Source organism: Eutrigla gurnardus (assembly GCF_963514095.1).
Source record: "Eutrigla gurnardus genome assembly, chromosome: 9".
In the NCBI taxonomy this organism is placed as follows: Eukaryota; Metazoa; Chordata; class Actinopteri; order Perciformes; family Triglidae; genus Eutrigla; species Eutrigla gurnardus.
The window spans coordinates 17,845,236-17,917,324 of record NC_139923.1 but is presented as its reverse complement, the minus strand read 5'-3'; the positions used below and the strand labels follow the sequence as shown (position 1 = coordinate 17,917,324).

Sequence of the window (72,089 nt, the reverse complement as noted above, 5' to 3'; positions counted from 1 at the left end):
GCCACACCTGAGGGATGACTGCGACCATATTCATTTGAGAATATCAATATCAAGGAACACATGTCATTTTACCTGAATTACATAGAAACAGCCTGCCACTATAATGAGACACATCTGGAACCATCTGGAAATGTCACTTAAATTTGATTTTATAATTATATTTTGCACATATGGCATCATTACAGCTCCAACTTTGGTCCTGCTTATGCTTCACAAGGGTTTAAATTACAGCAGATTGTTGTCAATAAAGGCATTCCCATCGACTGCAGTGTATAAATAAGTATCTGCCTCCACCTAGTGGCAAAGATTAGTCAGTGAGGGTAAATCCAAGACCGTGAAGTGTAACTGTTTCAAAATCAACCTATTGGAGGAAATGGTATAATAAAACACCCACAATTTGTATTACATGTAATGAAACAATTTAAAATCTTAATATGTTCTTTAATTTTATGTTAGTTAATGGTTATACTAACATGTATGCATGCTAGTATATTGTTATAATTATATAGCCCACCAAATCAATTCCAATTTTATTACACGATTATCATTGCATACAGTATTTATGTTACATATGATAATCACTTTGTTGGGGAGCCAAACCTGATGTGGTTTACTAAAATAGAAAATTAGGAATAGTCAGTAAAGAACACATATTAGAGACTAGAGTGCACAGAGGTTTATGTGATTTTAATTTAGCAGGGACGCTGCGCTGCTGTTGAATGCACATAGGATAAACTATGTTGATAAAATCATACAACACTCTATACAACTGATCCCAAATCAGCAGACAGGAACAACTTGATCAGATCACAATAGAAGAGCCCGAGACCAAGACAATTCCAAGTCCAACAAGGCACGAGACACCATCTAATGGTGAGTCCAGCACCTTAGAATGAACTTTTATAGGGCGGCTGAGCAGTGTGACACCCCGATAATTGGAGCACTCTCACTGGATACTCTGATCTGCCATTCCACAGGCAATGTCCCCGATCTACTCCAAGACAGTCCAAAAATGTCTTGAGCTCTCAGCATCTCAGGGCAAATCTCATGCACCCCTATGCCACCAAGTTTTAGGACTACCTCAGGCATATGGACGGGCCTTTCCTTGAGCCTTCAAACTCTGTCTCCTCCATGGATGATGTGTTCATAAGTTGTGTACCAACTTATTCAATTAAATCAATTATTTAGCTAGTGGGCTCCCCTCCCAGGCGAGGCTCCAGAAGGGGGACCTGCTTCTCTTTTCTAAGGGAGGTGCTGCAACTATTTAGCAGTGATCCTTAACTACAAGCACATTGCAGATGACTTTGGAGTCAGGCTCAATCATCGGAAAATCCATTACAGACAAGAGATGCCATCACTGTTTTCTCTCTTAGGCAATAGTCTTAATACATATCTTTTTACAGTCCATATACAATCTGTTCTTTCATGCAAGGCTGAAATCACAGTGGCCTGGCTCATATTTCAAGATATACTGTATATTTGTATACACAAATAAATATTAAAGATACAATATGTAATAGCATGGTACTCCATATTGTTATATTGTTGTTATCGGTGCATCTGTAACATCTGATAAACTCACTGAGTGCACAAAAGCTGGAATAATGTATAGAAAAACACAATATGAAAATATTCATGTAAAATACATAAAAAAGATCTATATGTAAAGTACGTCACTTAAATACTTAACGTAGTTAGACTTCCACTGTAACAGACGTAAGACTACAATTTAACTGTTACAATAAGTAGCCTACTAAAAGGTTGTTTTATTTACAGAATGAAAATGGAAATTAGACTTGTTGGAAAACACTGCTTTCATAGATACGGCTGCCATAAAAGCCCAGTAGGAAAAAAGCAATATTTCAATACAAATATCAACAGAGTCTGCAGTGACACTTCGGCATTTCACGGGGCAGGGGTGCCAGGTTTGATAATATCCCACAGAGCAGTGGTCAGAAACAAGACTCATATATTATCTAAATGTACTTATCCCTGACTCTAATTATATGACGTATATTTAACTACAGTTGGAGAGAAATGCGGTCTCATCAACGTTGTTTCGATCGTTTCAACGTGTGAGACGCCGAAAATAAGTTTTTTTTTTTTATAAGGTAGAATCCGATTTACGATATGCGATAATGAACACCGTCTTTATTCATATGGTTAAAACAATGCAACTAGATACAAAATATATTGTCATTTAGTGAGATTCCTTTCTGTGCTTTGTGTTTGAGATATGAAGGTACAAAGTTTAACCTGCGGGGAACACAACTGGCAACTTCATAGCACACACACACACACACACACACACACACTACCGCCGTCTGCGGTAACAACAGAGTGCTCCAGTTACTTAGCTAACGTTAGCGTTGTTAGAGAGCACAGTGGAGATACTTATCGGTGGACCCGCTTAGTCAAATCAGAGGACATTGACTTTATACGTTACATGGATCCGTTGTCTAACGCGGTGTCGTAGTTGACAACTGGCTTGGTTTTCTGGATTAATGCCGGCGTTTAGTGGACAACATTAGCTTGTCTTTCGCTGCGACTTAGTTAGCCAACTGTAGCACATAGGCTAGCGTGACTAACGTTCACAGGAGAACATTCTGACTTGGAGGAAGGAAGGAAGGAAATTGATAAGTAGGATCACTGCGCGACGCTGCTGCTTACACGAAGCTAGCATACTTGTTGGTGTCCATAGTTCACACACTGTGGCGCATTTAGAAAAGGTGACGCGCTCGGTGTGATATTTAACACTATTTGGTTAACACGATTGCTGGAAGTTGGCACCGCTAGCTGTCAACGACAACAGTCCTCTCGGCTAGCTTGCAAAGCGGACGAGAGCTAGCACGCTAGCCACGGACTTTTAAAGTTTTGACTCGGGACTGATTTAGGTGAACTAGTGGTGGGTTAACTTTTCATCGTCGGACTCTGGTGGTTCCGATCCGCTCTAACTAGCGCTAAGGGCGGCAGGCAGCGCTCATGGCATCGGATGTGATTGAGAGTGAAGCGGCGCTGAAGGGTCTAAGTGATCTAAATGCGAACAATAGCCCAGATATTGTCACACCCAGGAGGACTCATGCGGAGCAGGGAGACGCTCAGACGCCCAGTCCCTCGTCTTCTGGGGTGTCGGGGGAAGGCGACGAGGAGGAGGAATTTGACGAATTAGAGAATAGCACCGCGTCTACAGTTGAAAATGGAGAAGAGGCACTCCAAGAGAGTCCGTCCAAAACAAGAGGCACGCCACGGGACAGGTCAACTCCAGACAATGAGCAGGAAAAGCCGGGAGCAAGGAGCTCTACCCCACAGAGCTTCCCCCATCCACGCTCACCACCTGGACCCATAGGAAGGTCGGTAAAGTTATGTCTACGTGTTTGTGTTACATGTTGGCAACATAAAAACAATATTAGCTAGTTTCTGGTTTAATCTCTAGAATGTTGTTCTCTCCACCCCCCCCCCCCCCCCCACTTGAGCCAGATGACTGCCAATGTACTGGATTTGAAAGGCCAGAGATTAACCAGTGTAATTGCCACTATGCGTGCTAATTGCTACACCTCGCTGTTTTCTGATCCTCAAATTTGGACCTTTCCTTACAGAAAGCAAAAAGGAACAATACTGTTAAAGTGAATTCTTAGCATACGAACAGAGCAGGTCATATGATTCACATACCATATGCAGTTCCTGTATGTGTAGCTTAGCTGGGAAAGCAGGAAAAGTAGAAGCTGATTTTCCATTTATTTCCTGAACGCTGTACTTGTGGTTGAGACAATAACAGGAATACCTGTTTATGCTCATCTCTTGTCCAGACTGGGGTGGCAAAAATGACCACTGAGTTAAATAGGCAAGGCAACTTTATTTGTATAGCACCTTTCATACACAAGGCAGACTCAAAGTGCTAAATCAACAATTCTCTGCTCTCTTTTATTGAATTTTAAACAGCATGCTATTGTACAGGTGAAACTGTACAAAAAAAAATGTGGTCAAACCTTCCAGTTTAATTCAACTAAATGAGTGCTCTATTGTAACTATAGTTTTGAAACTGTCATTCATCTTTCCCACTCTTGAATGGATGCCACTTACACAAGGCTTGGTCTCCAGTACACTTTGATTGTAAGGTTGTTTTTTTTTTAAACACATTCCTGTGGCACTACTACTCTACCTCTCAGTTGGGTTTCAGACATAACGTTGGGATTAGCACTATGAATGAGCAAACTAAGCTTAACTTTTTGAAATGTTGAGGACCAAATGCCCAGAATGTTTTGTGTCTGGGAGCACAAATACACTTGTGTATGTGATTAATGCATCAAAGAGAGCTCTGTACAGCAAAGATACAGATACCATGATCAGCATTAGCGAGTAGCCTTATGGTTTATAAAGTAAGCCTCTAACATAAGCTTGTAAGCTTTTCAAGAAGCCAGTGATCTGATTATGTGGCCATTGGCAAGTTGCAAGCTGAAACTTGCAAAAAAGGCATAAATCACCTCACTTTTAAGGACTGTTGTGGTGGTATTTAAGAAGCACATAGAGCTTGGCATGTAAAGCGATTTTCACTGACTTGATATAATGCTGATCGGGTGAGTAACACCAGGGTTAACCACACCACATGGAAAGCTGTTATTACCCTTTATCATATAGTGAAGCCAAAGTGACCCTTTCCCCCCCAAAAACAAAGTTGCACGTCATACACAGTATGTCCAGCTGTGAAGCTAAAAATTGCCTTTTCAAACTAAAATCAGTGTTAAATAATGGGTGTTAGTGGAAAAAGTTGTCTGTGAACTGATTGGTCGATACATATGAACAATTTGACAATACATGACACACAATCTCTCACTAACAACTGAACTTGTTAGACTAATCCCTCTGTAGACAAATTAATATATAAATTGGGATTAGTAAGTATCGAGTTTACATTAATTAGCTCTAGAGGCTGCTGTTGGCCACCAGAGGGAAAGTATTATGGGCATTACACATCAGTAGGGCTTATGTGAATAATATACTAAGACAGTTTTAAGAATGAGATTTTATCCTTTGTCCAGTGAATCCATAAAATCCAATCAACTTTTTCCATTTCCTCACATTGTCTATTCCATTCAGAACACCAACTTCTCCACCCATGTTTGCTGATTGTATAAGTTGTTTTTTTGTCGCAAGTGTATCCATTAAGTTGTGGCGTTCCATCACTGTCACTATCCATATCCACTTACTTTGTTTTTAATGCCGACTTATTAACTCAAGAACAAAAATTACCTTTCACTCCTGTTCTACGTTTCCCCCCATAATCCTTTGAGGATCGTACAAGTCACAAGCAGCTGCTATCAGACAACGTTTTATGTGTTTGGGTTGTGTTTCTAATCTGCGCTGACCCTGCTCTTGATCGGAATCATTTTGTACAATAGGACCTTTTAGCAGCTAGAGATTGTTAACCATAACAGATGTCATAACCATTTTGTGTTTACTTTCCAAGCCTGGAGCGCCAAGAGTCAGTCGCCACAACAGAAGCTCGCCTACGGATGGAAGGAGTTGAACTGAAGGAAGAGTGGCAGGATGAGGACTTTCCACGGTAGTGTGAATACCTATAATGTCGTCCTACTTTATCCATCTATGGATGATGGATCACAGCTTTTTATCACATGTTTGTGTTTTCAAAACCACATGAAACATAACCCTACTGAAGGCATGATCCCCTGCTTGCATTATTAGGCCCCTACCAGAGGAGGAGGAGGAGCTTGAAGATGAACTTTTTGGAGGAACATCTGAAGAGATAGATCCTGGTAATAAAATTTAAAAAAATCAAACATTTCTTTACAATATTAAAGGACATGTTCACATTTTTTTCAAGTCTTTCTTAAAACTTGTTTGCCCTCATGCATGTCGAGAGAGTTGTTAGTCAATTAAGTCATTTTAAAGTTGAGCTGAAACGAATGCTGTGGCCTCAGCAGTCTGAGTTAACCATCAGCATAGCTGGAAGTCAAAACTCTTCTCAGAAAGTATTTTCTTTCTTCTTGCTGTGGAGGCCACTTGGTTTTTGTAACTCTGACTAAAAAGAAGTGTCATCTTAGCTTTGGCTGAACTTGAAAGTTGTTTTCTCATCTAATCAGAACCTACTCTTGTAAAAAAAGAAAAAAAAGTTTTACCAACTGTATAACCACCGAGGATTTGGCATCTCCCCCAGGCTATGCAAAGGACCGTGGCAAGAAAGCAAAGAAGAAGCTTGCAGCTCCAGACATCAGTCTTACACTCGACCACAGTGAAAGTTCTCTTCTCTCTGATGAGCTGGATGAAAGTACAGAGCTGGACCTCGACGAAATAGACACACCTTCAGACAATAGCAATGAGTTTGAATGGGAAGGTAAGACCTTTACATAATGCAGTGACAATGATGACAGTTTCAGTACAGGTGCAAAGATGCTTCCAAAGTGAACCCAGATGAAGTCTACAGTTATGGAATACATTTATGAAGGGATTTACCCTTATTGCGTTGATGTGTTGGTTTGAAACACAGAAGCATACCAGTTTTTGGTTTCCAGGTTCCTGGATCCATTGGTATTTTCCTCTCTTGATTGTACAGGTTTGGGGAGGCAGCAGACCGCCTTAAGTGTAGTTAATGTGCTTTGTTGTTTTTGTGTTTCCACACCGCTGCCTTCCTCTTTTTCACTCGGAAGAATTGTTTCCATTCTCAGCCTGGAAATTGGCTACAAGCCAGCAACAGGTTTCTCTCTTCCTTATGGTAAGGTCTCTTGGACAGCCCCCATTTTGTTCTGCCAACCATCAGTCAATCAACTCCTATTGTCCAGATCATGTTCTGACCTCAGTTGTTTTAACAAATCATAGGGAAGTTTCGTGCTTTGTACACATTTTCAGTTGATGTTTTTGTGCATGTCATCATTCCCTTTTCTTGAAATTCTTCTACGTTTGAGGAAACAATCAGTCGCCAAACTTAAAGGCAAAGACGAAGTGGTTCAAGCTACACAGTTCTGCTGCAGTTGTCTTATATCAACCATTTAAAAATTTCACAATATCACAGGAAATGACACAATAAATGAAGAAATTAAAATGTCTGCCTGCTGAATTTAGCCTTTACTTGGAGACACATTCCATTTGGTATCATAGTAATTCAATCTTATGATTTCATAAAGGTCTTCCCAGTCATTTCCATTTGAAATCTGTATGTGGATCAGTGTTCTAAGGAAGAAACAGCTCAACGTGTTTGATTTGGTATATTCTGGAAATGGGCCGCTCACACGGATCTTCATGATCATCGATGTTCCGCTATTCACTTAAATTTGATTCTGCTTGTTGCATGACATACGATCATTGTTTGATGTCTACATGATGCATGTAATTAGACATTGATATGCACAATTAGACGATTCGAGCAGCTTTCTAAACATCCTACAAACGAGGCACACAAGTGCTCTGGAATTTCAGCAGTGTTTGTTCAACACATTGATTTCTCATGCAGGGAACAATAGTAGGGTTTTTCAACCAGGAAATGGAGTTTAGTTACATGGAGACAGCGAAGTTGAGATGTGATTGTTGGTGTTGATTCAAGAGAAAGCATGCTGTCCAGAAATAAAAATATATATATTTTGATCAAAATAGATCTGATTTGATGACATTAGAGATCCCTCACACACATGGGATGTAGCTTCCAAGCTTTGGGTTAACATGCCTCCCCTCTTTTTAGATGATCTCCCCAAGCCGAAGACCACTGAGCTCCTACAGAAGGGTGTGGAGTCGGTCCAGGAGTACTCCGCCTCGGAGGAGAGGGAGGAGGGTCGGCGCTGGCGGGTGTTTCGCATCGGAGACCAGGAACACAGAGTGGACATGAAGGCCATCGAACCTTACAAGAGGGTTATCAGCCATGGAGGTCAGGCATTACATTCTGAACGTTGGCATAAATACAGTCATATGTTTCTTGATGAACAAGCTATATTACATTGTGGTGTTTGACATGAGTTTACCAGTCAGTGTCAAAAATATGAAATATATTTTGCAATGCATATAGTGATGTGATGAGGAAACCTCAATTCGTCACGTTTGATCCTTCACTGCAGGTTACTATGGAGACGGTCTGAATGCCATAATTGTGTTCGCTGTGTGCTTCATGCCTGAAAGCAGTCAACCAAATTACAGATACATCATGGACAATTTATTCAAGTGAGTGTGTATTGGATTTCCCGTGGCCTTGTGAGCGAACGTTTTCGATCCCGCTCTAATGGAAGTCCCCCGTTTCCTGTAGGTATGTCATCGGCACGCTGGAGCTTTTGGTTGCCGAGAACTATATGATTGTGTATTTGAATGGGGCAACCTCTCGGAAAAAGATGCCAACCGTGGGCTGGCTCAGAAAGTGTTATCAGCAGATTGATAGGAGGTGAGTCTGAGTGGCCACTGCACTCAAAGTCATTTTAAAAGCTTGAGGTGAATCCCAAGAACACCATTATTTGTGAAACCTGGTAACGTCGTTGACGGCTTCTCTCACTTTTTTGTACAGGTTACGGAAGAACTTGAAGTCTTTGATAATTGTCCATCCCTCTTGGTTTATTCGCACCCTGCTCGCACTCACAAAACCTTTCATAAGGTAACTCTAATGTTAAAGGTCGCTAGAATAATGATATTAAGCTCTTCCCTGCTAACCTTTTAGATTCTGACATCTGCTGTTTCTTTCCACAGCTCCAAATTTAGTCAGAAAATCAAGTATGTGTTCAGCTTGACAGACCTTGCAGAACTGGTCCCAATGGAGTACGTGTCCATACCAGAATGTATCAAACAGTAAGTATGCTCCACCCAAACACAACTGTCCTGTTAAAAGTCAAAATGTAGGCGTGTGCAAGCTAATAAATATATATCCTCGGCCATATCACAAAATGTTCATTTGACCCTGGTTTTACACATGAGTGATGAAAAGGTGTTCACGGTCAATTCCAACAATTGTGAATGCATTCACATAATATTATGTTCAATATCAGGACGGTTTTTGGATCAGCAAATAAATGAACTACATCAGTAGAGTTCACCTTCCATTTCCTCCTTTCGTGAGATTTCCTCCAATCCCCACCAAATGTGGTACAAATTATAATTCAACAGAAAATGCTCTTCCGGTTTTTCCTCTAATTTGTTCCCAAATTCTAGCAGGTATTCTATGAAAGTTTGTGCATAGACATAACCTGCAAACATGAGGGTACATTTCATCTGTAGGTGGTGCTACAGCAACATTATGCCTTTCCTGTGTGGCTGGCCACTGTGTCGGTGTTTATGAGTCTGACTCACTTGTAATTTTGCACAATTCAGCTTCATCCAGAGCCCTAATATTACCAGGCAAAAGTTAGGAATGTTCCAAAATGAGAGCGGCTATTTAAGAGAACATTTGTCATGTCCTTGTGTTAACCTTTGCCAAACTCTTGAGCTCGTGCTGGCAAATTGCTCATGCTGTATTCCTCCTTTTATGTGGCTTAAACTGAGGTGAGGTCTTGTATCCACGTGGCTTTTGACAAGACTTAAAATACACCTCATCTTATCGAATGTTTTTGCTCTTTTGGATGTCTAGTTGCTGTTGGCTGTGTAATTCTCCTTTCTTTAACCCCGTTTCCCTGCCCCCTCTTAAGGTTTGACGACGAAAAAAATAGGAAAAGCCATAAAAGGTATATGCACTTTCACCCAGGGTCAGTCTCAGCATTTTTTTTTCTTTTTTTTGCATTTTACAAAACTAACAACGAAATGATCCAACACACGTCATTCTGCGTGTTTTGTAGTTGGATGATTTTCTATCACCTTCTCGCCAAAACCAACAACTTTCCTCCCCAAATGTCCCACATTTTCCTCACAGGAGATGAAGGACATTCTGTTAAAAGCAGATAGAGGAGGCTGTTTGATTGGTTTCCAAAAGCAGGTGGCTTGGTGATTGTTTAACTAATGATCCCATTTCTGAGCCAATTCTGTGAAGTTAATTTCAAATTTTTTCTCTATTTATTGCCTCAAAATAATATCAGCTATGTATCTGGTCTGGAATATCGGTATGTGGTTAAAACACACCATGTACCTTTTTTGTAGCCCATTTTAAACCCACAGTCTCCAACGAACTGCTGAATTATTGATCAATGTCAGGAACAAGTTGAAATAGTTTTGAGGTAAATGAATTCCTGCTTTCTGATATTAAAGTCGGGACACTTATTTGCATGTGTCTTTTTATTTTTCAAAAACCAGGTTTAGAATTTGATGTGCTTAATGTTGGGTAAGTCTGTTCGTGTTTGTACATCTTGACTGGTGTTGAACTACAAGGAAGTAGCTTGTCTTAGTCACTGTGGTTTTCTGGTTGCACTGTAACCGTGTCCTCACATGGTTCCCCCCAATAACTCCGAACACTCGGCTTATTCACTCTCACAGCTCTCTTTGCATGACTCACTGCATACCCACTCCCTCCTGATGTTTAGTAACTGCTGCACACGTTTGTCAGCCTTCCTCAGTCACACAGAAATATGCTGTGCAATACTGACGGGTAGTGAGTGTGAGGCTATTTATCTGCAGATAAACATCGTGGCATGTTAGAGAACTGGAATAACTATGGGATTGCAGAGAGGATGTATTTTGTATGAAACTCTGCCACGATTGGCTGCACTTTGGTGTTTCTAAGTGGATTGACAAACTTGCAAGATGAACGCACTAAAACCCTCACATTGCCATGGAGTTCTAGCTTACAGCCTCAACTAAATGGCATATTTCAAGCACAAAGGTTGCACTCATTATGTGGGTTGATAATAATAATAATACAACTATTTGCAGTGTGTTCTGGGGATGATGAAAGTGATCTGTGCCCTAACATGGATTTTGATCTTCTGCAGTACAGACTACAAGTGTACATAAGTGCATTTGTCTTGCAAGGTTTCAAGGGAAGTAACAAAATTACACAACTTATATTGGTGGTGTGTATTTCCTGGATATTTAAAGTGCTTCCAGTAGAAATATCTATTGATAATAGGCATTTGTTTGTATGCTGAACATGAGTCGGGTAAGTCCATAAAGGTGCAAACGCAACACTCACATTCCAGGATGTGATTGTGTGAAAATTGTCGATGGGCGGTGTAATAGTGTGTTGTAACTTTGATTATCAGTCATCTTCCCGCTGTTAAATGACAAGCCATCACTGACAACTGTTGAATTTGTCTGCAGAATCGACCAGGACGCGCACGGCAAAGTGGAGGTCGCAGCTGCTGCTGTTCCAGAGTGACCCTGCTGGCGCTGCAGATGTGGAGGAGAGGAGGACGTTTGTTTCCAGCAGCCGCTCTTATATTTATGTTCTGGGCAACGTGACTGAAGATTTAGCTCTTTGCATAAAGAAAGTGCCTTTTTGAAACTATGCTGCCTGTTACACTGTGGAACTTTTCACAGCTGCGTCTTCAACGTTTTTTCACATGCTGACTGAAATGTTTTTAATGTCTTTTTTTTATTATTATTATTATTTACTGCCGATATATCATGTCAAACTTAGCTTATTGGTGTTCTCTAATTACTGGTGTATCTACACGTTATTTAAGGCACTCTGTTACAAATAGTTGATGCATGTTCTGCTTTATTACATCTAAATATATATTTATATTCAAAAGGTGACAAAGGAGATAAATTAATATATTTTTATGGTTGCTCTGATTTTAAACTGCATTTTAGGTCTCTGACCCATGGACTGGCATTTCACAGAACAAGTTTTGACAGCACCTTTTTCACTGTTCACTGTTGATGTTCTCTATCAAAATCCTGCCTGGGGAAAATAAAGTTGTATCTTTTGCCCCTCACTTGAATGTGCTCTCTGACTTGTGGAGGGAGAACATTTGTGAGAGCAAATATCTGAAGCAAAGATGTAGGTCTTAATGTAACATTTCCTCCAAGTAAAGTCATGGATCCACATGATTGTTTTGTTTGGTTGTTTTTATTCCATTTAGTGCCAATTTTGTCACCAAATTGCTTGTACATGTCTTACACTTAAAATCCACTAGATGGCATCACAAATACAAATTTCACAGAAATCAAAGGAAGCAAGATCCGTAACAAAATCTTGACAATAATATAAATATGGACAATTACAAATTATGGATCATGAAGAATTACTGACACTAAAAGCCACATAATATAAAACATCCCATGAAAAGAATATCTAATGACAAACGGACAATTAGAAATTATAGATCATAGCAATTTACTGACATTTAAAGCCACATAATATAAAACATCCCATTAAAAGTTAGTAATATTAAATATTTTGAAAATAAAATATATATTTCAGTATAAAATCGTTTTTTATACACATGTTATTGTTATAGTTTCAATAATATTTACCTGTCCTAATTATGAACTTGATGTAAAATACGTTAGATTTCAAATGATTCCACACTTTACAAAATGGTGGAGTATTGATCTGTTAACAGTGAGTCATGTCTTAAAGCTTTGATGCGTAGAACTGACTCCATGCATCTAATGGAAACATCATCAACCTCAGGATCAAACTTATTTGCAAAGAGATGATGTTGTCTCAGGAGCCACGGGAGTTCACCTGCTCCGTACACACAGACTGATCTTCTGTAAGCACCGGTGCACGGATTGTACGGGGCTCCGGCTTCGATATCTCCTGCTAAGTAGCTCCACTTCACCACACGAGCGAGGGATTGCATGTCCGACGCGTCATACTTGCCGTTGGAAGGCACTGATCCAGGAACAGAGGGCATTCTCTGCAGAGTGGCCCACAAGTGCTCGTCGGGGCTGTACGTGTCCCTCTCCCACTCCAGAAGCTGCTGAACCTCTCTGTCCTGCATCACGTGTTCCACAAAGGCTCTCGTGACCACAAAATAAGCATTTCCTGTGAACATAGGGCTGCTAATGGGTGGGGGGGTTTTCCTCACATCTGTCTTGGTGATAGTGTTCGTTACGTTGTAATGATACAGCCAACGGCCTTTCTTGTAGTCATTTGTGGCCTCGGACTCCATGCTGTTTCTCCCATTGAGGGCCTTCAGTGCCTGAACCATCTCTCCATTGGTTTTGATGGGGAAGTCTGTCCCGCAGGTGTTAAGCAGGTACCTCCACCGGACGTGCGAGTTCAACAGATCTTTCATGCAGTTCAAATCTGCCTGCACACGGGACCACGAGGCATAGACCACTCGTTCTAATTTACCGGCTACAAAGACATTAGGAATGCAGGAAACAATTGCCTCAACAGCCTTCTGAAATTCTGTAGAGGATTTCTGGTCCACGTGTACACAGTATATGTTCTGAGGAGTATAAACAGCTCGTAGAAGTCGCTCAAACATCTCAATCTTGTCATGGATCACCATGGAGTAGGCGATGGGAAAATCCTTTTCCTCCTCACTGAAAGGCTCTGTTATGAAACCTCTCTTTTCAATGTAAGATGTGCAGTCCTTTGTCAAATTAAGGTAGAAATCCTCAGACAAAAGACTTTGTCTTTTCTTGGATGACAGAAGCACATTCAATGCATCATGCTTGCCCTCTGCGTTTCCACTGACGATGGCTGAGCAGCCAGGCAGGTCAATAGAGAACTGCTGTGGTATTCTGAGATCAGGCAACGACTGCCAGTTCCATGCAGTTTCCCAAAGGACAAAAGAAAGGAACATACCCACGAGGATGAGAGAGGGGTTCCTCAACATCCGGCTCTTCAACAACCTTGAATAACTCATGTCCTTGCTTTAACACAAGCGAACTTGCTTGTTAAAGTTTCGGTTTCAGTACCAGTGAGGCATGGCTTAATGTCAGGAACACATGAATCAGCCCCCTTCAGTAGGCGTGTCAATGTGTGGAAGGAATTTCCTGACTATTGTTGATCGGACGGGATTAGGTCCTTTTCCTTCCTACTTCTTTGTTTGATGGAGCTGGATGGATCCGCCTCATGCTACCTCTAGTGGTGCAAACACTTCCAAGATTCAAAACAGAAAAAACATCTGCCAGAAAGGCCGAGAACAGAGAAATGGTCTGTTGTCACCACCTGCAGAACCATTCCTTTATAGGGATGGCTTGCTAATTGCCACTCGTTTCCACCTGTGGTCTGTTCCATTTGCACAACAGCAGGTGAAATTGATTCCCAATCAGTGCTGCTTCCTAATTGGACAGGCTGATATCTTAGAAATATGATTGACTTGCAGTTACATTATGTTGTTTTAGTGTTCCCTTTATTTTTTTGATTGTACTTTGAAGCGTCTTCCTCATGACTGAGATGGTCCGGTAGCTGGAGTCTAGGGCTCTAGGACATCATTTACCGGCTTCCACGGGTCTTCCAGCAACAGCTCCACGATTCTCGGATCTCCACGCATCTCCGAAGGTCTGGAGGACACAGACCTTCAGAGACACCAGACTTTGAGGCACCTAAACACAACTGGAAACTGATTCAACACCTTTGTTTTACTGAGAGCCCTGCTCGGGGTAAAAGATGACACCTCATCTCTTCCTCCCCTCTAGGAGTCATAAATTAACGACCTGGGGCCTCATTTATAAAGCTTGCGTACGCACAAAACGGGGCTGGAAACGTGCGTACGCCACTTTCCACGCAAAGGTTGTGATCTATAAAAACCAAACTTGACGGGAAAGTGTGCGTACCCGTAAGCAAACTCTGAGGCATGCGTACCGGTACGCACATTCTGGAGACTGGAGCGATACAGATGTCAGATTGTAGGAAGTAAACGTGAGAAGAACTATTATAGTTTTGATGACTCGCACACATTTAATTTCACTCCATATCATACGTTAGATCAGGGGCGTCAATTGAGTATGGCAAGGTATGGCAGCTGCCACACCTTGGCTCCAGGGGAAAATGTAAATATTCTTTTTTTTAATACATTTATGGAATTACTCTGTGTCAATTTGTATTGATTAATCTATTATTTAATACATATAAATTAACTACAAGTGAAAATCAGAACAACACAATCGATTTCTCTAGATAGTTGACCTGGTATGTTCACGTGATATTGTTGCAATTACATAACCCTGCCGCTGGATGCATAACGGCGCATTTGACTGAAATGATTGATTAACGTACGTAGTTAAGTGTTATGTTAGAATGTGAGTGAGACTGCATTTGAAAAAGTTCAAATTTTCCTAACCACACAGATAAGCTACATAGCAGACTTGTCACTTTGTTATGATTATTTGCTGGGCATGTATATTGATTGATACTGTAGTTAAGTCATGTGACTAGTAACCTTGCCATTCCTTAGCTTTGGCTGAATTGACGCCACTGAGAGGGAGTGAATTCTTTTTTTTACTGACTTGTGAACAAAGGGATATGGAGGACAGGAAGTAGAAACGTTATTTCATGACGAGGCAGAAGATGCTTGGTGTCCTGTCACAGTGTCCTGAACAATTAATGACGAAACAATACAATAAAATTAACATACATTTGACAAATATGAGAAAAAAATCGCTGTTCGGACTTGCTAGAGCACACGCACGCACGCGCATCACTAATTGTCATGGAAACCGAATTATTCGAGCAGGTATAAAAGCGCTGTGCACCATTTGGCGTTCTCTTTTTGCACTTGGACTACACACTACTTGGATAAACTGAGAGTTGACCCAACCTGTGAAAAGTTTAAAGCGCTTGAGAAAAACAATCGATATCGATATCTTTTTGTAAAACCAGTCGTAGAGGATCGTCAACGAGCTACTGTTTGGAAGAAGAGACCGGCGACGACGACGACGATGGCCCACTGGGATCGATGGCTCCCGGAGGATCCCCTGGGCCTTGTTTTGGACCTGGACCTTGATGGTAAGACAACTTTTATATTTATTTTAGTGTTATACTTGTTGATTCATAGCCTTAGAACCTTAAACATCGTCCCAAGTCCACAAATCAGTGAAACTATTGGAGTTTGAAGGTGAACAGTTCATTTGGTGAAACCAGACCCTCACTCGACGGTTCTCCGTGTAAAATAATGATTTGTGGGCCAGCATGTCTTAAATATGGTGGGAGAGCCATGCAGTGTTGTAGTTGGAAGTGTGGTGTTTTGGTTTGAGGGCGTCAACACTTCCTCATCTTACATAGAGATTCGTGAAAAAAGATGCCACCGGGGTCATATTTCATAAAATGCCCAAAAAGTATTATTATTAGTTGTGCGCCATGGAAACGGGGGCCGAACGTCACGACGTCAGGACGCGGCGTACAGGTGCAGTGGAGCCGGGCTCGATCCGACCCTGAGTGTCTTTGTTGGGATTGTTGAAGCTGCACTTCTTCTCCAAACATCTGCTCTTCTTCACCACATTCACTCCGGGTTGAACACGAGACGCCTCCACGAGGACACCGTATCCTGCACGCGCTGCGACCTGCAAATGATAGACGGGGTGATGATGATGAGTTCTGGGGTAAAGAGGTCGCTGTGGTCATTTTGGATGAAAGAAGCTCCGTTTCACTGCGCGTAATGACGCACAGGCGACATCTAATCCATCCACTAATACATTGATCAGAAACCACTGATCGTTTCACAAACTGAAGTCCTCACTATTCTTTGGTGCAGAATACATGTCTTTGCACAAAGTAATTATGTTATTAATATTGGTATATTTTATATTGGGTTATTATAATAATGTATACATAATATGTTAATATAAAAAGCTAAAATAATAGTAATTGTTATTACTATTATTATTATTATTATTGTTTTAATTAATCTTAATACTGTTTTTGTTCAGTAACTGAACAATAAACAGCCTCATATTTTCAATCATTTAGTTTCACATATTGATATTATTCATAACGTTGTTTTTTTCTTTTAAAAATGTTTACATATTGAAATGATGCTAATAGTAAATTAATTGTCACATGACAGCTGCATGAATTGATCCTCCTTTACACAGACAGAACAGCACTATGTGTGATATTCCTGTTCAAAGCCCCGTGTGTTGGTGGCTTTGTGACAGACGTAGTGCAGCGATAGTTGCTATATAGATATGCTGTCTTCTTGGCTAATTTAAACAGGATTATTGCTTTGTTTAAATCAATGAACAAAAAACTCATACCTGATTTTTCTTCCCCCTCAGTTGGTGCCAACGAAGTCATCGGCCGTCCTGCACGAGGTGGAGGTGAAGGTGGAGGTGAGTATGGACTTGTGGATGAGGTAGGTCAGGTTGGGGCTGTTTTTGGAGACTTCTCCGAAGACGAGGACAGCGAGCAGGAGGACGTTCAGGGTGAAGGATGGACCACACCTTTTGGTGTGATCCGTCCTAGAGAAGATCCATCCTTGGTTCCTCAGACACCAGAAGATTCCGCTCCGTCAACCTCCGGCTGCAGCTCGTCCACAAAGAGAAGCAGAGAAGATGACGGGGAGGTAAGTGTGAAGAGGCAGAGGATCTCCGAGGACAGCGATGAAGAGATAGTACTCGCGACTTCAGGCCCCCACTCCTCGACATTCAGAAGATACTTTTCTTGGCCAGATGATGACTTCAGACCTCAGCAGGACCTTCCTGTCAGCCTCGTGCAGGACGTCATCGGCCGTCCTGCACGAGGTGGTGGTGAGTATGAACTTGTGGATGAGGTAGGTCAGGATGGGGGTGTCTTTGGAGACTTCTCCGAAGACGAGGACAGCGACCAGGACGACATTCAGGATGAAGAATGGACGAGCGAAGATTCTGGCTCCAGCTTCATGTCTGAGGATTCTTATGAAGAGGATGTAGACGATGAGTATGCAAATAGAGAAGTGGATGAAGAGGACGATGATGACTTTAGAGCTCAGCAGTTCCCTCCTCCCAGCTTCTGGGATGGATTTTATGAATTGATGTCCCGACCTCGTGAAGAAGATCCATCCTTGGTTCATCAGAGACCAGAAGAGTAGTGGTGGTGCTGAGTATGAACTTGTGGATGAGGTAGGTCAGGGTGGGGTTGTTTTTGGTTGTTTTTCTTCTCCGAAGATGAGGACAGTGAGCAGGAGGACGTTCTGATACCTCCAGCAGCGTGATTGGGAGATCAGCCTCCCTGATCTAAATCCGAGTGGTCGTTTGTTATTGGACTTCTGTGCTAGTCATGGACTGTCCATAACGAACACCATGTCCGAACATAAGGATGCTATTAAGTGTACGTGCTCCAGAGCACCCTAGGCCGAAGGTCAATGATCGATTTTGTGATCGTTTCATCAGATCTGAAGCCGCATGTTTTGGACACTCGGGTGAAGAGAGGGGTGGAGCTGTCAACTGATCACCACCTGGTGGTGAGTTGGGTCAGAGGGTGGGGGAAACCTTTGGACAGACCTGGGTGAGGCGTATTGTGTTATGTATTGTATGTGTTTAAATTGTAGATGGCGATAAGACAAAGGTAAGTTAACATTTAATTACAGCAGTAACACGAGTATCCTGAAAGTGTAATTTACAAGTGATTCAAAGATTGTTTGTTTTACTCACTCTCTGTCTTTTTCTTTTTTTAAGTTAGGTGTTGGTGGCTGTTCCTGACAGACGTACGGTCATAATTACTAACCTGAAGACAAGTCTCCAAGTCTCTTTTACTTAGGTATTGATGGCAGCAGCAGACCTTCAGGATTACACACACTGCACCAGCCTCCCAACAAGAAGAGACCATGTGGAAGACCTACTCAGCTTCCAGGACCAGATGAGAAGGATGGAGGACTACAGGACCAGATGAGAAGGATGGAGGACTACAGGACCAGATGAGAAGGATGGAGGACTACAGTACCAGATGAGATAGCGTGTCTCTTTATAAATGATTTACCTTCTGAGTCATAGTTGTGTTGTATGTGTTATGTATTGAAATTGTAGATGGCGTTAAGACAAAAGTAAGTTAACATTTAATTACACAGTAACACAAGTCTCCTAATTTACAAGTGATTCAAAGATTGTTTGTTTTACTCACTCTGTCTTTTTATTTTTTTAATTTAGGTGTTGGTGGCTGTTCCTGACAGACGTACGGTCATAAGTATCTCCTCAGAAGGATGGAGGACTACAGGACCAGATGAGAAGGACGGACGACCACAGGACCAGATGAGAAGGATGGAGGACTACAGGACCAGATGAGAAGGATGGACGACCACAGGACCAGATGAGAAGGACGGAGGACTACAGGACCAGATGAGAAGGATGGAGGACTACAGGACCAGATGAGAAGGATGGACGACCACAGGACCAGATGAGAAGGATGGAGGACTACAGGACCAGATGAGAAGGATGGACTGCTCCCCTTCCTTAGTGAGCCCGAGACCCAGTGTGTGCCATTCCAACCTCCCTGCCCCTCCACCCATCCCCCGACACCACCCGCCTCACCCACCAGCCAAAGGGTGAGGCGGCTCCCGAGCAGCACAGAGGACGTTTTTGTTTTGTTTTGTTTTTGGGAAGCTCTTCACTCTCACACACACACACACACACACACACACACACACACACACACACACACACACACACACAGCAAGCTATTCATGATTATTTATAGTTTATATACTTTTTATATATATATTTTTTTTTTTTTTTTTTTTCAAGTTTCCATTGAAACAAAATGTTTATATAATTATTATTTATTTTCTAGTAGATATCTGTCTGTGTAAATATATATTTTTCATCTAAATCTGTACACCGAGCAGCACAGAGGACGTTTTTGTTGTTTTTGGGAAGCTCCTCTCACACACACGCACACACACGCACACGCACACGCACACACTCACACACACACACACACACACACACACACACACACACACACACACACACACACACACACACACACACACACGCACACACACAGCAAGCTATTCATGATTATTTATAGTTTATATACTTTATATATATATATATTTTTTTCCATTGAAACAAAATGTTTATATAATTATTTATTTTGTAGTAGATATCTGTCTGTGTAAATATATATTTTTCATCTCAATCTGTACAGTATTGCTTTGTTTTGTGTCACCATTTATTATTGTACAGCTACTCTGTGTGCCTGTTATTGCCCTCGGGGACAAATAAAGTTTTTTGAATTTAATTGCACAACCTCTTTGCATCTGTGTTCAGAAATTAAGGAAACCATTTGTATGCATTATTGAAAAATCTAGAACAAATGGATGCATATTCATATTCATAGTATGTCAAAACAAGTTGTAGTATGTCAAATATGCATGAAATAGACATTGTATAGTATGTGGGGAAAACAAATCACAGAATAGTACATCTCAAAAAGACATAGTGTAGCATCTTGAAAAAAAGTGGTAGTATAGTATGATGATAAAAGTAATACAAAAAAATCATAGTTTATTTTGTCAAGAAAATGAGTCAAATTATAATATGGCTTTAAAAATCAATGGTGTAAAATGTGAAAAAATAATTATATTGCAGGACAACAAAGTTGTGATATAGTATGTTGAAACAAGTCATATAAGAGTCATGACATTGTGTTCCATTAAAAAGTGATATTAAAGTATTTCAAATAAATTCATAAAGTCATTGTATTGTGTCTTAAAAAAATTTAAAGTATAGAATTTTGAAATAATTCATAAAGAATATTATATTCACATTATAATATATCAAAAATAATTCATAGTAAAGTAGGTTAAAAAGTCAGAGTAGAGTTGGTAAAAAAAATAGTCAAATAAAAAATGGAAGAGTTGGTATAAAAACAGTCCAAAGAAGCCACAGTGTTGTTTTTCTACAAAACATTTAAAAAGTGATGGTGTAGTCTGTCAAAAGAGTGATAGTATATAAACTAGAACCAGGCAAGCCTAGTAAAGCCAGACCAGCACACATACCAGTGGAGATATGTGTGGATGAATTAGGATTAATGTACACAACTATGTGTGTATCGTGTGTCTAACACAGCAGCCGGAGTCAGTCTTTGAATATGCAAGGTCTTTCAAAGCCTAAGTTGGCGATAAAATGTAATGTGGTTTGTTTGCCGAATAGCCCACTAGATGGCGGTATTGGTGCTCAGATGGACTGTTAAAGTTGAAATCAGTAGCAGTTTAATTTGATGTGATATGTTCGCCATATAGCCCACTAGATGGCAGTATTAGTGCATAGAGGGCAACCTGTTGCACTTGAAGCTTTGATGTAAACTGTTAACATCAGTAAATGGCAACACTTTAGTGCGACCAATGGCTTCTTTAATGTATACATTTGTTGTTTAAATGTGCTTTATAAATAATTGTCTTCAATACAGCATGATGTTCATTTGGTAAATGAAGGTTCCATCTAGAGTCAAATAGACAACAGGGTATGCTTTAGGGCGAGGCTGCTGTCTGGAAGCCTCACCTACGACCTCCCTCTCCATGGCCAGCTCCAGTGCCTCCTGCAGAGTATGGGGGTGCGCTAGATGTGTCTGTATGCGCAGTTCCCTAGGAGTTATGGCTCGGATGAACTGGTCCCTGGCCAGCTCGCTTTGAACTTCAGTGGGCATGTGGGCGTATGCTCTCCTCACCATAGTCTCAATGTCATTAGCCAACCCACGGAGCGGCTCCCCGGCTTGTCTCTGCTCGTTTGATAGCTCTGAGCGTAGAACGCCGGGTTGGTTGTATTGTCCAAAACGCCGCCGCAGCGCACCAACTAAAGCCCCATAGTCGTCTCTTTCTGCTGGGCTAAGCAGCAGCAAGCATGTCAAAGCTTCATCTGTAAGGCACAGGGCCAGCTGGAGTGCTTTACTGTCCTCTGACCAGCCTGCAGCCCTTGCTAAGAGTTCAAATTGGGCATGGAAGGCCTCCCAGTCCGCCTTGCCGGAGTATTTCGGCGTCTTCACTTGGATGTGGTTACAGCGGGCGCCGCCATCTTTGTTTACATCCGGCCCCGCATTGTCCTCGGCGCGCGTTTTCCCGCCGGCGCTCTTCCCGGTGCTCGAGCCGAAGCCGGCATCGGCAGCCAGCCTCCTGGCCGTCTGTCTCAGGCGAGCAACGTGCTCCGAAGAAGCACGGTGAAACTCCGCCTCACGTCCCGACCACACACCATAAGCACCATCCATCACCTCTTTCTTGACTCTCGGACGAGCGTCGGCCTCTTCCCGCCGCGCAGCCATACTGCAAGCTGACCCGAGTTAGCCGGGTCAGGGCTAGCCGCGGTGGACGGTAGCAAGTCAAACTCCGGCGGTTTTTACTTCTGACACCAATGTAACGTCCGACCGGACGTCAGAAGAATGACGAGGAGTTGGTCTCACCTTTCTCATTTATTAGAAACGCAACAGTTACTGTCGGCCGTAACTACGCCAAAATGACAACAGCGTTGAGTTTGTCTTACAGCTCTCCTTCCTCCACTCACCCCGCCCCCTTGCTTACTCATCCAACCACATACCTGTCTATACCAAACACATTCACTGACAGTCAGAAATCACAGAACTTTAGAACACATTATAACAGTAACATTACTGCAGGGTCGCTACATTATGTTAGCGGAATGTGAGTGAGACTGCATTTGACAAAAGTTCAAATTTTCCTAACCACACAGATAAGCTACATAGCAGACTTGTCACTTTGTTATGATTATTTGCTGGGCATGTATATTGATTGATACTGTAGTTAAGTCATGTGACTAGTAACCTTGCCATTCCTTAGCTTTGGCTGAATTGACGCCACTGAGAGGGAGTGAATTCTTTTTTTTTTACTGACTTGTGAACAAAGGGATATGGAGGACCGGAAGTAGAAACCTTATTTCATGACGAGGCAGAAGATGCTTGGTGTCCTGTCACAGTGTCCTGAACAATTAATGACGAAACAATACAAGAAAATTAACATATATTTGACAAATATGAGAAAAAAATCGCTGTCTATTTCGGACTTGCTCTAGCACACGCACGCACGCATGCATGCACGCGCGTCACTAATTGTCATGGAAACCGAATTATGACCCGTGAGCAGGTATAAAAGCGCTGTCCACCATTTGGCGTTCTCTTTTTGCACTTGGACTACACACTACTTGGATAAACTGAGAGTTGACCCAACCTGTGAAAAGTTTAAAGCGCTTGAGAAAAACAATCGATATCGATATCTTTTTGTAAAACCAGTCGTAGAGGATCGTTAACGAGCTACTGTTTGGAAGAAGAGACCGGCGGCGACGACGACGATGGCCCACTGGGATCGATGGCTCCTGGAGGATCCCCTGGGCCTTGTTTTGGACCTGGACCTTGATGGTAAGACAACTTTTATATTTATTTTAGTGTTATACTTGTTGATTCATAGTATTGCGGCAATAAAGTCCATCTACTTTTTCAAAGCCGCGGTAGGCTAAGCAAAGGAACAAGGGTCCACTATCGTTACACGCCACACAAAATCCACGACGACTTCTGATGATATTCACCACTTTATTCTTTTGTTCTTCCCGCTGGTAGTAGCAAACAGTCAGTCCAGAATGTTACATTGTATCGTTGTTGCGTTTGCGTTTGCGTTTGCGTTTGCGTTTGCGTTTGCGTTTGCGGTAAACAGAAAGTGTGCCTTCCCTGAGCTCACCCTACACCACTGACAAAACATTTCGTAGGCTACACAGGTGAGGCTGATCAGTAGATTCCCTCACACTGGTACACGCCTCCCTCACACACCCACAGCCCAATTACTCATAGAAAAATACATTTCATGGCTCCTACATTCCGGCCCCTAATTACGAGAAGACCGTAATTATAAATGACTGAACATGTAGGAGACAAACTTCGGCAGAGGAAATTCATAACATATACCCATAACACAGCAATAGAACAATAACAGATTTTTTTTTTTTCTTTTTTTAACCATAGCCACATGGAATCAACACTATGTGACCAGTAATCATGTTCATGTCAAGAGTTAATAAAAAGCAGTCCAGCCAAAAAATAAAAAGGTTATAATCCACAAGGAACTTGCGAAAAACCATAATCCACAAGGAGCTTGCGAAAAACCATAATCCACAAGGAGCTTGCGAAAAACCATAATCCACAAGGAACTCGCGAAAAACCATAATCCACAAGGAACTCGCGAAAAACCATAATCCACAAGGAGGTAGCAAGGAACTCAGTCAGAGAATACAAATCTTCATGGATCTTCCGCTTCCTGAAGAAGACAGACCTTTGTGATTGGCCTGTCCAGGAACCCTGTTTTTGTCATGATGCGAATCCGCCGAACATGTCCCTTTTTATCCTGATCAGCTTCGGTGACTCTTCCAGTGAGCCACGAGTTCCGTGGAGCAGAGTCATCCAGTATGATTACAAGGTCTCCGGGGACAAAGTTCCGCTTGGTGCTCTGCCACTTTTGACGCTCTTGAAGTAGAGGCAAGTACTCCCTGACCCAGCGCCTCCAGAACAAGTCGGACATATACTGAACTTGTCTCCAGCGTCGACGAGCATATACATCCTCTTTCTGAAACACTCCTGGTGGTAATGAAGGTTTGGACTTAAGGAGCAAGAGATGGTTGGGTGTCAGCGCTTCTAAATCGTTCTGGTCAGTGGAGGCTTTGGTTATGGGACGGCCATTGATTATGGCCTCAACCTCACAGAAAACAGTTTGAAGACCTTCTTCGTCAAGGTTTTGTGTTTTCAAGATGGAATTCAGCACTCTTCGCACAGACCGTATTAGTCTCTCCCACACACCACCGTGATGAGATCCAGTGGGGGGATTGAAGATCCAGTTGATGTTTTTCCGGAGAAGTTCGTTGCTGATCTGCATGTGATTCCAACTTCCGATCGCTTCTCTCAACTCGCGTTCAGCACCAACAAAGTTTGTGCCGTTGTCTGAGCGCAACTCCAATACTTGACCGCGCCTTGCCACGAAGCGTCTGAGGGCATGAACGAAGGAATCGGTGTCCAATGATGACAGCACCTCCAGATGTACAGCTCTCACAGCCAGGCACGTGAAGATGACTCCATACCTCTTGATTATGCATCGCCCCCGCTTTATTCCAAAAGGCCCGAAGCAATCCACTCCAGTTCGAGTAAAAGGAGGCTCATCAGGAGAAACCCTGTCAAGAGGGAGATCTGCCATACGTTGGTTTCCCGGTGCTGCATTCAGTTTACGACAAACAACACACCTCGACAGGATTTTCCTTATGGCCATGCATGCGCCTGGGATCCAATATCTCTGGCGAAACTGTGATAACATGTAATTACGCCCACTGTGTCCTGTGGCTTGATGTATGTGCCGGAGAACAAGTGTAGAAATGTGGAGGTCTTTGGCCAATAGGGCAGGATGTTTAGCTTCTTCTGGCATGGCTGCACGGCCAAGCCTACCTCCAACTCGAAGCACACCATCATCAAGAATCGGGTCAAGCCTGTAGAGGCAACTGGTTTTCTTCACATTTTCCCCTTTCCGCAGACGGGCTATCTCATCAGGAAAGCTCTTCATTTGACAAAAGCGAATAATCGCCCTTTCTGCCTCATCAAACTCTTCAACCGAAAGAAGACCTCCTGCAACCTGCGCCTTGATGTTCTGCATCTCCTCCTGAAGCCTCATTCCAAGCTGCTCCCCATCCAGGCCAGACTGAGCGAGAGTTTCCTTTAACTGTGTCCGCTTTTGTCCAAGACGCAGTAGCAGCCTCTTGAACCTCAGCAGCCAACCAACCATCCTTTTCAAACGAGTCCAAGAGGAGAAGTGACTGATGAAGCGCATAAGTGAGTCAGCCTCTTCAACTTGGATGGCATTCACAGACACCGCTGCCTTGATCTCAGGGTCTTCTGAAGAGAGTTTCCCAGAAATGTCAATGTTCACTGGCCACTTCACCTCAGGTTCGATGAGAAATGCGGGTCCTAGCACCCAAGCCTTAGCTCTCAAGAAAGTGTTAACCTTAGCTCCCCTTGAAGCCAAGTCTGCAGGGTTACTTGACGTGTTCACATACCTCCATTGAGATGAACTTGACAATGTGAGTATCTCTGCCACGCGGTTTGCCACAAAGACCTTGAACCTTGAAGTCTGGTTGTTGATATACTTCAATACAGATGTACTGTCTGTCCAAAAGACAGACTCTCGTAGTGGCATCTGCAACTCCCTTTTCCACAGCTTATCCATTCTGCTCGCGACCACTGCAGCTGTCAGTTCCATGCGAGGGATTGTTACGGACTTTAACGGAGCCACACGTGACTTCCCCATCACAAAAGCGCAGTGGGCCTGCCCCTTGATGTTATACTGCAACAGGTAAGTCACCGTGCCATATCCTTCCTCACTCGCATCTGCGAAGTGGTGAAGCTGGGAAGAAGAAACCTCTCCAAAGTCAGGAGATTTGAAGCACCTTTCAACTTTAAACTTCTCCAGCTGATGAAGCTCCTCTAGCCATGCAGTCCACTCTTGGGCAACAGCGACCGGCAGAGCATCGTCCCAACCCAGTTGACTTCTGCACAAACTCTGAAGGATTCTTTTTGCAGCAAGGACGACGGGTGACAAGAATCCCAAGGGGTCATAGATTGAGCTGGTGACAGATAAGATCCCTCTCCTTGTCAGAGGCCTGTCCTTGGGTTTGACTTTGAACTTGAATGAGTCTGATTGGACGCACCACTGGACACCTAAAGCCCTCTCCACTGGCAAAGCATCATTATCTAGGTCCAGATCTTTAACTTCCAGGGACCTTTCTGCTTGAGGTATGGCAGCAAGCACGTTGCGACAGTTGCTACTCCACTTCGTTAGCTGAAAGCCTCCTTTAGCACAAAGAGCACAGAGTTCGTGGTAAAGCGACACTGCCTCCTCTTCAGTGGCGACCGACACAAGGCAATCATCCACATAAAAATTATGAAGAACAGTGTCAACAGCCCTTTGACTGAAGTGGGTTTGGTTGTCTTCTGCACACTTTCGCAAGGCAAAACTTGCACAGCTTGGAGAAGATGTAGCCCCAAACAGATGGACAACCATTTTATACTCCACCAGATCCTGACTGTAGTCTCCTTTGGGCCACCAGAGGAATCGTAGCAAGTCTGAGTCTGAACTTGGTACCCTGACCTGGTGGAACATAGCTGTGGTATCTGCCATGAGTACGACAGGCTCTTTCCGAAATCTGCTTATGACACCAACCAGCGAGCTAGTGAGATCTGGGCCTTGAAGAAGCTGGGCATTTAGAGAAGTTCCCTGAAATGTTGCCGCACAGTCAAAGACAACCCTTAACTTCTTCTTCTGTGGGTGGTACACCCCGTGATGTGGGATGTACCAAACCCTCCCATCACAACGGTCCAGATCCTCGTCAAGTACCCTCTCAGCATAGCCTTTTGAGATGACGTCGCTCATAAAGTTGGTGTAGTCAGCGTGGAACGAACGGTCCTTCATGAACCTTCTTTTGAGACTCAAAGTGCGTTGAACTGCAACATTCCTGTTGTTGGGCATTTTGACATTGCTTCTTCTCAAAGGCAAGCCGATGCTGTAATGCCCATCAGCTAACTCAGCTGACTCGGTAACGGACTTCATGAAGTGGCAATCTTCTCTAGACAGCCCTTGATGCTCGTCCTGGACACATTCAGGGAAGTCCGCTTTTGTCTGCTGCCTCCACAGCTCTTCAAGCGTGGCAACCGAGATCCTATTGACACAGACCCTTTGTTCTCCACTGGCAGAGTCAGTAATACAGTCTCCTCTCAGTGGACCATTCACCGTCCATCCCAACATGGTCTTTACTGCATAGGGGCCTCCATCTGCACTTCTGACAACTTCCCATGGCTCCAGGGCTCTAGGAACATTGGTCCCGATGAGCAGATCCACCTCCGAGTCGATCCCACTGATCTTCACTCCTCTTAGGTGCGGCCATTTCAGAAGGTCTTCCTGTCTAGGAATGTTGCCTTGATGAACAGGCATGCTTTTTTGTGTGAAGATCTCAGGAAGTTTACAGAAACAGTCTGTTCCTAGTCCAGCCACCTCCAAGTCTGTCACAATGTGGCTGCCAACGACCTTCTCTTGACCCATTGTCCGGAGTAGGATGCCAGTCTTTCTCCCAGTGAGATTCAGCCTATTCATTAGCCCTTCAGTACAGAATGAAGCAGAGCTCCCAGGATCAAGAAAGGCATAAGTGATGACTGTTTCACTTCCCTTTGCAGACTTCACTTGAACAGGTAATATGGAAAGTGTACAATCACGCTCTCCGACCCCAGTAAGTCCACTGGTTTGTACAGAGATCAAAGCACCATCACCTACTGGTTTTGCTCCTTTTTTGTTTGCTTGTACACTTGATTGCACTGAACCAGTTTCAGTTCCTTTGGAGCGAATATGCAACATGGAGGGATGCCTCAGATTGCAAACCTTACAGAAAAGACGGTTTTTGCAGTCCTTACTTCTGTGTCCAATACACAAACAGCCGTAGCACACCCTCTTTTCCTTCATGAAGGACATTTTTTCACTGTGTGACCTCCCATCAAATAGAAGACACAGATCTAAACCGTGTCCTGCTCCACAAAACAAGCAGTTCTTTCCAGCAGGTGAAAACTTCCTTTTAGCTCCATCAGCCGTTTTCTCTTCATGCCTTGTCCCTTTTTCCATAGGGGTGACAGTAGTTGCAAAGCTACTCCCTCTAGCCTTTAAATATGGTTGGGATTTAGCATGTTTTGCATCCTTTTTTCCTGTAGTTGGAATATCATTCAGGTCTCCAAATAGAGGGTCACTTGCAATTTTGACTTGCCTTTCGACAAACTCAACAATGTCCTGAAAGACAGCTCTGCGGTTAGACCGTTCTTGGACATTACAGGCAACCTCTCTCCATCTTTCCTTGAGCTTGTAGGGCAGCTTCCTAACAACCATCTGCATGTTTGTAGGGGCATCAAGCTCATGGCTGAAATGGACTCCTCCAAGAGCATTACAACATTGTCGTAGGAAGATGCTGTATGCTCGTAAAGCTTTCACATCTTCGCCTTTTAAAGCTGGCCATGTGAAGGCTTTCTCCATATAGGCAGATGCGATCTTCAGAGGATTGCCGAAGTGTTCTTGAAGCAATGACTTGGCCTTGACATATCCTTCCTCATGACACATGTGCTCACAGCCTCTAACCAACTCCCGAGGCTGGCCTCTAGTGTGTTGTTCGAGGAAGTACAGGCAATCCTTGGCACTGCGAGTTCTTTGTTCAATGTTGTATTCAAAGGCCCGTATGAATGTTTGAAACTGTATCGGGTTTCCATCAAAGATTTGAATTTCTCGTTTAGGAAGGGATGAGAGAGATTGCTGCTCTACCAACATAGATGTAATTTCGTTTTGTTTGTACAGGACCGATAGCAAGGGATAAGAGTCTGCACGAATCTGTATTGAAGGTGCAGGTTGGGATGGCTCTGCTTGAAACTGTGGATATGCCTGATGGTTCTGTATTTTGTGGTGCAATGACTTGGGCTGCAACTGGCTCAACTGCGTAGCTTGTGGATGCAGCTCCATAGCATGTCCCAACACTGGAGGCTGCCTAGGCAGTGCGGAACGAGTGTGCGTCACCGTGCTTGGCTCCCACGATGGCGGCTGCCTAGACAGCGCAGATCGAGGATGCAGCGCCGCACTTGGCTTCAGTGGTGGCGGCTGGCTAGCCAACATAGCGCGAGGATCAATCTCAGGCAACTGGCTGGACAGCGTTTCCTTTGGATATGACACCTTCACTTTGGGCCTAGCATCCAACAAATGAGAATATTGTTCCTCTGCACCATGCCAAGATGGCTGCTCTGCTGCTGCCACAGGAACAAACGTCTCAGCATTCCAATTCAATTTTCCTACTTGGGTTATTCCTTCTTCCAGATAGGAATTCATTCCATTTGCTTCACTCCTTCCCGCGCCAGACGCATGAGAGCCTCCAGAGTCTCGGAGCACATTTAATTTAGCTTCTGATGCAGCAATTTCTATATTCAAATCAAGCTGCTCTTTTCGTTGTCTGAGCTGCTCCTTTTTCCTTCTGAGCAGTTCTTCTTGCTCTGCCTCCTCTTCTTCCAAGGCATGTTTGTCTTTCAACATCCTTTGGCGGGCAATGAGCGCAGCCATCTCCGCCTCGACCTTGATGCGTGATGAGCGAGTGGATGAACCAGTAGTTCTAGTTTGATTGGTTCCAGTTGAGCTCCTTTTCTGTGATGCTCTAGGAGCATTAGAAATGCTGTCATTCGGTCTAATGTCATCGTCCACCCCCAATGTAGCGTTCAATGTCACATCAATGTTTCCCACATCATCCTCCGTCAGGCCAGCACCATTCTGAATGTTTTCAGTGACATCATTCGGAATGTTTTTAGTGACATCATTTTGAGCGCTTTCTGTAGCATGTGGTGTTTTATTGTCTCCCACCGCATCCAGGAGGTGTGGCTTAGATGAAACAAGAGGATCATTTTGTTCCGAGTTTTCAACCTGACCAGCCTGGCCAATTACATCAGAGAGCCATTTTTCCACATTTTCAACACATGCAACATAGTGATTGTGTACACTTGTGAACCAAGCATTTTGTTTCTCCTGCTCCTCTTCTGGTAGCATTGGAATCACAACATTGTGAAGCTTTGTTGCATCGTTAAACAATGCGTGCACATTTTTGAGATGAGACTGGACACTCAGAACATTATTTCCACTTTGAATTTGCATCAGCTCTTTCATCACTTTCATGACGCCTTTAAGTTTGTTAACTTTTGCTTGGCGATCCTTTTGAAGGCCTTCAATTTTGAGAACCAATGCCTTGGCCGTCAGCTTAATTTGTCTTCTCTCTGACAATTCATTTTGATCGAGACCCTTTGTAGGGCCCAATTCTGAGGTTTCAGACTCCATTCTCAATTGTGAATGATCTTATCCAATTATCGTGTATTCATTTTCACAGCCACCTTTTTTAACCAGTTCAGTATCAGTCTGACTGCGAGCGTATGTGGTACCTCGTTTCCAGCGGAGAGACTGATGAATGAATGAAACGCCGTCTTCCTGTTGTCGGCGTAGTAGATGCGAGCTGGGCTTGAATGAATGAAACGCCGTCTTCCTGTTGTCGGCGTAGTAGATGCGAGCTGGGCTTGAATGAATCAAAGGTGCCGACCGTGTGTAGGCTATAGCCAATCGTGTAGCTCCATTCTCTTCCTTCCAGGCATGAAGCATTCAGGATATTCCACGAAGAATAGCGACCAAATGTAGACCAATCTTCCGTGAATCCTCTTCAGATAGTTGGCTTTTCTGTTTACAAATATTGCGGCAATAAAGTCCATCTACTTTTTCAAAGCCGCGGTAGGCTAAGCAAAGGAACAAGGGTCCACTATCGTTACACGCCACACAAAATCCACGACGACTTCTGATGATATTCACCACTTTATTCTTTTGTTCTTCCCGCTGGTAGTAGCAAACAGTCAGTCCAGAATGTTACATTGTATCGTTGTTGCGTTTGCGTTTGCGTTTGCGTTTGCGTTTGCGTTTGCGTTTGCGTTTGCGTTTGCGGTAAACAGAAAGTGTGCCTTCCCTGAGCTCACCCTACACCACTGACAAAACATTTCGTAGGCTACACAGGTGAGGCTGATCAGTAGATTCCCTCACACTGGTACACGCCTCCCTCACACACCCACAGCCCAATTACTCATAGAAAAATACATTTCATGGCTCCTACACATAGCCTTATAACCTTAAACATCGTCCCAAGTCCACAAATCAGTGAAACTATTGGAGTTTTAAGGATGAACAGTTCATTTGGTGAAACCAGGCACTCACTCGACGGTTCTCCGTGTAAAATAATGATTTGTGGGCCAGCATGTCTTAAATATGGTGGGAGAACAATGCAGTGTTGTAGTTGGAAGTGTGGTGTTTTGGTTTGAGGGCGTCAACACTTCCTCATCTTACATAGAGATTCGTGAAAAAAGATGCCGCCGGGGTCATATTTCATAAAATGCCCAAAAAGTATTATTATTAGTTGTGCGCCATGGAAACGGGGGCCGAACGTCACGACGTCAGGACGCGGCGTACAGGTGCAGTGGAGCCGGGCTCGATCCGACCCTGAGTGTCTTTGTTGGGATTGTTGAAGCTGCACTTCTTCTCCAAACATCTGCTCTTCTTCACCACATTCACTCCGGGTTGAACACGAGACTCCTCCACGAGGACACCGTATCCTGCACGCGCTGCGACCTGCAAATGATTGATTGACTATTGATGATTATAATAATATTTATAGTATTATTAAGGCTATTTAGATTGCTATATAACAACAACATTAATATTTACACTTTAGTTTTAATTATGATTAATAATAATAATAATAATAATAATAATAATAATAATAATAATAATAATAATAATAACAACAACAACACCACATATCATTGCAGTCATGTTGTTATTTTATTATATTTAATATTATGTTATTAATATTGGTATATTTTATATTGGGTTATTATAATAATGTATACATAATATGTTAATATAAAAAGCTAAAATAATAGTAATTGTTATTACTATTATTATTATTATTGTTGTTTTAATTAATCTTAATGCTGTTTTTGTTCAGTAACTGAACAATAAACAGCCTCATATTTTCAATAATTTAGTTTCACATATTGAAGAAACTCAGTCATAACGTTGTTTTTTTCTTTTAAAAATGTTTACATATTGAAATAATGCTAATAGTAAATTAATTGTCACATGACAGCTGCATGAATTGATCCTCCTTCACACAGACAGAACAGCACTATGTGTGATATTCCTGTTCAAAGCCCCGTGTGTTGGTGGCTTTGTGACAGACGTAGTGCAGCGATAGTTGCTATATAGATATGCTGTCTTCTTGGCTAATTTAAACAGGATTATTGCTTTGTTTAAATCAATGAACAAAAAACTCATACCTGATTTTTCTTCCCCCTCAGTTGGTGCCAACGAAGTCATCGGCCGTCCTGCACGAGGTGGAGGTGAAGGTGGAGGTGAGTATGGACTTGTGGATGAGGTAGGTCAGGGTGGGGTTGTTTTTGGAGACTTCTCCGAAGACGAGGACAGCGAGCAGGAGGACGTTCAGGGTGAAGGATGGACCACACCTTTTGGTGTGATCCGTCCTAGAGAAGATCCATCCTTGGTTCCTCAGACACCAGAAGATTCCGCTCCGTCAACCTCCGGCTGCAGCTCGTCCACAAAGAGAAGCAGAGAAGATGACGGGGAGGTAAGTGTGAAGAGGCAGAGGATCTCCGAGGACAGCGATGAAGAGATAGTACTCGCGACTTCAGGCCCCCACTCCTCGACATTCAGAAGATACTTTTCGTGGCCAGATGATGACTTCAGACCTCAGCAGGACCTTCCTGTCAGCCTCGTGCAGGACGTCATCGGCCGTCCTGCACGAGGTGGTGGTGAGTATGAACTTGTGGATGAGGTAGGTCAGGATGGGGGTGTCTTTGGAGACTTCTCCGAAGACGAGGACAGCGACCAGGACGACGTTCAGGATGAAGAATGGACGAGCGAAGATTCTGGCTCCAGCTTCATGTCTGAGGATTCTTATGAAGAGGATGTAGACGATAAGTATGCAAATAGAGAAGTGGATGAAGAGGACGATGATGACTTTAGAGCTCAGCAGTTCCCTCCTCCCAGCTTCTGGGATGGATTTTATGAATTGATGTCCCGACCTCGTGAAGAAGATCCATCCTTGGTTCATCAGAGACCAGAAGAGTAGTGGTGGTGCTGAGTATGAACTTGTGGATGAGGTAGGTCAGGGTGGGGTTGTTTTTGGTTGTTTTTCTTCTCCGAAGACGAGGACAGTGAGCAGGAGGACGTTCTGATACCTCCAGCAGCGTATTGTGTAATGTATTGTATGTGTTTAAATTGTAGATGGTGATAAGACAAAGGTAAGTTAACATTTAATTACAGCAGTAACACGAGTATCCTGAAAGTGTAATTTACAAGTGATTCAAAGATTGTTTGTTTTACTAACTCTGTCTTTTTCTTTTTTTAAGTTAGGTGTTGGTGGCTGTTCCTGACAGACGTACGGTCATAATTACTAACCTGAAGACAAGTCTCCAAGTCTCTTTTACTTAGGTATTGATGGCAGCAGCAGACCTTCAGGATTACACACACTGCACCAGCCTCCCAACAAGAAGAGACCATGTGGAAGACCTACTCAGCTTCCAGGACCAGATGAGATAGCGTGTCTCTTTTTAAATGATTTACCTTCTGAGTCATAGTTGTGTTGTATGTGTTATGTATTGTATGTGTTGAAATTGTAGATGGCGATAAGACAAAGGTAAGTTAACATTTAATTACACAGTAACACAAGTCTCCTAATTTACAAGTGATTCAAAGATTGTTTGTTTTACTCACTCTGTCTTTTTTTTTTAATTTAGGTGTTGGTGGCTGTTCCTGACAGAGGTACGGTCATAAGTACTGACCTCCTCAGAAGGATGGAGGACTACAGGACCAGATGAGAAGGATGGACGACCACAGGACCAGATGAGAAGGATGGAGGACTACAGGACCAGATGAGAAGGATGGACGACCACAGGACCAGATGAGAAGGATGGAGGACCACAGGACCAGATGAGAAGGATTGAGGACTACAGGACCAGATGAGAAGGATGGAGGACCACAGGACCAGATGAGAAGGATGGAGGACCACAGGACCAGATGAGAAGGATGGAGGACTACAGGACCAGATGAGATAGCGTGTCTCTTTTTAAATGATTTACCTTCTGAGTCTAGTTGTGTTGTATGTGTTATGTATTGTATGTGTTGAAATTGTAGATGGCGATAAGACAAAGGTAAGTTAACATTTAATTACACAGTAACACAAGTCTCCTAATTTACAAGTGATTCAAAGATTGTTTGTTTTACTCACTCTGTCTTTTTTTTTTTATTTAGGTGTTGGTGGCTGTTCCTGACAGAGGTACGGTCATAAGTACTGACCTCCTCAGAAGGATGGAGGACCACAGGACCAGATGAGAAGGATGGACGGCCACAGGACCAGATGAGAAGGATGGAGGACTACAGGACCAGATGAGAAGGATGGAGGACTACAGGACCAGATGAGAAGGATGGAGGACCACAGGACCAGATGAGAAGGATGGAGGACCACAGGACCAGATGAGAAGGATGGAGGACTACAGGACCAGATGAGAAGGATGGACGACCACAGGACCAGATGAGAAGGATGGAGGACCACAGGACCAGATGAGAAGGATGGAGGACTACAGGACCAGATGAGAAGGATGGAGGACCACAGGACCAGATGAGAAGGATGGTGGACCACAGGACCAGATGAGAAGGATGGAGGACTACAGGACCAGATGAGAAGGATGGAGGACCACAGGACCAGATGAGAAGGATGGAGGACTACATTCCAACCTCCCTGCCCCTCCGCCCATCCCCCGACACCACCCGCCTCACCCACCAGCCAAAGGGTGAGGCGGCTCCCGAGCAGCACAGAGGACGTTTTTGTTGTTTTTGTTTTGTTTTGTTTTTGAGAAGCTCTTCACACACACACACACACAAACACACACACACACACAAACAGCAAGCTATTCATGATTATTTATAGTTTATATACTTTTTATATATATATATATATATATATATTTCAAGTTTCCATTGAAACAAAATGTTTATATAATTATTATTTATTTTCTAGTAGATATCTGTCTGTGTAAATATATATTTTTCATCTAAATCTGTACACCGAGCAGCACAGAGGACGTTTTTGTTGTTTTTGGGAAGCTCCTCTCACACACACACACACACACACACACACACACACACACACACACACACACACACAGCAATCTATTCATGATTATTTAGTTTATATACTTTTTATATACAGTATATATTATATATTTTTTTTTTTTTCCAAGTTTCCATTGAAACAAAATGTTTATATAATTATTATTTATTTTGTAGTAGATATCTGTCTGTGTAAATATATATTTTTTTCATCTCAATCTGTACAGTATTGCTTTGTTTTGTGTCACCATTTATTATTGTACAGCTACTCTGTGTGCCTGTTATTGCAACACAATAATATTTGGGACAAATACATTTTTTTGAATTTAATTGCACAACCTCTTTGCATCTGTGTTCAGAAATAAGGAGGAGACTGTTAAAAGAATTTTCTCGTAAACGAATAAATTCACCCAAGGAGGAGATCAGAGACAAAAGTAAAGTCGACGTCTGACTTTTAATCTTGGCCAAGAGGAGCAGTTACAGTGCAACAACGTATGAGGATGCTACAGAGAAAGTGCTCAAATCAATGTTTTGACTCGAGTCTTTTAAAGGCACAGGAGATAACGCGTCATTGAAAACATGTAATACAAGACATCATGTGCACAGGGCCCCTGATAAAGGTTAGCTGTTCTGCAGGAGGCCCTGTTCAGGTCATTAGTGGAAATACTAAAGTCATTAACGGTTCAATATATGCTTTAAGCCATGAGGCCTCCTAAGACGGTGACCTCAGAGGTCACTGTTGATGCTTCATGTGGTTATACAAAATTCTTATAACAGAGACCATTTGTATGCATTATTGAAAAATCTAGAACAAATGGATGCATATTCATATTCATAGTATGTCAAAACAAGTTGTAGTATGTAAAATATGCATGAAATAGACATTGTATAGTATGTGGGGAAAACAAATCACAGAATAGTACATCTCAAAAAGACATAGTGTAACATCTTGAAAAAAAGTGGTAGTATAGTATGATGATAAAAGTAATACAAAAAAATCATAGTTTATTTTGTTAAGAAATGTTATAGAAGAGTCAAAGTATAATATGGCTTTAAAAATCAATGGTGTAAAATGTGAAAAAATAATTATATTGCAGGACAACAAAGTTGTGATATAGTATGTTGAAACAAGTCTTATAAGAGTCATGACATATTCCATTAAAAAATGTGTCTAAAAAAAGTTTAGTTATTAATTTAGTTTAAGTATAGAATTTTGAAATAATTCATGAAGAGTATTATATTCACAGTATGATGTGTCAAAAAAGGTCGTACAAGTTCTATGTCAAAGAATTAAGTAGGTTAAAAAGTCATAGTAGAGTTGGTCAAAAATAGTCAAATAAAATTGGAAGAGTTGGTATAAAAATCAATCAGGGTATAAATGTGGAAAACAGTCCTAAGAAGCCACAGTGTCATTTATTAAAACAAAGGTAGGTGGACAATTAAAAACATCAGAATCCAGACACTTATTAATATGGGCTACAAAACATTAAAAAAGTGATGGTGTAGTCTGTCAAAAGAGTGATAGTATATAAACTAGAACCAGGCAAGCCTAGTAAAGCCAGACCAGCACACATACCAGTGGAGATATGTGTGGATGAATTAGGATTAATGTACACAACTATGTGTGTATCGTATGTCTAACACAGCAGCACTGTTTGCATGCTCTTTATGACGTCACACCTTTGGTCACTTGGACAATAAGAAGGCAATGTTTATAATGGCTTTTATGCAGGTTTTTCCTGTGGCTCCCTCTAGTGGATGGACTTACATAGTCCTGCTGGAATTAATTAATTATTTCATATTTAAAACAAAACAGCAGCGCAGGCTTTCAGGAACTAGATTCTGTATTGTACTACAGTTTCTACTGTAAAATATTATGGTTTAAACAAGGGAAAGGATTACTGAATGAATGCACTGAATAGTTCAGGGCTTTCCAGGCAGGTGGTGTCCGTAGGTGTGGAGCTGAGTCCGGCTGAAGGCCAGTTGGAGAGTGGGTAGGCAGGCTGGAAGTTAGTTTGCCGCCTGGCAGGCAGGATCTGAAGGCAAATGGAGCCCAGAGAGGGATGAGGCGATGCAAAAACACACAGGTTCAAAAACCAGAGCTTCAAAAACGAGTTAATAAATCAAGTTCATGAAGCAGTTCAGAGCTGCAAATTCAAGAAGTGAGCGGCTGTTTCATTACCACAAGTGCAAGGCAGGAACAGGAACATAACATGACTTCAGATTCAAAGCAGAAACAGAAATCTGGGCCTAAAATTAACTGTGGCACTGAAATGATATCTCATATAATAATGGTTTTTGGACTGGTTTGATATCAATCAACAGAATCTGCCAGGATCATTTGTGTGCTGCTAATATTCACATCACTATGGAAGCAAATGGTTGCAATAATAATTTGAAACATCATATTGATTTGAAAATCAACATTTTGAATTCATGAAGTCTTCATCAATTTTCAAAAGACATTCTGAAGTTGAATTTGAAAAACTTTAAAGTTCTCTATGTGTGTCTCAGAGGGTTAAGGCTGTTTACAAACTAGACTACTGACTAAACTGAAACTTAACTGAGCAATATTTATTTGTTTTAGTATTTACTGAATATTTCAAGGCGAATTGTATGTTCTTGAAATGAATAAGCCTATTTTTCAGTATTTTGTCATATCGTCAAATATATCATTATCGCCTAAATACCCTGAAATATTGTGATATTCTTGGGGCCATATTGCCCACCCCTAGTGGGCCGCCACAGTCTGGGTAATTAAAGGGAAACACTGTCATACTACGTGTACCCCGTGTGAATGTATGTGATAGTACTGTTTCTGCAGTCGTCATCAGGGTTTTTCAGGTGACTCAGTATTGGTTTTTCTAGTCGTCACTTGGAACCAGCAATGCTCCAGCAGGATCATCCTTCCAGTCGGCTGGCTCCTATGCTCCTCTCAGCAAGGTATCTGTCCCACCATACAGCCAGTTTGGTGTTGCACCCCTTGCAGCTCAGCAGTTTGGATCTGCTGCAGCAGGAGGTAAGGAGTAGTTCTGGTTCATTCACTGTATGGGTTTAAAGCATGCACCACAGACAGGAGCTGTCAACATGGATCCTGTTCCCACAAGCTGATATTTGTTCACGTTTTGTGACAAAAATTAATACATTTCAAGTGACGAGGCTGACACAAGTTGATTTTTGTACTTGAATAAATTAAAAGCAAGATGCACAAATAATCTCTAAAATATTGTGATTTAATTTGCCCTATGTTGTCTAGCTCTAGTTCTGTTTTAAAACACTTTGACAACCTATGACCATGTATACATGTAAAGGTTAGAAACTGTAAAATTGTTTTTCATATTTACTGCCAAGATTTGCCTAATCATATAATGACCACACAAACAACTGAACATTTTTCAACAAGCCGTGTAAGCAAAGCATCTCGAGTCTCAGGCAAATATTGACAAACGCCTGATTCCTGCTGAACAGAGCGCAGCTGCATGTTGTCTTGTGTGTTTCCTGCTCTTCACCTGAGGGGTATTCCACCAAACTCGCTAATTAAAGCGGCGTTTGCCTGGTTAAGCCTGGTTAGAACTAACGCCAACTTCCACTCGCGGCTAAACCCGCTCCATCAACGCATTTCAGTCGCGCCTTGTTGAGGCTTATTCAAGCCAGGTTAAAGTTGTCGTGTGTCTCTGAGGATATTTTAAAGTGCTTCAAGGAGACGTTTGCACTGTCAAACAGAGCTCACTGACTTGTTTCAATAAAGAAGAAAAAAGCAGTGCAGTCTGGCCAAAATACTGGTGCAAACTCATGTCCAGTTAGAAAACTGTTGAGTGGGAAATAATGGACTAATTCTAGTAGTTAACAGGTGTCGAGACAGAAGGGCAAACGACTGATGCCCTGATGATTTTCTAGAGTCCCAACCCCAGAATCCCATCTTCAAATTAGACTACCTGGTGTGTATTTAACCCTTTTTAAAGAGCACCGACACAGAACCCTTTTTGAAGCAGTGCTATTATAAAGGCCTTTAGCATGAATACAAACTGTAAGGCATTGTGACGGTCTGCTATCAGAGTAGATGCAGTTTCATGTAGAGGAGACATTATGCCCATATCCGGGTTCATACTTGTATTATATCATTTCACTTATAAACTGGCTGTGTGGATTTCTGGCAGGATTGAGCATTTCAATAATTTCACAGTATTTATAAAACACTTAGACCTGCTTTATAATTAAAAAAAGACACCAATATCTCACTTTTAAAAAAAATGAAAGAACCCAATGACACAGAGTCCTACAATTGAACTGTGGACATATTGAGGTACCTTAAATCATCAGCAGACAGGTTATCAAAGAAGGACTTGGACTTGTCATAGTAAGTGTTTATCTCAGCCTCCTCCTCCTCATTGGTCCCCTCATTGGCTGGAAGTTCTGACTCTGCAGCTTCTTCTCCATTCAGTGGCTTTTCAGTCTTGTCATCTGTAATCATGTTGGATGACAGCTTTAAACATTAGAAACCTGAAGGGCTGAGTAACCGAATAATAAGGAAACCATCCGGGCTGGGAATCTTTTTAGAAACATGATGATGGGATTTGTATTGCCGTATGGCGACTACATCGAAAATGACTAAACTTCAGTATATTTGGGTCCATCTCAGAGATTTAGCACAAACATTCAACATTATATTTATTTGTTCTCAGGGAAAACTGGCCATAGGAGAAATAATTCAAACCATTGCCTGCGCTTTAAAAAGACCAATAATTGCACCTCATACTGAGTGAATGAATTGATGATTCACTCCCACATTTTGGATGACATGCGGCATCTCAACCCAGGGCATCTGGGTTTTAAACCATCAGGCCAATGGAACGGATCAACTATAAATGCAGTGCCCGTTTTTTTACACCTTGTAGCCGGTGTCAGTGCAATATCATGAGAAAAGTCTGAAAAAGACGTTTTTATGTTCTGGAAAGTTTCTAGTCATTGTCCCATCGAATGTGTGTTGAAGTCGTACCTTTCAGTTTGAGCTTGTTCTGGAGCTCTTTGTCAATCTCATCTTTGTTGAACTGGGCGTTGGCAGTCTCAAAGTCAAAGTCTTCTTCAAACGTCACGGTGCCGTCCCTACGCAGGTTGATTTTGCCCCTGCTGCGGTATCCTCTCCCACGGCCACAGCGGTTGGACTGAGCAGCAGCTGGCAAATAATAGGGGAAAACTAAAATCCAGCCACGTTCAAAGGAGAAACATCCATATATATCATATTGGGACGTTGTTACGCTAGTTTTATACTATAGCACAATGTATTTATGACCCGACACCCCCGGTCTATGTTGTCGATGTCTCAGAGGGTTGAATAAAACAGTCACCATGTGAGCACAAATAAATAAAATAATAAAACAAATCACTTTAAAAGTAATAATACTTTGGGGAATGTAATTAAGTGTGTAAATGGGTATTACTAAGGGCAAAACTACTTACCTGCTTGACGCTCGTTTGGATCTCGGTTTTCAAGAGTGCCGTGCTCACGACCTGGCTGTAACACCTTCTGTACCTCAGGAGCTGAACAGCAAAACACACAAAGTTAACTCAAGGTCAAGTTGTAACAACGCACTACACACACAGACACACAATGGCTTATCTTTGTGGAAATGAACCATGAGGAGTCCTGCAGGTATCTCTACCCCTTCTCTGCTCCAGGAGGTCCGGGGGCTTCTGAATGCCAGTGTGGGTCTGGGAGCTGCCACCCCCATCTGACTCCTCTGTCCTACAGGAGCAGGTGGTGTTGGGGCAGCTGATGGTGGGGCCTGCACTGCCTGGGTGGGACGTTTTGTTAAAGAGTCCAGCTGGGGACTGGTGCGCCCTGCAGGAAACAGCACGGTGAGATTCAAACTCTACGATTTTCTTAAATGCAGGGGAGCGTAGATCATCTGCAGCAGCTGATGTGACATTTTGATGTGAACGAGGCAAAATACAACACCGATATCTAATATTCTATAACACTAATGTTGGCTTAATGTCTTTGCAAAGAAATCAAATAGTCTGATGAAATGAGAGAAATGCAATTTAGATATTAAGTAATACAACCCTGCCACAAACGTCTCCTTGAAGCACTTTAAAATGTCCTCAGAGGAACAGTGTATTTGAAATGTATTGTTTAATCGCCTCCATAAATCTCAGTTCAACTACTGATGGGGTTCAGGTGAAGAGCAGGAAACACACAAGACAACATGCAGCTGCGCTCTGTTCAGCAGGAATCAGGCGTTTATCAATATTTGCCTGAGACTCAAGATGCTTTGCTTACACGGCTTTTTTGAAAAATGTTCAGTTGTTTGTGTGGTCATTATTGTTGTGTTGTACGAATGAAAAGAAAGCTAGCAGGCGAGCTACTTCAGAGGAACGGTGTTTACCTCACAGGAGTCACAACAAGTGCTGCTAATCAGAATGCATTACATCGAGTGACACTGCCACCTACTGGCATGATATATGTATGCAGGCACACACATATATCCCTCTCTTTTAAGAATAATTCCTCTCATGAAAATTCAAAAGATAGTGAAGCTTCAGCTGCATCAACACTTCAATAGTAACCAACCCTGCATAGGAAGTAATTACGAAATAAAAGAAACAAACCAAAATTAGCTTCTGAAGATCTCAGTATTCCCTAGAATCTGTAAACTACTTTTCAGCAAAACACTTATACGTCACCAACAGTGACACATTTGTACTTTAATGAATTTCCCATTTTCTGTAATCTTATCCTGATTGTAAAGAGCTTCATGTGGAAAAATACATTAATTAGAATTGTCCACAACATCATAAACTGTCAACGTGTAACAGTCCATACTTCAAATTGGACACAAGTAACAGTCCATAAATCACACCACATTCTGCCCCTTTTAAAAAAGATAGAGGTCAGGTGGCAAAATGCGATATAACATTTTCAGCAAGAAGGTTGTCTCAGCTTCATCAACTGTAACGCCTGAACGTCTGCCACCAACTGAATCTGCGACCAAATTTCACTGTCGTAGAGCATACTACCAGGTCATGGTCTGGATGGGAACAGAAGATGGGATGCCCTGAACTGGGGGTGGAGCCTGCAGGACAATAGATTTGTCCCACTCATGTCAACAATGAATGTTGCTCCAGACAGTCTCTTGAAGGTCATTCATTGTAACTGTACCACTGCCTGCAAGACACTCCGCTGCTCTTGCAGAAAATATGGACTACCTTGTACTACTGTCTGTGGACCATGTCCACTTAAGGAATGTGACAATCCACATAACAAGTTTCTTCCAGAGGAGCCCGAAGATGATGATGAATAAAGACCACAATAAGTGTGGCATTTATGTTGTTCAACACCAACACCACCTTTCTAGTTTGAATAGTAACCAATTTTAACCATTTAACCAATGTAAGCTTACAGGCAGTCATTTTGAAAATGATGCCTTTCTAGCAGTTATATTTACCTAGATTTGTCGCACGTTCTTAATGTATAGAGGTACCAGAATCAGTTGAAACATTCTTTTGTAACATTTTCCATTTGAGATATAGCCATTCTAAGCTCCCGGCCGCCAGTTTGGACGCCATTATGAAAATGAAGCCTTTCTGGGAGGTATATTTTCCTAGATTGTTAGTATGTTCATAAGCATATTTGCAGGTACCAGAATCAAGTGAAAAATCATTCGAATAATCTTTTTCTATTGAGATATATAGCCATTTTAAGCTTGGCCGGACACCATTTTGGACGCCATCTTGAAAATGAAGCCTTTCCGGAAGGTGTATTTTCCTACATTTTTAGTATGTTCGTAAGCATGTCCAGAGGTACCAGAATCAGTTGAAAATTCCTTTGCAACATTTTTTCAATTTGAGATATAGCCATTTCAAGCTCCCCGCCGCCATTTCGGCCGCCATCTTGGAAATTAGGGCTTTCTGGGAGGTATATTTTGGTGTACTTTTAGTATGTTATTCAGCACACCAAATACTACTAGAATCCATTGAAAACCTTTTGTATCAATTTTTTGGGGTTAAGCCCTTTTTTTTCATAGATTGACTCACCTATGAGCTGTGGACTCACCAGCTCCTTGAGTTCCTGGTGGCGAAACGTATTCCTCTCCTAGACGACATTCAATTTGGGTACAAAAAATGTCTTGAAAGCCTTTAATGCATCTTCGTAGGAATCACCAGTCGCTGGCAGCATGTAGAAGATCCGCTGAGCCTCCCCCGACCGTGTGTGTTAGCAAAGCACGCTTCCTCTTATCCTCCATTTTGTCGGCCAGTGCAAGCACGTAGTTATCAAACATGCGAATCCATGCTCCGAAAGGCACCGTAGGCTCACCTGGGCTTTGTAAAAATGCCAAGCAGAGCCATCCTCGTCGCCAATATGTTGTGTTGTACGAATGAAAAAGTAAGCTAGCAGGCAAGCTACTTCAGAGCAACGGTGTTTGTTTACTTCACAGGAGTCAGAACAAGTGCTGCATATATCACAATGCATTACATCGAGTGACACTGCCACCTACTGGCATGATATATGTATGCAGGCACACACATACAGTATATAGATATATAAAAATTATATGATTAGGCAAATATTGGCAGTAAATACGTTTCGAACCTTTACATGTATGTACTTGGTCAGAAGGCAGAAGATGCTTGGTGTCCTGTCACAGTGTCCTGAACAATTAATGACGAAACAATACAAGAAAATTAACATACATTTGACAAATATGAGAAAAAAATCGCTGTCTATTTCGGACTTGTGCTCAAGCACACGCACGCACGCACGCATGCATGCACGCGCGTCACTAATTGTCATGGAAACCGAATTATTATGACCCGTCGAGCAGGTATAAAAGCGCTGTCCACCATTTGGCGTTCTCTTTTTGCACTTGGACTACACACTACTTGGATAAACTGAGAGTTGACCCAACCTGTGAAAAGTTTAAAGCGCTTGAGAAAAACAATCGATATCGATATCTTTTTGTAAAACCAGTCGTAGAGGATCGTCAACGAGCTACTGTTTGGAAGAAGAGACCGGCGGCGACGACGACGATGGCCCACTGGGATCGATGGCTCCTGGAGGATCCCCTGGGCCTGGATCCGGACTTCATCGGGGACGGTAAGACAACTTTTATATTTATTTTAGTGTTATACTTGTTGATTCATAGCCTTAAAACCTTAAACATCTTCCCAAGTCCACAAATCAGTGCAACTTTTGGAGTTTGAAGGAGAACAGTTCACATCAGTTCATGACGATTGGTGGAAAAACACATTTGGTGAAACCAGACCCTCACTCGACGGTTTCTTCGTGTAAAATAATGATTTGTGGGCCAGCATGTCTTATATATGGCGGGAGAACCGTGGCGTGTCGTACTAGGAAGTGTGGTGGAAACACTTTGGTTTGAGGGTCAAAACGTCCACATCTTAGGCTACATCGAGATTTGTCAAAAAACATTGCTCCGCCGCCATATTTCAGAAAATGCCCAAAGAGTGTTTTAGGTCTGCACCATGGAAACCATATGAATGTTCGGGAAGTTGGAAGTGTGGTGTTTTGGTTTGAGGGCGTCAACACTTCCTCATCTTACATAGAGATTCGTGAAAAAAGATGCCGCCGGGGTCATATTTCATAAAATGCCCAAAAAGTATTATTATTAGTTGTGCGCCATGGAAACGGGGGCCGAACGTCACGACGTCAGGACGCGGCGTACAGGTGCAGTGGAGCCGGGCTCGATCCGACCCTGAGTGTCTTTGTTGGGATTGTTGAAGCTGTACAATATTATAATAATAATAATAACATCATTGCAGTCATTTATATTGTAATTGTATTAGATTTATTCATATTATATTATTTTATATTGCGTTATTATAATAATGTATAAATAATATGTTTATAAACAGCTACAATAATAGTAATTGTTATTACTATAATTATTCATTAATATTATTATTGGTTTAATTAATCTTAATGCCGTTTTCATTTCTGTTCAGTAATTTAAGAATAAACAGCCTCATATTTTCAATTATGTTTAGTTTCTGATCGCAAAATGTATTGATTTTGAATCTACAAATCTACAATCTCCCCCCTTTCACTCTCACGCTGTTCTCTCAATAAAGGCAAAAAAAATTACTTAAAAAAAAAGGAATATAATCATAATATGTGAAGTCAAAAACATTTATTTTTCAAACTTTAACATATTGAAATAATGCTAATAGTAAATTAATTGTCACATGACAGCTGCATGAATTGATCCTCCTTCACACAGACAGAACAGCACTATGTGTGATATTCCTGTTCAAAGCCCCGTGTGTTGGTGGCTTTGTGACAGACGTAGTGCAGCGATAGTTGGTATATAGATATGCTGTCTTCTTGGCTAATTAAAACTGGATTATTGCTTTGTTTAAATCAATGTACAAAAAACTCATACCTGATTTTTCTTGCCCCTCAGAGGCTGTCGACGACGTCATCGACCTTCCTGCAGGTGAGTATGGAGTTGCGGCTCAGGTAGGTGAGTTTGGGGTTTTTGAAGACTTTTCCGAAGAGGAGGACGTTCAGGATGAAGAGTGGTTGAGCGAAGATTCTGGCTACAGCTCCATGGAGATCTCTGATGAAGAGGAAGATGATGACGTTGGACCTCAGCCGCGCCGCCCTCTCAACTTCTGGGAGAGACTTGCTGAAATGTTTCCCCCTAGCCTTCCCTCTTGTCCTCCCCTTTCCCTCCCTTCTCATGGAGCAGAAGATCCATCCTTGGCTCCTCAGAGGCCAGAAGATTGCGCTCCCTCAACCTCCGGCTGCAGCTCGTCCACGAAGAGAAGCAGAGAAGATGATGACGTTGGACCTCAGCAGCGCCCTCGCCTCAGCTTCTGGGACAGACATCGTGCACTGTTTCCCCCTAGCCTTCCCTTTTGTCCTCTTTCCCTCCCTTCTCATGGAGCAGAAGATCCATCCTTGGCTCCTCAGAGGCCAGAAGATTGCGCTCCCTCAACCTCCGGCTGCAGCTCATCCACGAAGAGAAGCAGAGAAGACGACGGGGAGGTAAGTATGAAGAGGCAGAGGAGCTCCAAGGACGGTGACTACGTGACCTTCAGAAGATACCGTGCGTGGCCAGAAGACAGCGACTCGGATGAAGACTGACGGCCTTCTTCTGCAGGATTGTAAATCCTTTGTGTCTGGCAGGACTGATAAAGCCCCAGACAGCCTCTTGCTTGCTTTTATACACCTGTGGCCATGGAAGTGATTGGAACACCGGATTTCATGGCAATATAGAGTGTCTCTTTTTAAATGATTTACCTTCTGAGTCATAGTTGTGTTGTATGTGTTATGTATTGTATATTATATTGTATCATAATTACTAACCTGAAGACAAGTCTCCAAGTCTCTTTTACTTAGGTATTGATGGCAGCAGCAGACCTTCAGGATTACACACACTGCACCAGCCTCCCAACAAGAAGAGACCATGTGGAAGACCTACTCAGCTTCCAGGACCAGATGAGAAGGATGGAGGACTACAGGACCAGATGAGAAGGATGGAGGACTACAGGACCAGATGAGAAGGATGGAGGACTACTGGACCAGATGAGATAGCGTGTCTCTTTTTAAATGATTTACCTTCTGAGTCTAGTTGTTATGTATTGTATGTGTTGAAATTGTAGATGGCGATAAGACAAAGGTAAGTTAACATTTAATTACACAGTAACACAAGTCTCCTAATTTACAAGTGATTCAAAGATTGTTTGTTTTACTCACTCTGTCTTTTTATTTTTTAATTTAGGTGTTGGTGGCTGTTCCTGACAGAGGTACGGTCATAAGTACTGACCTCCTCAGAAGGATGGAGGACTACAGGACCAGATGAGAAGGATGGACGACCACAGGACCAGATGAGAAGGACGGAGGACTACAGGACCAGATGAGAAGGATGGAGGACTACAGGACCAGATGAGAAGGACGGAGGACCACAGGACCAGATGAGAAGGATGGAGGACTACAGGACCAGATGAGAAGGATGGAGGACTACAGGACCAGATGAGAAGGATGGAGGACTACATTCCAACCTCCCTGCCCCTCCGCCCATCCCCCGACACCACCCGCCTCACCCACCAGCCAAAGGGTGAGGCGGCTCCCGAGCAGCACAGAGGACGTTTTTGTTTTGTTTTGTTTTGTTTTTGGGAAGCTCTTCACACACACACACACACACACACACACAAACAGCAAGCTATTCATGATTATTTATAGTTTAAATACTTACATATATATATATATATTTTTCAAGTTTCCATTGAAACAAAATGTTTATATAATTATTATTTATTTTCTAGTAGATATCTGTCTGTGTGAGTACATATTTTTCATCTCAATCTGTACACCGAGCAGCACAGAGGACGTTTTTGTTGTTTTTGTTTTGTTTTGTTTTTGGGAAGCTCTTCACACACACACACACACACACACACACACACACACACAAACAGCAAGCTATTCATGATTATTTATAGTTTATATACTTTATATATATATATATATATATATATATATATATATTTTTTTTTTAAGTTTCCATTGAAACAAAATGTTTATATAATTATTTATTTTGTAGTAGATATCTGTCTGTGTAAATATATATTTTTCATCTCAATCTGTACAGTATTGCTTTGTTTTGTGTCACCATTTATTATTGTACAGCTACTCTGTGTGCCTTTTATTGCCCTCGGGGACAAATAAAGTTTTTTGAATTTAATTGCACAACCTCTTTGCATCTGTGTTCAGAAATTAAGGAAACCATTTGTATGCATTATTGAAAAATCTAGAACAAATGGATGCATATTCATATTCATAGTATGTCAAAACAAGTTGTAGTATGTCAAATATGCATGAAATAGACATTGTATAGTATGTGGGGAAAACAAATCACGGAATAGTACATCTCAAAAAGACATAGTGTAGCATCTTGAAAAAAAGTGGTAGTATAGGGCTGAGAAACTACCCGGATGTACTCGGCCAATTGCCAATACTTTCCTCCAATCTCCCAACGCTAACACTGATAACAAAAGAGAGAATGCTTTAACAGGTGGCTCAGACTCCAATGAGAAAACATACACTTATAGGCCGATTATTTTACCTCAACCAAATGCTCACATATTATTTCTGGCTAAATAGCAGAGCATTTTTTTAATTATCCAAATCTAACTTATTCAAGGTCATTCGGACTGCAGGTTTTAACTGAATACACACTAGGCTTTTCTTTCCTAAAGGTTTTTTGAAGGCATTAATAGTAGTGTTTAGTCAACTAAATCTAATAATAGGATAAGTCAAAATTAATATTCAAAAAGCTTTTAAAATCTCTAATATGGTGTAATTGAAACAACGGCAACAAGGTAGGACATTTGATTAATTTAATGACAAAATAACAAAATTGAACAGTTGAACACATTGAATTAAACAGTTAATTGAACGAAAGGAACAATATAAAAAACAACAAGATTAACTAAACAACGATAACAAAACCTATCTACACAACACTGATCGCGGTCACTGTTTTCCCTGAGAGAGTAACCTCCACCATCCCAGCCTCAATAGGAGCCCACAGTTCCTCCGTTATTTTGAGGACGCGTGCGTCCTCCAAAAGGAGGTCGAGGGCTCCATCCTCCGCCTCAGCTTCAATGACCCCCGTGGCCCCCACAATCTCCTTAGTCACAGTTGAGACCTCCTATTGAGAAAAAGTAAACATCAGATACCATATTAGACCAACTTTTAATACCATTTTTAACATTTTTAATAACAAAATGAAATAAAAATATATTTTTTTACTGTTTTATGAACTATACAATGACCTTTTATTTCATTATTATACTTTGACTTTTTATGACATTTTTAATAACATATATTGTGTTTTTTTATGACATTTTTAATAACATATTATACTGACTTTTTATGACATTTTTATGACATTATACTGACTTTTTGACATTTTTATGACATATTATACTGACTTTTTATGGCATTTTTAATTACATATTATACTGACTTTTTATGATATTTTTAATAACATATTATACTATGACTTTTTATGACATTTTAATTTGATATTATACTGACATTTTATGATATCTTAATTACATATTATACTATGACTTTTTAATAACATATTATACTATGACTTTTTATGATATTTTTAATAACATATTATACTATGACTTTTTATGACATTTTAATTTGATATTATACTGACATTTTATGATATCTTAATTACATATTATACTATGACTTTTTAATAACATTATACTATGACTTTTTATGACATTTTTAATAACATATTATACATTGACTTTTTATGATATTTTTAATTACATATTATACAGATTTTTTATGACATTTTTATTACATATTATACTGACTATTCTTAGACATTGACATGTAAGTGTTTGCCTGATATAATTCTCAATCACGTCCACTGTGTTCCAAAATTGTTACAAACAAACAAACAGAAACAATGACAACAAATAAGCCTACTTGTAGCTGTGAAAAATGTGTGCTGTGCAGCTGGAGGCCGTAGTCTGAGTGTTTCGATCTCAGGTGTGTGACTTTGACAATGGTCCCCAGCTGCAATGATTTAAGATTGCTGCCTCCCTCCACAGGCAAAGCTGGACACGGGTTTTATCCTGTAGAAGATAAGATAAGATAATATAATATTGTAATGTAGGTTATTGACACCATAATAATTATTTAATATTAACCATAATAGAAATAAATAAATAAATCCAAATTTATCCTGAAAAAAAACTTGAATTAAATGAATTAACCTACCTGCTGCAGGATCATTTTTAGGAGAGGGACAGCTGCTTTCCCCATCCCCACCTTTTGCACGGTAGATAAATGAAAAACAAGTTAGATTGTTATGTTAATTTCATATTGGTAAGGGTGTGTTATTGTAACTAATGTTCTTGATTGAACCTCAGTTCCTATAATACGTTTACAATTAAATGTGTGGCCAGAAATAGAACTTTTATAGCAGTTTTCGGAAGGTGACATTTGTGTCCTCTAAAGTAACCAATGGAAGTTTGTGTTTTTTTTTTTTATTTGACACTGCACAAAAATAAAAGTGCATAAAAAAACAATGTTGTTGCTAATCATTGACACAGCCCAGGCCATGAAAACAGGGGGAAAAACTAGCATTTCACATATAGAGTAAATAGTTCTTTTTTGTTTAGTTTTGTTTTTAATAGCAACAATAACAACAAATCATCATCATTTTGAACATGAGTGAATATTGGGTAGGCTATGATCAGGACTGAAGTTGGTGATTTAACTCAGTTAAAGTGCAAAATAATAATATTTTATGACAGTTTAAGGAATACAAGGCTTAAACTAAACAAATATTATATTCATACATTTTAATTTAATTTGTTTTCTTTACTCACTTCCACCACCGCTGCCTCCACTGTAATTAGCCCTGCCTTTTCTCTGCAGCTGCTGAGGGCAGTCAGGGGTGATAAGGGGCAGAGGAGGGCACCTGCTTTTTCTCTGACTTCATCAGAGATGTGCAGGGGAGCACTTCGGGAAAAAATGTTCTCTTTTGTGATGAGCAAATAAAAAGGAGGGGACTCCCCCCTTAGCTGGAGGCCCTTCACCATGTAACTTTTGCCCACTTTAATTTTGGAGGCAAACTCCTCATAAATTGTGGCCTTTTCCACAGTCTGGCCGTCTGAAAACACTGCCAATTGATTCTTTTTGGTGGTGCCTGCTGTGACACCACCTTCGGAAAAATGCCAAATTACAGTTTTCGGCTGCTCTAACATTTCCACTAGACATAAGTGGATGGGCGGCGGCCTAAAAAAGGGGCTGTCGGGCCTGGAATTGATCAGATCTTTCAACGCCATCTGAAATGAAAAAATAAGCACAGGCAACATTATGACATTTTAATTACATGTACATATGACTGTTTGTGACATTTTAATAACATATTATACTGACTTTTTTTTATCTCACACACACACACACACACACACACACACACACACAGTCATCTAAGATGGCAGCAATGATTTTAGACAACAGGTCGCTTCCTTCTCAGCCTCTAAATGCCTGTGGTCCACGGGCATTTAGAGGCATTTAGAGGCTATTGGAGACAGGTGTCTGTCAACTGTCTCCAATAGCCTACATAAACACTTTTCTTTTTATCTTCATGACGTTATAGCAAGTCTTTCCGATATATTTATTTTAGTGCTGTCAATCGACGACAAGTCAGCTTAGTCCTCCTTTACATTCAGCCCGTCACGGAGACAGACCAGTCTGTTTGCATTGTCAGAGGACAAAGCAGCACACGCCACATCTAGTGTCTCTCACGCAGACAAATTACCGGGATAATTAAAAAAAAAACTCCTCGGTGATCGCTCGCCACGATATTTCATAATTAACGCAAAGATTCCCAGCAAACATTTTGACGTCTAATCAACGTCGGTCAGGCAGGTCGATTCGACGTCTACCAGAGGTGCTGAAATGAAAGTTTTTCTGAGTCGGATTTCGACGGCATCAATTCACGTCGTTCCAACGTCGTTTCGACGACATATCAACGGCTCACAGAGCAGGCTACTTCAATCTATGTCATTATTACGTCGTATAGACGACTTTTCTCTACGTGACGTCTATTTGACGTCTAATTAACGTCGGTCAGGCAGCTCGATTCGACGTCTACCAGAGGTGCTGAAATTAAAAGTTTTTCTGGCGCCGTTCTCATGACCGACGTCATTTCGACGGCATATCAACCTTTGTCAAAATACACATGTAATGTATTGCATTTAAAAATATGTTTACTTAAATCTAGTTTCAACTAGTAACTGGCATTACCACATCCATACATTCTATGACAAGCACAGCTCTTGTGCTGTATACATGTGCAATTCTCAATGCTCTAATCTAAAACTATTTAAATTAACTTATCAATTTCAGCAAAAAAATCCTTAAAATGCAAAGAGGTCAAAAAGTCCAATAGACAACACCAGCTAATTTCACATTTGCAAACTTCAAATATCACAGGAATGGTGAACCTGGTCAAAACTTTCATAAGTAAAAAATACTCGAGTAATGTTCACCCATACTGTAAAATACAAGTAGTACATGGACTAATAAAAAAAAAAGAAAAAAAGACAGCATTCAGGACCAGATATATGTAACGAGTTATCTATGTATTGAATAATTGAATAAAAAACTAACATGTATATAACAAATGTTTTATTGACTTCCTTTGTATTGCAGTCCTGTGGGGGTCTGCCCCTTGCCCGCACTCCTAGATGCAAATATTCTTGAAACAATGCCGAGGAAGACGGAGAAAAAATAACGTTTTCGCCCGTCTGGACGGCCCCTTAAAGTGTTATGGTTCTGTAACGATGCTAAACCGAGAGTTGCACAGATGTTCGTCACGGTTTAGCATCGAGCACCTCACGTAGCCTGTGAGCTAACTCAGGGCTAGTTTCACACGGCAGCTAACTCGGCTGCTAGCCGCCGCTCGGTTACGGATAAAAGCAACAAAAAAACAGCTTTCTGTAACAATACACGATGCAGCAACAAAATCAAAACTCTAACGTGCAACTGATTAACGTATAATGTCTTACCAAACACGGTTTCATTTTAAATTACAGTACTTTTAGTAACTCACCTTTCACAGGTCTCCTCCTCGTCAACTGACGCTGCAAAGTTCTTCTTGCGCATGCGTAGGAAACCGCTAGGTGCGCTAACTACGCGAGGAAAAAAAGTTCCTAGATGGATGCTAGAATCTCAAACATTTTAGCCCACATTGCCAATATGACACTACATTATTTTCTTAAATTCACGAACATATTTCCATTATTTCGAATAGTTTTTAACATTCGTGCGTTGATATGTCGTTGAAACAACGTCTAAATGACGTTGGTCATTTCAGCCCCTCAGATCAAATCAACCTGCCTGCCCGACGTTAATCAGACGTCCCGACATGATTGGATATCTGCATCTCGACACAGCAGTAGATAGAGGAAATCATTCTTGACAGTGTTTTTTCAGTTAAATATGTTTTCTTTGAGATCGTATTCCCCCTAATGTTATCATGTCGAAAAAAAGTTGAATTAAAGTCACGTCGTGACGCGACGTCGATTGGACGTCTTCCTCTAGACGCAGGTCGAGCAAACGTTTTCTGGCAGTGTTTATTCAGTTAAACCTCTCTAAAATGCATATTTAATAAGGTCATATTTGCCATGATATTATTTTATGATGTTGAAAAACAGTCGAATTAAAGTCACGACGTGACGCGACGGCGATTAGACGTCTTCATCTAGACGCAGGTCGAGAAAATGTTTGCTGGGTATATATAAAAAAAGGAAATCCACAGTCAACAAAAAGATCCTTCTAAAGCTAATGCTGTAAACCATCATACATGGACCAAAAGGCTGGTCTCTATTGAGAAAAAAAACAATCACATTTCTAAAAACTGGATAACAATACTGAACACATGGCAGAAAAAAAACAAATGAATCTGAGCAGAGAAATTATGGTGCAACAGGCAATTTGACATAAATCATGGGATCAAAAACGATTTAATGTCCCCTATGTTGTGTAGCTCTAGTTCTGTTTTAAAACACTTTGATTGCCTATGACCAAGTACATACATGTAAAGGTTCGAAACGTATTTACTGCCAATATTTGCGTAATCATATAATTTTGATATATCTATATACTGTATGTGTGTGCCTGCATACATATATCATGCCAGTAGGTGGCAGTGTCACTCGATGTAATGCATTGTGATATATGCAGCACTTGTTCTGACTCCTGTGAAGTAAACAAACACCGTTGCTCTGAAGTAGCTTGCCTGCTAGCTTTCTTTTTCATTCGTACAACACAACATATTGGCGACGAGGATGGCTCTGCTTGGCATTTTTACAAAGCCCAGGTGAGCCTACGGTGCCTTTCGGAGCATGGATTCGCATGTTTGATAACTACGTGCTTGCACTGGCCGACAAAATGGAGGATAAGAGGAAGCGTGCTTTGCTAACACACACGGTCGGGGGAGGCTCAGCGGATCTTCTACACGCTGCCAGCGATTGGTGATTCCTACGAAGATGCATTAAAGGCTTTCAAGACATTTTTTGTACCCAAATCGAATGTCGTCTCGGAGAGGAATACGTTTCGCCACCAGGAACTCAAGGAGCTGGTGAGTCCACAGCTCAGTATGCAGCTGCCCTGCGGGAGCTAATCGTTACATGTGAGTTTGGAACATTATCTGACAATGAACGGAGGATAAACTTATACTTGAAAATACTGTGACAATTGCTGCTCAGATTGAAAATGCAGATGCTGAATCTAAAACAATAGCTTCGTCAAGAGGAGCAGAGAGGCTGTTGTCGGCATGGTTCGTGGGACTACTTTTCGTGGCGGGAAGCTAAAGCAGCAAAGACCCTCCAACTTTCCCAGACCACCCCCGAAGACTGCTGTCTTGAACGGCTCAACGGCTGCTGGTAAGACATGCTACAGATGTGGCTCTTCAACACACGTTGCAAATTACCCCAAGTGCCCAGCCAAATCAGTCCCATGCAGACATTGTAATAAGCCTGGACATTTTGCCAGAGTGTGCAGGAGCAGGACTGCTTCATGCAATGTGGGAGAAGTTTCCAGTGACTCCATCACAGTGCTATTAGTTGATGAAGATGCAAGTACACTGAGCAGTAAATGAATGTCCAATGTCTCCATGAAGGCTTCAGGTGGCCCTACAATTCCTGCTGAGCTGATGGTGGATACTGGGTCTGGTGTCTCTATTCTCCCAGAGCACACACCCCTCCCCTGAAGCCAAGAAAACCACTGACCACGTACACAAAGAAACCTATACCCGTGCTAGGTTGTCTGGAACTGACGGTGACATACATGACAAAATGCACGTCCCAGTACATTCATATTGTCCCAGCAGGTACGCTTATTTTAGGCATGGATCTCTTCAATGCCCTGCAACTTGAGATCAGAGAGGGTCATGTGACTGCTAACACCCCCCCCCCCCCCTTCTGTCCCTGTACAGTACAGCAAAAGCTACGTCGTCTGCCTTTTGCCATTCGTGATGCAGATGATTCGCTGATACAAGCCCAGCGCTTACACTGTTGGATCCTGCTCTCCCTACACTCGTCACTACAGACGCCTGTGACTACGGCATTGGTGCATTGCTCACCCAGCTACACGGTGACACTGAAAAGACTGTTGCATTCACATCCAGGTCCCTTACTAACTGTGAGAGGAACTACTCTATCGTAGAGAAAGAGGCTCTGGCTTGTGTGTGGTCAGCTGAGCTTTGGCACACTTACTTTTGGGGAAGACACTTTACCCTGCGCACAGACCATAGTCCACTTACTGCCCCGCTGTCCACCAAAAGCTTCGGAAGAGCAGGTATGAGGATTTCGAGATGGTCTGCTCGCCTCATGTGCTTTAACTACACTGTGGAATACAAGCCAGGGCGTGATAACGTCATAGCAGACCGTTTGCCATGGATATCGTGGGCCCGTTAGACTCTGCTCCACCTGACTGCCGTTTTGCCATCACATTGGTGGACTATTACAGTAAATGGCCCGAAGTGGCATTTCCATCAGATGTTACGTCCGCTACTGTCGTTGCATTCTTGTCTGCTGTTTTCAGCCGTGAAGGCGACCCCCTTGAACTTGTATCTGATAACGGCCCTTCATTTGTGTCTGCTGAGTTTGAGGCCTTCTTAGCAGCTCAGGACATTACACACTGCCGCAGCTCCATCTACTATCCGCCAAGTAATGGACAAGTGGAGAGATGGAACAGAGTATTAAAGGACTGTCTACAAACAGCTGAACTTCTACATGGCCGTCCATTCCATCAAAAACATTGCCTCGCCTTGCTCATCTGCTCAGCCTGAGGCTGTGAGAGACACTGACTCTAAAACAAGCCAAAGTAAAGCGCTATGTGGATGAACGTCGTGGCGCACAGTCTCCAAAGTTTCAGCGTGGTTCCTATGTTGGGATCAGGAAGCCAGGAATCATAAAGAAAGAACACTCCAAATTCACACAGCCCCTCTGGGTTGTTGCTCACAAAGGCCCGGCAACCTACGAACTTTCTGATGGTAAAGTATGCAACGCCATACACCTGTCCCCTGCAGGTTCCCCCTCCCTGGAGGTGTACACAACCAGTACCTGTGTACAGCCTGAGGATGTTTATGTGCCTCCTCAGACGCCCCCGCCTGCTCACCCACCTCCTAGGCCCCAGCGGAGTCGCAGGCAGATTCAGCCGCCATCATGGCTGGGAGGTTTTGCCACCTGACCTCTATCTTTTTTAAAAGGGGCAGAATGTGGTGTGATTTATGGACTGTTACTTGTGTCCAATTTGAAGTATGGACTGTTACACGTTGACAGTTTATGATGTTGTGGACATTTCTAATTAATGTATTTTTCCACATGAAGCTCTTTACAATCAGGATAAGATTACAGAAAATGGGAAATTCATTAAAGTACAAATGTGTCACTGTTGGTGACGTATAAGTGTTTTGCTGAAAAGTAGTTTACAGATTCTAGGGAATACTGAGATCTTCAGAAGCTAATTTTGGTTTGTTTCTTTTATTTCGTAATTACTTCCTATGCAGGGTTGGTTACTATTGAAGTGTTGACGCAGCTAAAGCTTCACTATCTTTTGAATTTTCATGAGAGGAATTATTCTTAAAAGAGAGGGATATGTGGTATATATGTGTGTGCCTGCATACATATATCATGCCAGTAGGTGGCAGTGGCACTCGATGTAATGCATTCTGATTAACTTTCAGCTGCATGTTGTCTTGTGTGTTTCCTGCTCTTCACCTGAACTCCATCAGTCGTTGAACTGAGATTTATGGAGGCGATTAAACAATACATTTCAAATACACTGTTCCTCTGAGGATATTTTAAAGTGCTTCAAGGAGACGTTTGTGGCAGGGTTGTATTACTTAATATCTAAATTGCATTTCTCTCATTTCATCAGACTATTTGATTTCTTTGCAAAGACATTAAGCCAACATTAGTGTTATAGAATATTAGATATCTGTGTTGTATTTTGCCTCGTTCACATCAAAATGTCACATCAGCTGCTGAAGATGATCTACGCTCCCCTGCATTTAAGAAAATCGTAGAGTTTGAATCTCACCGTGCTGTTTCCTGCAGGGCGCACCAGTCCCCAGCTGGACTCTTTAACAAAACGTCCCACCCAGGCAGTGCAGGCCCCACCATCAGCTGCCCCAACACCACCTGCTCCTGTAGGACAGAGGAGTCAGATGGGGGTGGCAGCTCCCAGACCCACACTGGCATTCAGAAGCCCCCGGACCTCCTGGAGCAGAGAAGGGGTAGAGATACCTGCAGGACTCCTCATGGTTCATTTCCACAAAGATAAGCCATTGTGTGTCTGTGTGTGTAGTGCGTTGTTAAAACTTGAACTTGAGTTAACTTTGTGTGTTTTGCTGTTCAGCTCCTGAGGTACAGAAGGTGTTACAGCCAGGTCATGAGCACGGCACTCTTGAAAACCGAGATCCAAACGAGCGTCAAGCAGGTAAGTAGTTTTGCCCCTTAGTAATACCCATTTACACACTTAATTACATTCACCAAAGTATTATTACTTTCAAAGTGATTTGTTTTATTATTTTATTTATTTGTGCTCACATGGTGACTGTTTTATTCAACCCTCTGAGACATCGACAACATAGACCGGGGGTGTCGGGTCATAAATACATTGTGCTATAGTATAAAACTAGCGTTACAACGTCCCAATATGATATATATAGATGTTTCTCCTTTGAACGTGGCTGGATTTTAGTTTTCCCCTATTATTTGCCAGCTGCTGCTCAGTCCAACCGCCGTGGCCGTGGGAGAGGATACCGCAGCAGGGGCAAAATCAACCTGCGTAGGGACGGCACCGTGACGTTTGAAGGAGACTTTGAGACTGCCAACGCTCAGTTCAACAAAGATGAGATTGACAAAGAGCTCCAGAACAAGCTCAAACTGAAAGGTAGGACTTCAACACATTTGATGGGACAATGACTAGAAACTTTCCAGAACATAAAAACGTATTTTTCAGACTTTTCTCATGATAACACACTGACACCGGCTACAAGGTGTAAAAAAAACGGCTTACACGGCTTGTTTGAAAAATGTTCAGTTGTTTGTGTGGTCATTATATGATTAGGCAAATCTTGGCAGTAAATATGAAAAACAATTTTACAGTTTCTAACCTTTACATGTATGTACATGGTCATAGGTTGTCAAAGTGTTTTAAAACAGAACTAGAGCTAGACAACATAGGGCAAATTAAATCACAATATTTTAGGGATTATTTGTGCATCTTGCTTTTCATTTATTCAAGTACAAAAATCAACTTGTGTCAGCCTCGTCACTTGAAATGTATTAATTTTGTCACAAAACGTGAACAAATATCAGCATGTGGGAACAGGATCCATGTTGACAGCTCCTGTCTGTGGTGCATGCTTTAAACCCATACAGTGAATGAACCAGAACTACTCCTTACCTCCTGCTGCAGCAGATCCAAACTGCTGAGCTGCAAGGGGTGCAACACCAAACTGGCTGTATGGTGGGACAGATACCTTGCTGAGAGGAGCATAGGAGCCAGCCGACTGGAATGATGATCCTGCTGGAGCATTGCTGGTTCCAAGTGACGACTAGAAAAACCAATACTGAGTCACCTGAAAAACCCTGATGACGACTGCAGAAACAGTACTATCACATACATTCACACGGGGTACACGTAGTATGACAGTGTTTCCCTTTAATTACCCAGACTGTGGCGGCCCACTAGGGGTGGGCAATATGGCCCCAAGAATATCACAATATTTCAGGGTATTTAGGCGATAATTATATATTTGACGATATGACAAAATACTGAGAAATAGGTTGTTATTCATAACAAGAACATACAATTCGCCTTGAAATATTCAGTAAATACTAAAACAAATAAGTATTGCTCAGTTAAGTTTCAGTTTAGTCAGTAGTCTAGTTTGTAAACAGCCTTAACCCTCTGAGACACACACAGAGAACTTTAAAGGTTTTCAAATTCAACTTCAGAATGTCTTTTGAAAATTGATGAAGACTTCATGAATTCAAAATGTTGATTTTCAAATCAATATGATGTTTCAAATTATTATTGCTACCATTTGCTTCCATAGTTATGTGAATATTAGCAGCACACAAATGATCATGGCAGATTCTGTTGATTGATATCAAACCAGTCCAAAAAACATTATTATATGAGATATCATTTCAGTGCCACAGTTAATTTTAGGCCCAGATTTCTGTTTCTGCTTTGAATCTGAAGTCATGTTATGTTCCTGTTCCTGCCTTGCACTTGTGGTAATGAAACACCCGCTCACTTCTTGAATTTGCAGCTCTGAACTGCTTCATGAACTTGATTTATGAACTCGTTTTTGAAGCTCTGGTTTTTGAACCTGTGTGTTTTTGCATCGCCTCATCCCTCTCTGGGCTCCATTTGCCTTCAGATCCTGCCTGCCAGGCGGCAAACTAACTTCCAGCCTGCCTACCCACTCTCCAACTGGCCTTCAGCCGGACTCAGCTCCACACCTACGGACACCACCTGCCTGGAAAGCCCTGAACTATTCAGTGCATTCATTCAGTAATCCTTTCCCTTGTTTAAACCATAATATTTTACAGTAGAAACTGTAGTACAATACAGAATCTAGTTCCTGAAAGCCTGCGCTGCTGTTTTGTTTTAAATATGAAATAATTAATTAATTCCAGCAGGACTATGTAAGTCCATCCACTAGAGGGAGCCACAGGAAAAACCTGCATAAAAGCCATTATAAACATTGCCTTCTTATTGTCCAAGTGACCAAAGGTGTGACGTCATAAAGAGCATGCAAACCGTGCTGCTGTGTTAGACATACGATACACACATAGTTGTGTACATTAATCCTAATTCATCCACACATATCTCCACTGGTATGTGTGCTGGTCTGGCTTTACTAGGCTTGCCTGGTTCTAGTTTATATACTATCACTCTTTTGACAGACTACACCATCACTTTTTAAATGTTTTGTAGCCCATATTAATAAGTGTCTGGATTCTGATGTTTTTAATTGTCCACCTACCTTTGTTTTAATAAATGACACTGTGGCTTCTTAGGACTGTTTTCCACATTTATACCCTGATTGATTTTTATACCAACTCTTCCAATTTTATTTGACTATTTTTGACCAACTCTACTATGACTTTTTAACCTACTTAATTCTTTGACATAGAACTTGTATGACCTTTTTTGACACATCATACTGTGAATATAATACTCTTCATGAATTATTTCAAAATTCTATACTTAAACTAAATTAATAACTTTTTTTAGACACACTTTTTAATGGAATATGTCATGACTCTTATAAGACTTGTTTCAACATACTATATCACAACTTTGTTGTCCTGCAATATAATTATTTTTTCACATTTTACACCATTGATTTTTAAAGCCATATTATAATTTGACTCATTTTCTTGACAAAATAAACTATGATTTTTTTGTATTACTTTTATCATCATACTATACTACCACTTTTTTTCAAGATGCTACACTATGTCTTTTTGAGATGTACTATTCTGTGATTTGTTTTCCCCACATACTATACAATGTCTATTTCATGCATATTTGACATACTACAACTTGTTTTGACATACTATGAATATGAATATGCATGCATTTGTTCTAGATTTTTCAATAATGCATACAAATGGTTTCCTTAATTTCTGAACACAGATGCAAAGAGGTTGTGCAATTAAATTTAAAAAACTTTATTTGTCCCCGAGGGCAATAACAGGCACACAGAGTAGCTGTACAATAATAAATGGTGACACAAAACAAAGCAATACTGTACAGATTGAGATGAAAAATATATATTTACACAGACAGATATCTACTACAAAATAAATAATAATTATATAAACATTTTGTTTCAATGAAAACTTGAAAAATATATACATATATATATTTATAAAAAGTATATAAACTATAAATAATCATGAATAGCTTGCTGTTTGTGTGTGTGTGTGTGTGTGTGTGTCTGTGTGTGAAGAGCTTCCCAAAAACAAAACAAAACAAAAACAACAAAAACGTCCTCTGTGCTGCTCGGGAGCCGCCTCACCCTTTGGCTGGTGGGTGAGGCGGGTGGTGTCGGGGGATGGGCGGAGGGGCAGGGAGGTTGGAATGGCACACACTGGGTCTCGGGCTCACTCAGGTAGGGGAGCAGTCCATCCTTCTCATCTGGTCCTGTAGTCCTCCATCCTTCTCATCTGGTCCTGTAGTCCTCCATCCTTCTCATCTGGTCCTGTGGTCCTCCATCCTTCTCATCTGGTCCTGTAGTCCTCCATCCTTCTGAGGAGGTCAGTACTTATGACCGTACCTCTGTCAGGAACAGCCACCAACACCTAAATTAAAAAATAAAAAGACAGAGTGAGTAAAACAAACAATCTTTGAATCACTTGTAAATTAGGAGACTTGTGTTACTGTGTAATTAAAGGTTAACTTACCTTTGTCTTATCGCCATCTACAATTTCAACACATACAATACATAACACATACAACACAACTAGACTCAGAAGGTAAATCATTTAAAAAGAGACACGCTATCTCATCTGGTCCTGTAGTCCTCCATCCTTCTCATCTGGTCCTGTAGTCCTCCATCCTTCTCATCTGGTCCTGTAGTCCTCCATCCTTCTCATCTGGTCCTGTAGTCCTCCATCCTTCTCATCTGGTCCTGTAGTCCTCCATCCTTCTCATCTGGTCCTGTGGTCCTCCATCCTTGTCATCTGGTCCTGTAGTCCTCCATCCTTCTCATCTGGTCCTGTGGTCCTCCATCCTTCTCATCTGGTCCTGTAGTCCTCCATCCTTCTCATCTGGTCCTGTAGTCCTCCATCCTTCTCATCTGGTCCTGGAAGCTGAGTATGTCTTCCACAAGGTCTCTTCTTGTTGGGAGGCTGGTGCAGTGTGTGTAATCCTGAAGGTCTGCTGCTGCCATCAATACCTAAGTAAAAGAGACTTGGATACTTGTCTTCAGGTTAGTAATTATGATACAATATAGTATACAACACATACAATACATAACACATACAACACAACTATGACTCAGAAGGTAAATCATTTAAAAAGAGACACGCTATCTCATCTGGTCCTGTAGTCCTCCATCCTTCTCATCTGGTCCTGTAGTCCTCCATCCTTCTGAGGAGGTCAGTAATTATGACCGTACGTCTGTCAGGAACAGCCACCAACACCTAACTTAAAAAAAGAAAAAGACAGAGTGAGTAAAACAAACAATCTTTGAATCACTTGTAAATTACACTTTCAGGATACTCGTGTTACTGCTGTAATTAAATGTTAACTTACCTTTGTCTTATCACCATCTACAATTTAAACACATACAATACATTACACAATACGCTGCTGGAGGTATCAGAACGTCCTCCTGCTCACTGTCCTCATCTTCGGAGAAGAAAAACAACCAAAAACAACCCCACCCTGACCTACCTCATCCACAAGTTCATACTCAGCACCACCACTACTCTTCTGGTCTCTGATGAACCAAGGATGGATCTTCTTCACGAGGTCGGGACATCAATTCATAAAATCCATCCCAGAAGCTGGGAGGAGGGAACTGCTGAGCTCTAAAGTCATCATCGTCCTCTTCATCCACTTCTCTATTTGCATACTCATCGTCTACATCCTGTTCATAAGAATCCTCAGACATGAAGCTGGAGCCAGAATCTTCGCTCGTCCATTCTTCATCCTGAACGTCGTCCTGGTCGCTGTCCTCGTCTTCGGAGAAGTCTCCAAAGACACCCCCATCCTGACCTACCTCATCCACAAGTTCATACTCACCACCACCTCGTGCAGGACGGCCGATGACGTCCTGCACGAGGCTGACAGGAAGGTCCTGCTGAGGTCTGAAGTCATCATCTGGCCAAGAAAAGTATCTTCTGAATGTCGAGGAGTGGGGGCCTGAAGTCGCGAGTACTATCTCTTCATCGCTGTCCTCGGAGATCCTCTGCCTCTTCACACTTACCTCCCCGTCATCTTCTCTGCTTCTCTTTGTGGACGAGCTGCAGCCGGAGGTTGACGGAGCGGAATCTTCTGGTGTCTGAGGAACCAAGGATGGATCTTCTCTAGGACGGATCACACCAAAAGGTGTGGTCCATCCTTCACCCTGAACGTCCTCCTGCTCGCTGTCCTCGTCTTCGGAGAAGTCTCCAAAAACAACCCCACCCTGACCTACCTCATCCACAAGTCCATACTCACCTCCACCTTCACCTCCACCTCGTGCAGGACGGCCGATGACTTCGTTGGCACCAACTGAGGGGGAAGAAAAATCAGGTATGAGTTTTTTGTTCATTGATTTAAACAAAGCAATAATCCTGTTTAAATTAGCCAAGAAGACAGCATATCTATATAGCAACTATCGCTGCACTACGTCTGTCACAAAGCCACCAACACACGGGGCTTTGAACAGGAATATCACACATAGTGCTGTTCTGTCTGTGTGAAGGAGGATCAATTCATGCAGCTGTCATGTGACAATTCATTTACTATTAGCATTATTTCAATATGTAAACATTTTTAAAAGAAAAAAACAACGTTATGACTGAGTTTCTTCAATATGTGAAACTAAATGATTGAAAATATGAGGCTGTTTATTGTTCAGTTACTGAACAAAAACAGTATTAAGATGAATTAAAACAATCATTTTAGCTTTTTATATTAACATATTATGTATACATTATTATAATAACCCAATATAAAATATACCAATATTAATAACATAATATTAAATATAATAAAATAACAACATGACTGCAATATGTGGTGTTGTTGTTATTATTATTATTGGTGTGAATGATGAAATCATTCACATCCTTTGTTATTCTACATATTTATTATTATTATTATTGGTGTGAATGATGAAATCATTCACATCCTTTGTTATTCTACATATTTATTATTATTATTATTATTCTTCCGCCTGTTTTTTCAAACCTAATCTCCTTCAACATTATTCAACCGATTCACTTCATTCAAACTTCAAAACGTTCATCTCATTCAGGACATTCCCGCTACTACTTTTCACATTCATAACATTCATAAATTCATAAATATTCAACGTTTTACGTCATTTTTTTAACATTGAAGTCAATGAGCGGAACATTCAAATTTGACAAAATTCCGTGCACATTCAACTGCTCACCATTCATTCATTCATTCACCTAGAAACTCCATTTAAACTCTAAAATGTAGACACAAGTCTTGTGTCCTGGTGTGTCAATCCGCGTTTCAATAGCTCATATAGTTTCTGATCAATCACTGTTCAACGACCATGATCGTTTTGGGAGAAATCCTGAGTTTATAATGGGTGTGTATTGCGTGGAACCTTCTGGGCTAGAGTGCGTGACATCATCAGTTAGAGTGTGGGGGCTTCTCAGATTTTTTTCCTTTCCAAACTCCTCCCGGCCACAATCTTCACTCTACAGACGTGATATCTTCCAATTTTGTAGACAAACTTGTCCTGTCTCTCACAATGTGCTCAAAAACTCTGTGAGATTTATAGAATTTGAACTAGCAACCTCTAAGCGCGGCCAAGTCCATTTTTCGCCTCATCCGCTCTAATGTAAATCGAGGAGCAGATTTTCAAAGAAACCTGAAAGCAACTCCATTTCTAACTCGCCCTAGCTTCCAGATTTCTGACACTAGGAAAAAATAAAAGTCATCAGTGTCTTCATCAGAGTCTTGTGGCGCTAACGGTGCAAAAATTTTGGCGATAGGAGTTTCATTGTGAGCGTGGCAAGCTTTTGTTCGGACCCTTCCCAAAGCCAAAGTTCAGAGGAATCTAACAGGACTTACACAGTCAAAATGCTGAAATCCACTTCATTTCTAACTCGCCCTAGCGTCCACATTTCTGACACTAGGAAAAAATAAAAGTCATCAGTGTCTTCATCAGAGTCTTGTGGCGCTAACGGTGTGAAAATCTTGGCGATAGGAGTTTCTGTGTGAGCGTGGCAAGCTTTTGTTCGGACCCAACGCAGAGGGGGAATGGAGCGATACTGAGAGGGGGAGAGACGCTCCAAAGCAGTCATACACACGCAGCAAGGGCCGTTGCCATGGTGACAGCACTGTGTGGCACTGATCTTCATAACTGACAGCAGGTGTGCTCTGATTGGTGGACAAGAATGTACTAAAAACTACATTTAGTAGTGGGATATTTAGTTTTTTTAGTCAAACATCTTCATCTCAGCCATACTTTCACCTAGAAACTCCATTTAAACTTTAAAATGGAGACACGAGTGGTGTGGTATTCATCCTACTTTACCTTCTTCATACACACATTCATACTTTATTCAACTCTTCAAAGACATTCATACTAATTCAAACTATTCTCACTTTTCCAACTATTCATACTACTTTACCTTCTTCATACACACATTCAGACTAATTCAACCCATTCCCACTTTTCCAACTATTCATCCTACTTTACCTTCTTCATACACACATTCATACTTTATTCAACTCTTCAAAGACATTCATACTAATTCAAACTATTCTCACTTTTCCAACTATTCATACTACTTTACCTTCTTCATACACACATTCATACTTTATTCAACTCTTCAAAGACATTCATACTAATTCAAACTATTCTCACTTTTCCAACTATTCATACTACTTTACCTTCTTCATACACACATTCATACTTTATTCAACTCTTCAAAGACATTCATACTAATTCAAACTATTCTCACTTTTCCAACTATTCATACTACTTTACCTTCTTCATACTCATTCAAGTCATCATACCAGTGTAGCGTCAGCTATTATTCATAACTTAAAATATTCCACATCTCTCATACATTCATGGTATTATTCAACTCTTCAAAGACATTCATACTAATTCAAACAATTCCCACTTTTCCAACTATTCATCCTACTTTTACGTCTTCATACACATTCAAGTCATCATACCAGCGTAGCGCCAGCTATTCAGCAGTCATCATTCACACCGCAATTTCGTAGAAATTGCATTCTCTAGTTATTATTATTATTCTTCCGCCTGTTTTTTCAAACCTAATCTCCTTCAACATTATTCAACCGATTCACTTCATTCAAACTTCAAAACGTTCATCTCATTCAGGACATTCCCGCTACTACTTTTCACATTCATAACATTCATAAATTCATAAATATTCAACGTTTTACGTCATTTTTTTAACATTGAAGTCAATGAGCGGAACATTCAAATTTGACAAAATTCCGTGCACATTCAACTGCTCACCATTCATTCATTCATTCACCTAGAAACTCCATTTAAACTCTAAAATGTAGACACAAGTCTTGTGTCCTGGTGTGTCAATCCGCGTTTCAATAGCTCATATAGTTTCTGATCAATCACTGTTCAATGACCATGATCGTTTTGGGAGAAATCCTGAGTTTATAATGGGTGTGTATTGCGTGGAACCTTCTGGGCTAGAGTGCGTGACATCATCAGTTAGAGTGTGGGGGCTTCTCAGATTTTTTTCCTTTCCAAACTCCTCCCGGCCACAATCTTCACTCTACAGACGTGATATCTTCCAATTTTGTAGACAAACTTGTCCTGTCTCTCACAATGTGCTCAAAAACTCTGTGAGATTTATAGAATTTGAACTAGCAACCTCTAAGCGCGGCCAAGTCCATTTTTCGCCTCATCCGCTCTAATGTAAATCGAGGAGCAGATTTTCAAAGAAACCTGAAAGCAACTCCATTTCTAACTCGCCCTAGCTTCCAGATTTCTGACACTAGGAAAAAATAAAAGTCATCAGTGTCTTCATCAGAGTCTTGTGGCGCTAACGGTGCAAACATTTTGGCGAAAGGAGTTTCATTGTGAGCGTGGCAAGCTTTTGTTCGGACCCTTCCCAAAGCCAAAGTTCAGAGGAATCTAACAGGACTTACACAGTCAAAATGCTGAAATCCACTTCATTTCTAACTCGCCCTAGCGTCCACATTTCTGACACTAGGAAAAAATAAAAGTCATCAGTGTCTTCATCAGAGTCTTGTGGCGCTAACGGTGTGAAAATCTTGGCGATAGGAGTTTCTGTGTGAGCGTGGCAAGCTTTTGTTCGGACCCAACGCAGAGGGGGAATGGAGCGATACTGAGAGGGGGAGAGACGCTCCAAAGCAGTCATACACACGCAGCAAGGGCCGTTGCCATGGTGACAGCACTGTGTGGCACTGATCTTTATAACTGACAGCAGGTGTGCTCTGATTGGTGGACAAGAATGTACTAAAAACTACATTTAGTAGTGGGATATTTAGTTTTTTTAGTCAAACATCTTCATCTCAGCCATACTTTCACCTAGAAACTCCATTTAAACTTTAAAATGGAGACACGAGTGGTGTGGTATTCATCCTACTTTACCTTCTTCATACACACATTCATACTTTATTCAACTCTTCAAAGACATTCATACTAATTCAAACTATTCTCACTTTTCCAACTATTCATACTACTTTACCTTCTTCATACACACATTCAGACTAATTCAACCCATTCCCACTTTTCCAACTATTCATCCTACTTTACCTTCTTCATACACACATTCATACTTTATTCAACTCTTCAAAGACATTCATACTAATTCAAACTATTCTCACTTTTCCAACTATTCATACTACTTTACCTTCTTCATACTCATTCAAGTCATCATACCAGTGTAGCGTCAGCTATTATTTATAACTTAAAATATTCCACATCTCTCATACATTCATGGTATTATTCAACTCTTCAAAGACATTCATACTAATTCAAACAATTCCCACTTTTCCAACTATTCATCCTACTTTTACGTCTTCATACACATTCAAGTCATCATACCAGCGTAGCGCCAGCTATTCAGCAGTCATCATTCACACCGCAATTTCGTAGAAATTGCATTCTCTAGTTATTATTATTATTATTATTATTATTATTATTATTAATAATAATAATAATTAAAACTAAAGTGTAAATATTAATGTTGTTGTTATATAGCAATGTAAATAGCCTTAATAATACTATAAATTTTATTATAATCATCAATAGTGATTACTTTGTGCAAAGACATGTATTCCGCACCAAAGAATAGTGAGGACTTCAGTTTGTGAAACGATCAGTGGTTTCTGATCAATGTATTAGTGGATGGATTAGATGTCGCCTGTGCGTCATTACGCGCAGTGAAACGGAGCTTCTTTCATCCAAAATGACCACAGCGACCTCTTTACCCCAGAACTCATCATCATCACCCCGTCTATCATTTGCAGGTCGCAGCGCGTGCAGGATACGGTGTCCTCGTGGAGGCGTCTCGTGTTCAACCCGGAGTGAATGTGGTGAAGAAGAGCAGATGTTTGGAGAAGAAGTGCAGCTTCAACAATCCCAACAAAGACACTCAGGGTCGGATCGAGCCCGGCTCCACTGCACCTGTACGCCGCGTCCTGACGTCGTGACGTTCGGCCCCCGTTTCCATGGCGCACAACTAATAATAATACTTTTTGGGCATTTTATGAAATATGACCCCGGCGGCATCTTTTTTCACGAATCTCTATGTAAGATGAGGAAGTGTTGACGCCCTCAAACCAAAACACCACACTTCCAACTACAACACTGTATTGTTCTCCCACCATATTTAAGACATGCTGGCCCGCAAATCATTATTTTACACGGAGAACCGTCGAGTGTCTGGTTTCACCAAATTAACTGTTCACCTTCAAACTCCAATAGTTTCACTGATTTGTGGACTTGGGACGATGTTTAAGGTTCTAAGGCTATGAATCAACAAGTATAACACTAAAATAAATATAAAAGTTGTCTTACCGTCAAGGTCCAGGTCCAAAACAAGGCCCAGGGGATCCTCCAGGAGCCATCGATCCCAGTGGGCCATCGTCGTCGTCGCCGCCGGTCTCTTCTTCCAAACAGTAGCTCGTTGACGATCCTCTACGACTGGTTTTACAAAAAGATATCGATATCGATTGTTTTTCTCAAGCGCTTTAAACTTTTCACAGGTTGGGTCAACTCTCAGTTTATCCAAATAGTGTGTAGTCCAAGTGCAAAAAGAGAACGCCAAATGGTGGACAGCGCTTTTATACCTGCTCGACGGGTCATAATAATTCGGTTTCCATGACAATTAGTGACGCGCGTGCATGCATGCGTGCGTGCGTGTGCTGGAGCAAGTCCGAAATAGACAGCGATTTTTTTTCTCATATTTGTCAAATGTATGTTAATTTTCTTGTATTGTTTCGTCATTAATTGTTCAGGACACTGTGACAGGACACCAAGCATCTTCTGCCTCGTCATGAAATAACGTTTCTACTTCCTGTCCTCCATATCCCTTTGTTCACAAGTCAGTAAAAAAAAGAATGTACTCCCTCTCAGTGGCGTCAATTCAGCCAAAGCTAAGGAATGGCAAGGCTACTAGTCACATGACTTAACTACAGTATCAATCAATATACATGCCCAGCAAATAATCATAACAAAGTGACAAGTCTGCTATGTAGCTTATCTGTGTGGTTAGGAAAATTTGAACTCTTTCAAATGCAGTCTCCCTCACATCCCGCTAACATAATGTAGCGACCCTGCAGTAATGTTACTGTTATAATGTGTTCTAAAGTTCTGTGATTTCTGACTGTCAGTGAATGTGTTTGGTATAGACAGGTATGTGGTTGGATGAGTAAGCAAGGGGGCGGGGTGAGTGGAGGAAGGAGAGCTGTAAGACAAACTCAGCGCTGTTGTCATTTTGGCGTAGTTACGGCCGACAGTAACTGTTGCGTTTCTAATAAATGAGAAAGGTGAGACCAACTCCTCGTCATTCTTCTGACGTCCGGTCGGACGTTACATTGGTGTCAGAAGTAAAGACCGCCGGAGTTTGACTTGCTACCGTCCACCGCGGCTAGCCCTGACCCGGCTAACTCGGGTCAGCTTGCAGTATGGCTGCGCGGCGGGAAGAGGCCGGCGCTCGTCCGAGAGTCAAGAAAGAGGTGATGGATGGTGCTTATGGTGTGTGGTCGGGACGTGAGGCGGAGTTCGACCGTGCTTCTTCGGAGCACGTTGCTCGCCTGAGACAGACGGCCAGGAGGCTGGCTGCCGATGCCGGCTTCGGCTCGAGCACCGGGAAGAGCGCCGGCGGGAAAACGCGCGCCGAGGACAATGCGGGGCCGGATGTAAACAAAGATGGCGGCGCCCGCTGTAACCACATCCAAGTGAAGACGCCGAAATACTCCGGCAAGGCGGACTGGGAGGCCTTCCATGCCCAATTTGAACTCTTAGCAAGGGCTGCAGGCTGGTCAGAGGACAGTAAAGCACTCCAGCTGGCCCTGTGCCTTACAGATGAAGCTTTGACATGCTTGCTGCTGCTTAGCCCAGCAGAAAGAGACGACTATGGGGCTTTAGTTGGTGCGCTGCGGCGGCGTTTTGGACAATGCAACCAAGCCGGCGTTCTACGCTCAGAGCTATCAAACAAGCAGAGACAAGCCGGGGAGCCGCTCCGTGGGTTGGCTAATGACATTGAGACTATGGTGAGGAGAGCATACGCCCACATGCCCACTGAAGTTCAAAGCGAGCTGGCCAGGGACCAGTTCATCCGAGCCATAACTCCTAGGGAACTGCGCATACAGACACAACTAGCGCACCCCCGTACTCTGCAGGAGGCACTGGAGCTGGCCTTGGAGAGGGGGGTCGTAGGTGAGGCTTCACAGAGCGACCACGTCGGGGGCAGCCCTGTTGTGAGAACTGTGGTGCAGGAGGGCCCGGGCCAAGAGAAGCCGGCATGGGCGGATGAGTTGACTGAGCTCATCCGTGCTGTGTCACTGCAATCACAGCGCAGCAGCACCCGTCCTCGCCGAGGCCCTCCTGTGTGTTGGACATGTGGCCAGCCTGGCCATATCAGCGTGCGGTGCCCCAAGCAGGCTGGTGTTCAGGGAAACGTCCCGGGGTCTGTGTAAAGGGGACGACGCAGACCCTTGCCCCTGTGTCCCACCATGCCTCGCCTCCTCTGGACGGAGCCCAGCTGTACAGACGGGGGAGCGAGGCTCCACTCCCCCCAGAAGCAGATGACACCGCTGAGTCTGCGAGAGTGGTGGGCTGGACCCATGTGGGAGGTTTTTGCCATGTCCCCATCACCCTGGCAGGCGCTCCATGCATATCCCTTGTCGACACCGGCTCCACAGCAACGCTGATGAGAGGTATGGAAACGCAGCTGTGATAGCTTGGAACCAGGACAGCAGGAGGAGCTGTGGCGGTTGTTGCTGGACTTTAAGGACATTTTTGCCCTAACAGAAGAGGAAGTGGGCCTGACACACCTGGTGCAGCACGATATTGACACCGGCGATCCACGGCCCATCAAGACGCGCCCCCGCCGCCTTCCCCTGGCGCACCAGGCAGCTGCTGACAGCGCTATTGATGAGATGCAGAAGGCTGGCATCATTGAGCCATCTGACAGCCCATGGGCCTCGGGGGTTGTGATGGTCAATAAGAAAAAGAGTTCAAAGATGAGGTTCTGTGTCGACTACAGGCCTCTAAACAGTGTGACCAAGAAAGACTCGTACCCACTGCCCTGCATCGACGAGTCTCTGGACTTGGTGTCCGGCTCATC

At 42.0% G+C, this 72,089-nt stretch overlaps 2 protein-coding genes and 1 pseudogene across 6 annotated transcripts; 1 reads left to right on the top strand and 2 right to left on the bottom strand.

Moving 5' to 3' along the window:
* Window positions 1–2,330: 2,330 nt before the first annotated feature.
* bnip2 (BCL2 interacting protein 2) lies at window positions 2,331–11,901 on the top strand (the record flags this gene model as incomplete). 4 transcript variants are annotated; one of them, XM_084018580.1, is made up of 12 exons in its annotated part: window positions 2,332–3,350; window positions 5,465–5,560; window positions 5,701–5,771; window positions 6,173–6,349; window positions 7,688–7,870; window positions 8,058–8,160; window positions 8,243–8,374; window positions 8,495–8,581; window positions 8,674–8,772; window positions 9,606–9,641; window positions 10,204–10,231; window positions 11,167–11,901. In XM_084018580.1, exons 1-11 carry the CDS (start codon window positions 2,983–2,985, stop codon window positions 10,214–10,216), a joined length of 1,365 nt encoding a protein of 454 aa, XP_083874706.1. In that variant the 5' UTR covers window positions 2,332–2,982. The 4 variants fall into 4 exon arrangements, with proteins under 4 accessions (XP_083874704.1, XP_083874706.1, XP_083874705.1 ...); XM_084018578.1 differs by lacking the exon at window positions 10,204–10,231 and having other exon boundaries at window positions 2,331–3,350; XM_084018579.1 differs by lacking the exons at window positions 9,606–9,641; window positions 10,204–10,231.
* Window positions 11,902–12,376: 475 nt separating this feature from the next.
* On the bottom strand, window positions 12,377–13,646 carry LOC311018505 (beta-1,3-galactosyl-O-glycosyl-glycoprotein beta-1,6-N-acetylglucosaminyltransferase 3-like; the record flags this gene model as incomplete). Its single annotated transcript, XM_084017503.1, has 1 exon — window positions 12,377–13,646. One exon carries the CDS (start codon window positions 13,644–13,646, stop codon window positions 12,384–12,386), a length of 1,263 nt encoding a protein of 420 aa, XP_083873629.1. The 3' UTR covers window positions 12,377–12,383.
* A 26,095-nt stretch (window positions 13,647–39,741) lies between these two features.
* LOC311018852 lies at window positions 39,742–69,383 on the bottom strand (annotated as a pseudogene). Its single transcript has 9 exons — window positions 69,317–69,383; window positions 63,745–63,798; window positions 63,052–63,681; window positions 61,983–61,999; window positions 58,963–59,113; window positions 41,141–41,319; window positions 40,938–41,018; window positions 40,477–40,653; window positions 39,742–39,941 (listed from the first exon to the last, which is right to left on the bottom strand). The product of its transcript is annotated as an uncharacterized misc_RNA (transcript).
* Between the last annotated feature and the right edge of the window lie 2,706 nt (window positions 69,384–72,089).